This window comes from Triticum urartu, chromosome 2 (assembly GCF_003073215.2).
Source record: "Triticum urartu cultivar G1812 chromosome 2, Tu2.1, whole genome shotgun sequence".
Classification (NCBI taxonomy): Eukaryota; Viridiplantae; Streptophyta; class Magnoliopsida; order Poales; family Poaceae; genus Triticum; species Triticum urartu.
In genome coordinates, this window is record NC_053023.1 from 596,538,043 (window position 1) to 596,610,131 (window position 72,089).

The window sequence follows — 72,089 nt, forward strand, 5'->3', positions numbered from 1 at the left end:
TTGTGTCATCACAGTTCCAGTGCTTCATTACAGCACCGGGAGTTGATTTTTGTTTTTCTTCCACTTGTTCTTCCCCTTCATCACTTGGTTCAATAACAGACAAGCTCCGCCTTCAATGTAAGATTTGGCATGTCAATTAGGGAGCACAAGTATAGTACTAAACTTAATTTTCTGATGAAATTGGAAAAATACAGGCCAGCAGTTGTGAAATATCCTTATCTTACCTCAACGGGATATTACGGTGCACATACAGATTGGAAGTCTTGTCTCCATTTGTGCAGTTCACTAAAATCAAGCAACATTATCGTACAAGTAGCACAACATATGAAAGCACACTACAGAATCATGTGAAAGAAGGCTAGTACTGACCTCTCATGATGCGGAATTCAAACAACTCACAAGAAGAAGATCTGAACCAAATTTTCCTTAACGGATAGGAAGTAAGATATCTTCTTGTGTAGTTCCACTAAGATCAAGCAATCAAGCAACGTTGTCGGTGTGACATTTTGGTTGAACTACACAAAACACTCTTAAAACAAAAGTGTTCTGTGTAGTGCAACAAAAGGTCACAATGGCAACGAGGTGAAGTAGATAACTCTGTTTACACAGAGGTGCAAAGGAAACAATTAGTGGTCAATAACGGTGGATGACACAGAAGCCAACAAAAAGAAGCATCTACCTTATCTAAATGGGAAATAAAGCAAGACAGTAGCATTTCTCAAATGGTGGCATTGATTAATATTAACATAGAGATTATATTAACAATAAAATTCGTTAAACATGTAATTTGCTTTTAACTGTGGCATTGCATCAATTTTCCAGCGGCATTATTAGAGGGTGTTTGTTTACAGGGACATTTTGGTGTAGGGACTAAAAAAACTCCATGTCAGTCCCATCTAAACCAAACAGGAGGGACTTTTAGGGACTAAAAGTGGGCATTTGGGACTAAAGAAAGAAGACCCCGAGGGAGTCTTTTTGGGAATTTTTCCAACAGTTGCCCCTGCCACGCATCGCACCTTGTCTCTATTAGTTCATTACTAGGGGTAACATGGTATTTTAGCATGTCATTTAATAACCTCTAGTCCATGTTTAGTCCCTGGAATCAAGCCGGTAGGTACTAGGGAGTTTTTAACCAAACATGGCCTTAGATTAACAACAGCTAATGAGTTGCACGGGACAGTGGACGCACCAGCACCATGTGCATCTACCAATGTACTGTGGTCATGCACAGTCTGTTGCAACAAAGAACAAACAACCAAGGAGCATATTTGTGTTGGTCCCAGTTTTGTTATCTTTAGACACCTTTCCCTATGTGAGCGCAGCAAATCTAGTCCTGCTCAAACTATACAGCCTTGTCCCTTCCTTTCCTTTTTGAACTAGTACTTTTGCCCCTTCCTTTCCTCTTTGAACCACGTCCTAGATTTATGCGATACAACTTTCCCCCATTCCTTTCCTCTTTGAACCACGTCCTAGATTCATGCTATACAACTTTCCCCCTTCATTTCCTCTTTGAACCACGTCCTAGATTCATGCTATATACAACTTTTCCCACTACTTTCCCCCACTCCTTTCCTCTTTGAACCACGTCCTAGATTCATGGTATACATGCAGCTAGAGAAATGCATGTGGAGTAAGTAAATTATACCTTAAGGTTCTTAGGGCGTGGTTCGGTGGGCGATGGGACGGCGGCGAAGAAGAAGGGGTCGGAGGCCCTCCCGCGCCGCCGCTGGGTGGAAAGTGAACAACTGCGCTGGTAGTCCCTCACCGATGGCGACATCGTTAAGCCTCCTTCCCTTCCCAGCGGACGAATCCTGCCGGCTCTTTGAGCAGCAGTGAGGGGAGAGAGAGGCCAACGAAGTCTTGTTTAGATCTGAGAGGGCGAGAGAGTGTGAAGAGAGCAACTACAAGTGCTGAGGCTCCAGCGGGAGAGGGCGAGAGAGTGTGAAGAGAGCAACTACAAGCGCTGAGGCTCCAGCGTGTATATATATACTGGAGAGAGAGTGTGAAGCGTGCAAACCCTAGAAAACATTTTGACCAGTCAAAGAATCCTCCTGGCACAAATTATGCTCAAGTGTAGTTATCGAACCCGAGACCTCAAGTTTGATGAGTGAACAGGCTAACCAGCTACACAACCCTCCCATTATGTTCAACGAGAGGGAAATAACCTTTTATACATTCCTGCATTCGTGTGACAAGCATGCCGTGTTTTTTTGTGTGTGGGAGTCCTTGGGATTTCAATCATAATCGTGTCATGTGGCTTTGGTGGTAAGACTATCCACAGTGGTGCAGAAATAATGCAGCCTTAGTCACCTTACCTCTCTCCACGTAGTACGTTGGGTCCCACCAGTCAGAGGGTGAAACAAACAAATTAATAAGAAAAATTAAAAGCGCCAGCGGTGTTTCTTACCTCACACATCTCACTACTGCTCGGGAACACTGTCCAATTGATCCCTCTGTTCACTCACGTACTATTTTAAGTGAATCCTTATTATAACATGCACACAAATTTTGGGCACTTGTATTCGACTTAAGTCAGTGTGCCATCGTATACTTACTATTCCCTCCGTCTAGGTGTAATAAGTCACGTTAGAAGGTGCAACGGGACCAAGGTGTGTGCGTGTGTGCGTGTGTGTGTGTGTGTGTTTAACAACATGTGTGTGTGTTAGAGAGAGGGACATATCAACCTACTCCTACAGAGAGATGTTGTGTAGTGTACGATTTTAGCCGCGAGAGTCGGTGCATCCTCTCGTTTCCGGGCGTGTCCGGTAGGGACATGCGGACAACTGCCACGCCCGCTCCTGACCAGCCTAGCCCACCCAAAGCCCCTCCATCGCCCCCGCGTGCTTCCGGCCTGAAAAGGTCAGCGCCGCTCTAAAGAATCGGTGCTGCATTCATGCCCGGGTAGAGCGGACGCGACCTCTCACTGGCACAAGAGTGATGGTTGCTTCATCCGTCCAACTTACTGCTGGGTCTATGTGATTTGACGGCTCATTGGTCTTTATTACTGAGGTGGTAGGACTTCTAGATGTCCCACGCTTTCGGTGAAAGGAGGTACTACTACTAGATTACAATTTTCTCCATTCTTACAGCGGAGGTGTGCAAGAGCAGTGAAAACACACAGACTCAGTGATTACATGGCCCACCTCACACTATCACCGTGCGACACCTAACTCTTTACATAGTACTCCCTCCGTTCCTAAATATTACTAGATGAGTCCCCGTGCGTTGCCGCGGAACAGCGGTATATCTCTCTGCGCAAAATTATCGATTTCATAGAACTAAAAAAACTCTATAACCGCATGACAAATGTGGTAGCCAAACTAAATAAACTCCCATCATCATTTAGATCATCCCATGTAAGGAAAAAAGATCAGCCAACTCCTACTGCATAATGGGATTATATTTTTCTTTTTGACATGTTAATGGGACTTAAAAGCTCACTTACATGCATGCTACCGGTGCATGCTTGCATGCAGACATGTTGATGTGATTTAAAACCCACTCACATGCATGTGCCACGGTATTTCTGCATGCTTGCATGTGGCTTAGTGCGGAGCCTCTCAATGTCTAGATTAGACGGCTATTATGGACAGATTTACTTCAACTAACGTCTACATCAATTTTGATGATGTGGCTCAAGGAGAGGATAGAGAATTCCTAGTAGTGGGGGCTAGCTATTACTAGTAGATAAGTCTTTGTAGAGATTCCACTACATATGGAACAAAATGAATGAATCTACACTTAAAATGCATCTATATACATCCGCATGTGGTTCATGGTGAAATCTCTACAAAGACTTATATTTAGGAACGGGGGAGACGGCGTACTAAGCAAGCTTCTCCTCATTCTGTGAGTTGACAGGACACATCAAAAGTACTCCAATGTATAGAGCATTGCCTCTAAGGTAGGCCCCACATGGTTTGCCTCTTTTTTTTAACATAACACGTCAAGTCGCAATTTGTTTGTTCACCCGTGGTAGACGATCCTCCCTCCACCAAGTGGACAACCAGTACACGTGCCAAATTACCACGTGGGCTGCCTTTTTCGTACAGAAATGAGGTCCACCGTGTACCCGCGCGGGTGTGGTTGAGAAAGAGACGGGAGTATGTGCGTCGTGCATGCACCTCTTATCTTCGTGCATGTCCCCCACCTATGTGGGTGTGTGTGAGAGATACAAACTGTGTTCGTGAGTTTTTTTTTTTTGGGGGGGGGGGGGGGTGGGGGGTTGATTTCGTGAATTATTTATGGGAATATGTGTCGATGACATCTCAAACAAAATTTTGCATGCAATGTGTGTGAAATGGAGGCCTATCCATATCATACATAGAGGGTCGGGCAATCCACGAGAAGAGAGGGAGGGGTCATAGCTATCGATAGAGTCGAAGAGAGGATCAAGTGGGTGGGTGCGAGATCGATGAAGAGAGCCATCGAAATTGTGTGTGTGTGCAAGTCAAAGATATAGGGCGACTGGCCTACCGGAACGTTAGAGGGCACATGTCAAGTTTGTGTGTGGTAGGGAGACATGACTAGAGCGCTCGATGTATCGGTGTGTGTGTGGGGGGGAGGGGGGTGGGGAGAGGGGTAGGCAGAGGCCTAACTATAGAGGTAGAACGACTCGTATATGTGTTGAGAAGGAGAGACCCAGCTATGTCTTGAGGGAGATCGGTCGACATCCATACATAACTGAAGGACGGGAAATATGATGGGACAGAGAGAGAGAGAGAGAGAGAGGAGAGAGGGAGGGAGAGGGGTAGAGTGCTGGATGGGTGATGGAGTTGCTTCTCGAAGATGGTGGGAGAGGCCTACTAGACAAACTAAGGGTGGAACTGCAATGTTATCAATAAGAGGGGGATGTGTTTCTGTGTGTGCCTGTGCGTGATAGATCTGTCGGGACACATCCATGGATGATGAAGGGGAACCATGTGTTTGGTAAGCAAACCTAACTAGATCGGTAGGTCAATTGTTGTTTGTCGGAGGAAGGGAGAGACACAACTAATGAGGTAGATCTATTGACGTGTGGGTAAAAATGAGTTATAAGGACCTAGCTAGCTATATGTATAGCAAGAGATCGGTCGGTGTACGTCCATTTGCTAGAGGCAAATAAGGCCCAGCGAGATGGATATACAAAGAGAATGGAGCTAGGAGGTGGTGCGAGAGGCCCAACTACTAGCTAGATAGGGGGAGGAGTGTGCGGTTGTGAGATCGATGAAAAGAGGGGCGAGAGTTTACACGTGTGTCTGACCGTATGAGAGACACGAGGCAAGGACACATAAAGGAGGAGATTGAAGGTGTGTGTGTGTATGTTGTAGGCAGGCATCGTTGGAGAGGTTTATCGATTGGTGTGTGTCCGAAAGGAGTTGTGGAGACTCTGGGAGAACGACCTAAAGAAAAAATTAATGTGCCCAGTGTATAGAATGCCGAAGGAGGGGGAGGGTGAGGAGGGCGTGTGCATGCATGAGAGAAAGTTAGTGGTAGCTACAAAGGTTAGAGGATTGTGTGGGTGTAAGAGACTAACCAAGATCATAATTTGATATGAAAGCGGATTCATATATTTGAATAGGAGATCATAGTGTTTTAAACATTGCATGCATGAATATAGCGGCGATACACGTGTTGTGCACATGTTATACCATAATGTGATAATGCATGGCATTTGCAACTCACAGCTAAATGCCGAACAATCTAAACCATACTATACATCAAACAATCTCACATTTTATTTGAATTTGTGATAATGTGTGGCGTTTGCAGCTTACAACCAAATATCGAACAATCTAAACAATACTATATATCGAACATTCTCACATTTTATTTGAATTTGTGGTAATGTGTGGTGTTTGCAACTCACATCTAAATACTTGTAGGCGTAGGGGGCGGGGCACCATACATAATGTGATAAACACATTATACATATGAGACATGGTTTAGCTTATGAAGATCTAGCTAGGGCTAGAAATGTAATGTGATTTGAAATCAAAATAAAGTGGATTCAAAAAATATAGTTCGAGTTCATATAGTACACATAGTTCATATGTAACTCAAGACTAATCATGTGGTGTGCTGTGAAGATAATACACAAACGATGGTTTAACTTGACAACAATGATGATTGTAGATCTTATTAAAACAGAGAAACGAATTCAAATGCTTTGACTTCACAACAATCATTACTGTAGATCTTATTCAAATAGAGAAACGAATTCAAATTTAGTTCATATTGAAGCGGTAGTATATACGTTTGGAATGCACTAAAACGTTCATTTGAGTAGTAGGTTGCATGCATTATACACATAGCGAAATATTTTAATTGAACATAACATGAATTCAAAGTTATGAATGAAATTTGTAGTGCGCATTGATTTGGTACAGTACACGTTAGGCTTGTCCAGAAATTTCAACCTGCGCCTTGTTAGCCTGAAATAATATGATATATCTTTGTCTTGTTGTGCTCTGACAACTCCCTCCATCTCAACCCGCGCCTTGCTATTCCGAAATTACAATGCGCGCGAAAACTCCCACCTCCTGTGAAATCCCGACACGCGAAATGCCCGTGGTACCCCTGAACTGAAAGAACCACCTCAAATCGGTGGGGGTACTTTCGTAACTTACCCCACATTTCGGACAAGCGCGTCTCTAAGCCATGGTTCCCCACTGCCATCCCATCCGCCCACCCATTCATACACCGAGGCCGCGAAAACCCGCGACAAAACCCCACACCCTGCTCCGTCTGCCACCCAGCCGGAGCCTCTTCCTCGACGATGTCATCCACAACAACACCTCGACGTCCCTCATCCACCGTATCAGATGAGGATCCGTCGTCGATCTCATCGTCCCGCCGGTTCAGCCACCCCATCCTCCACCTCCAAGGAGGTGCCCCGACGTTCCCCTCGTCTTTCGCGCCACCTCCATTCCCACACCGCCGTCTTCACTTGCACCACCAGAAGAGCATCATCATCACCGTTTCCTCGGATGAAGCTACGGCCTAATCGGCGCCACCAAAGAGGTTGTACACTAATCGCCACATTTTCTTCTTGATTCGATCTCACGGTGCTGCCGGCGCTCGGTCCGAGCCGACACGGCACGGCTCCATCCACGACGGCGTCGCCAGCCACTTCCTCCACGGCGCCGCTCCCTCGGCGGTGACGTCCACATCAGTAGGAGCTGCTGCTGCTTTAGCTCTCGCTCGCGCTGCTGCTCTGCTCTTGCTCTCGGTCCCCTGCCTGGTCTGCTCTTGCTATTGCTCTTGCTCGCGTTGCTGCTCTCGCTCTTGCTCTTGCTTGCGATGCTGCTCCGATTTAGCTACACTTCAGTCGACTGAATCGACTTTTGGGTCAGTCGATTTTCAGGGATCGGGGGGGGGGGCCCCCCCGGGGGGGGGGGGGGGGGGGGGGGGGGGCTCACTAGGGTGAAGGAAGAACCAGCCCCAACGGGGAGGGGGGCTCGCCGGAGAGGTACCCCACTATCTATCTTAGGGTTCAGGATGGGGGCGGTGATGAAAAAGTCAGTCGACCGACGTGTAGCCTCACCTTGCTAGTGCGTTCAGTTTCGACAGCAAAATTCAGTTTCGACAGCAAAATTCAATTTCGACAGTTAAGTTTAGTTTCGACAGTTAAGTTCAGTTTCGACAGTTAAGTTCAGTTTCGACAGTTAAGTTCAGAGATGATCGGCTGATGTATTTTACATCTAGCACTGTGTGGTTATGTATTTTACGTCATGTATTGGAGATGCTATTAGAATTCCACTCAGGTTAACGTTGTTCGTTGTCTCTCTTGTCCTGCTTCAGCCTCGGCGTCGTACAACTCACCGGAGCTGCTCCAACGACGAAACCCTCCATCACAGCGGAGCAGTAACTCGGGCTCCATCTCTAGACGCCTAAGATCTTCTTCCCCTCCTCCGAAAGCAAAGTCAGCCGGAGCATCCTCACCGGTCAACCCAATCACGCTGAGATCGACATGGCTTCGCCAAAGAGGTTGTACACTTGTTGCATCTCTTTTTTTCTCTACATGTTATATATATTGTCCACTGAGCACACGGATTTGTTCCTTTAGTGTCTCCTTGAAAGAAAAAACGTAGGAATTTTAATTTTCACTTGTCCTCCTTTTCAAATTCCTATTCATGAAGCACAAGACTAAGAGATAGTAGCATAATAGCATTATAACCGTACATTTTCTTGTGCTTTGATTTAATCTCACCATGCTTCTTTGCATCCTGTGATCTTCCAATTGTTGTGAATCAAACACCCAGATTGGCAGAAATCCTGTGTTTTTAAATTCTCTGTTTTGCACGTGCATTCCTATCATATTCCTGTCTATTTCCTATCCCTGCATTGTTGGGATCCTCTAATTCAAACGAGCCCTTACAGAATTACTTCTCTTACAGATAGTTGTTAAAGAAAACCTTGCATGGTTTGTCCCGCTCCTGCTGCGCCGCCTTCCACCCCAGCTCAGCTGCCTCAACGATAGAAGGGTCCAGCACAACAGGGATCCGGCCTCCAGACTGTCTTTCGCCGCCTCAGATCTTCTTCCCCGCCGCTGGCAGCCATGAAAACTGCATTACCATCATCAACCGAGCAGATGACCTCGAGGACTACACGGGTCCACAAGAGAGGTCACACTCTTTCGTGTCTGCTTACGTTATGCATCGCTTAATATTACATGCTACTTTATCGTCCTGTTCACCGATTAGACTCTGAGTCAGCTCCAAACTAATGGTCAAACTTGAGTTTTTAAATGGTTGTGGGGTACATATCGGGGCCACTATCAATAGTATCTATCTACTATCTAGTTAATCTCCGGTGTCTACTATGAGTTTCATGCTGGGTGGGAAACAAACAGTAAAGAAGCCATTATCTGTATTTTTTAACTAAAGCCATTATCTGCCTGCTATTATTGGTTTTGGGTCTATCCATAGGTTGCTACCATCACTCTGGATTTCTGCATGCACTCCTTACATAATCTCACTATGTTTTATTCCTATGCATGACAGTTATTGTAAACAATGGAACAGAACATGTAGAGCAAAAGAGACGATCCTTGCATGGCAATAAAATTTCATGCAGATGTCGCTCCATGGTAGGCGCGAAGGCAGCGCCCTCCACGCATTTCGGATTGTAATCGAGAAGAAGATATCTATTCTGAGGGGGATTCAGAAGGAGAAGACAACTCCTATTTACCCCCTGAGGTCTTCGCTCTAACTTGGCATGCTGATGTTGGTTATATCATGCATATGGTGTCTTGCATTGCTTACTTTATACATCAAATATGTCATCTACTTAGTTTAGACATCCTTTGTGCGAATGCCACTTGTTTAGTTTATTCATCGTTTATGTGAATTATGCAACGCCATCTTGTTTAGCCAGGCATCATATATGTGAATTTTGCAATGCCATCCTGCTTAGCCAGTCATCTTATATGTAAATTATATCAGGCTATCCTTTTTTTCGTTACATATTACATTTGTCAACAATGTTAATACATTCAACTGCTCTTCGTGTGCATCATCATTTGACACGGTGATGGCAAATTCTGGAGTGAAAACAAGGTCTCCAGAGCAGACTATGCTATCTGACGAAGCACATATCTCCATGGTTACGGATAGCTCCTCAGAGGAGGATTCAGAGACAGATGACCAGTCCTATTCCCCCCGAGGTGTATGCTCTAACTTGGCAGGGTTATGTTGCTCATATCGTGCGTATGGTGTCTCGCATTGCTATGTCATTTGATTAGTTTAGACATGCTTTGTGTGAATGCCACCTGTTCAGTGTCTAATTACCATATATGTGAATTATGCATTGCCATCTTGTTGCAAGACATTATATATGTGAATTATACAATGCTATCTTGTTGCAAAGGCATTATATATGTGAATTATGCAATGCCATGCTGTTTAGCCAATCATCATGTATGTGAATTATATCATGCTATCATTTTTTTGTATTATGTGTTCCATTTGTCGACAACGTTTGTATATTCAACTACTCTTCCTGTGCATCAGCCATTTGAAGCGGTGATGGAAGTATCTGGAGTGAAAACAAGGTATTCAGAATGGACAATGCTACCTGCTGAAGCAGACATCTTGCTAGTTACAGAGAGCTCCAGAGAGGAGGATTCTGAGACTGATGACCAGTCCTATTTCCCCCCTGAGGTCTATGCTCAAACTTGGCAGGGTTATATTACCCATGTCATGCATGTTGTCTTGCATTGCTTAGTTTTTACATCATATATGGATTGCCATCTGCTTACTTGCTTACTATATAAATCATATATTTGAATTATATCATGCCATCATGTTTACATAGTACATACACATCATCTATCTGAATTATGGCATGGCAACCCATTTAATAAAGACATCATATAGTTATATCATCTCATCCTATTTAGTGTTTACAGTCATCATATTTTGAATTATGGCATTCTATCTGTGAATGTATGTGAATTATGGCATGCCAACCTATTTAATAAACACATTATATAGTTATGTCATGTCATCCTGTTTACATAGTCTCATATTTTGAACTATGTCTTTCCATATTTTTTAGTTAGCCATCATAATGTGAAATTGTGTCATGCTATCTTGTTTAGTTAGCCATCATATATGTGAAATTGTGTCATGCTATCCTGTTTGGTTAGACAACATAAATATGAATTATTTCATGCCCTCTTTTATTCCCCACTATCCATTGCACCTGTCTATCATACAATGTCTATACTTTCAATTACTTTTCTTGTTTATCAGCCATTTGATTTGGAGAGCATGATGGCAGTATCTAAGGGAGTAACAACACGGCCTTCAGAAAAGATAGTGCTACCAGTTGATGCAGATAGAACCACGGTTGTACTTGCCCAAGGACCAGATCCACCACACATAACCCAGACTCTCGCAGATTGTACCCGTACCCAGTTGGACAGAGAACCAGCTACACCCCTTCTAACCCCAACCCTGGCAGATAGTAACCTAGTTCCAGTTGACACAACACCGTTGATACGTCTCCAACGTATCTATAATTTTTGATTGCTCCATGCTATATTATCTACTGTTTTGGACTATATTGGGCTTTATTTTCCACTTTTATATTATTTTTGGGACTAACCTATTAACCGGAGGCCCAGCCCAGAATTGCTGTTTTTTTGCCTATTTCAGTGTTTCGAAGAAACGGAATATCAAACGGAGTCCAAACGGAATGAAACCTTCGGGAACGTGATTTTCTCACCGAACGTGATCCAGGAGACTTGGACCCTACACCAAGGCATCGAAGAGGTGGTCACGAGGGTGGGGGGCACGCCCCCCCTAGGGCGCGCCCCCTGCCTCGTGGGCCCCTCGATGCTCCACCGACGTACTTATTCCTCCTATATATACATACGTACCCCCAAACGATCAGAACAGGAGCCAAAAACCTAATTCCACTGCCGCAACTTTCTGTATCCACGAGATCCCATCTTGGGGCCTGTTCTGGAGCTTCGCCGGAGAGGGCCGTCATCATGGAGGGCTTCTACATCATCATAGCCTCTCTGATGAAGTGTGAGTAGTTTACCTCAGACCTTCGTGTAACACCCTCGATGCGACTATATCTCCCACGTGTCGAGGCATGACTTAGAGGCATAATCGCATTGAAGGCATATGTCGCAAGTTAGGCAATCTTCACAACATCCCATGTAATATGAATAATAAAGGGGAGATAACATAGTTGGCTTACACTCACCACGTCAATCAAGTACATAAATAACATTACATCATCCAAACACTCATGGCCCGACTATGGCACCAAAATAAAAGAGAACCCAACATGCGACACGGTCCCGATCACCCCCAACTGGGCACCACTACTGATCATCGGGAAAGGAAACATAGTAACGTTGAGAGTCCTCGTCGAACTCCCACTTGAGCTCATACGCGTCTCCTGGAGCGGAATCATCAGGCCCTGCATCTGGTGTAATAGTAATCTGTGAGCCACAGGGACTCAGCAATCTCGCACCCTCGCGATCAAGACTATTTAAGCTTATAGGAAAGGCAAGGTAAATATGTGTGGAGCTGCAGCAAGCGACTAGCAAGTATGGTGGCTAACTTATTCGCAAAAGAGAGCGAGAAGAGGAGGCAAAGCACGAGCGAGAAACTAGAGAGCAACCTGCGCAAACATTACTCCAATACCGTGTCCGCTTCCCAGACTCCGCCGAGAAGAGGCCATCACAGTAACACACTCAGTTGATTCATTTTAATTAATTAAGGTTCAAGTTATCTACAACCAGACATTAACAAATTCCCATCCGCCCATAACCGCGGGCACTACTTTCGAAAGTTCAAATCCCTGCAGGGGAGTCCCAACTTAGCCCATGACAAGCTCTCACGGTCAACGAAGGAATAGACCTCCCCCCAAGACGTTCCGATCAAACTCGGTATCTCGGTTACTCAAGACACTTTGACAGGTTAAAACAAGACCAGCAACACCGCCCGAATGTGCCGACAAATCCCGATAGGAGATGCACATATCTTGTTCTCAGGGCACACTCAGATGAGCCAGACATCGGGTAGGCCAGCCCAGAGTTGCCCCTGGTAGCCCCGGACATCGCTCGGTTGGACCAACACTCAGAGGAGCACTGGCCCGGGGGGGTTAAAATAAGATGACCCTTGAGTCTGCAGAACCCAAGGGAAAAAATGCTAGGTGGCGAATGGTAAGACCAATGTTGGGCATTGCTGGAAAAGCTTTAATCAAGGTGAACTATCAAGGGGTTCCCATTATAACCCAACCGCGTAAGGAACGCAAAATCCGGGAACATAACACCGATATGACGGAAACTAGGGCAGCAAGAGTGGAACAAAACACTAGGCGAGAGGCCGAGCCTTCCACCCTTTACCAAGTATATAGATGCATTAAGATAACATAGCAATATAATGATATCCCAACAAGTAAATAAAAGATGTTCCAACAAGGAACGGCCTCCAATCTTCACCTGCAACTAGCAACGCTATAAGAGGGGCTGAGCAAAGTGGTAACATAGCCAATCAACGGTTTGCTAGGACAATGGTGGGTTAGAGGTTTAACATGGCAATTTGGGAGGCTTGAAAGCAAATTGTAGGCATCGTAGCATTGGCATAGCAAAAGAGCGAGCAAACTAGCATAGCAAAGATAGTAGTGATTTCGAGGGTATGATCATCTTGCCTGCACAGTTGTTAGAGTTGACTGGATCCTCGAAAGCAAACTCAACGGGCTCCTCATTAGTGAACTCGTCTCCCAGCTCTACCCAAACAAGACAAACAAGCAACAAGGATACAATCAACCACGTGCAAACTCAAACAACACAATGCAAAGATGATATGCCATGCGGGATGCGATGCGGGATGCAAAATGCAAGATATGACAGGAAATGCATGAACCTGGCCTCAACTTGGGAATCCAAGTGTGCCACTGGAAAGATGAGATGAAATTTCTTGAAAACGATATAAAGAACGCCGGAATCGGAGTTACGGTTTGGAAATGGCAAGCGATTCAAAAATGACACCGGTCTGCGATTTACAGTAAGTAGGCATCTAAATGCAACGAAATGAACATGCTACAGCACCCAAACATGACAACAAAATACATGGCAGGGATGCACACAAGATGCTTAACAAAAGTCTAGCACTTAGCTACGGCCAATTCATTCATTAACAGGTTCAAACAAGCATGGCAAAAATGCATATGACAAACAGTTCTCAGACTTAGTGAAATCAACACTTGTTTGGAATTTCAGATCAGGTAGCCCTCTTCGGAGCAACAAAACTACATGCTACAGGATCTGAACAAGGCAAAGTAAAGCATGGCATGGAGCTACTCAAAGAGCTTAACAAAAGTCCCTTAGTGACCTTGAGCCAAAAGGGATCAGAAAATACAATTGCAAGCATGTGAACATGGCAAAAACATAATCAGTTCACAGACTTAGTGAAAATTGACACATGCTGAAACATAACTCAAGTAGGCAAGTTTACGAGCTCGATGCACTCACTACGGTGCAAGTCATGGCAAGACAAGCATACACCCATCAAGAAGGCACAAAATGCAAGCTAGACATGGCAAGAACAATAGCATAGCATGCACGGATCAACTACAACATCATCGGCAAAATTGCAAACAAGTTGACAATCTGCCCAGATTCACAAAGTAGTAAAAGTAGAGCTTGATTGACTCAAGCTAGGTTGCTCCATAATTGCAAACAAAGACATGGATGGATAGAGCACTACAATATTAACAAAACATCCTTACTAATCATCCTCAAAAGAGGCACGGATCACTAGGAAACAACATGAACATATGGCATCATGAGATAAACAGCTCCAGGACTTAGTGAAATTACTAAGTCCCTGAAAACGGAATTAGCAAGTGCACCACTTTGCAAGCTTGCACAAGTCACCACACACCTCACAAAAATACATGGGTTGCACCTCTGTAAAGATGACAAAACCCTTAACAAAACACATGTAGAGCATTAGGGCATAGCATGCACACATTAATCATGGCAAAAATGACAAAAACCTAAATGGAGCAGCAGATCTGACAATTAACTCAAGTAGCCCTCTTCTAACAGCATTTCGGGCATCAAGATGAACTCAAATGGAAATGATGTAAAGGAATGAAATGATGTACTCTCTGAGATGAACATTTTTATATGCTATATGCATGAATCGGAGCTACGGATGCAAAGTTACGGAGCTACGAACAGGGGCATATGGACTGAAAAATTCCGAGGACTTAGTGAAATTTCGACCTCCGATCTAGGGTTTCCAGATCTGCACGCAATCCGAGGTGGCGGCGCGAGCACTGTAGCAGCTCGCCGAAAATGGCGCGGTGGTGGCCGGATCTCACCGGAGCGCGCTCGCCGGCGGCTCGGGAAGACGGGGGGCCGGGCCGGAGGAGGCCGGGCAGGGCGGCGGAGGCGGCGGCCATGCGGGCGGCGGTGCGCGGTGGCGGTTGGTGGCGGCGGCCGGGCGAGGCGGCGGCGGCGGCAGCTGGGCGAGGCGGCGGCGCGGGGCGCGGCGCGAGGCGGCGGCGGCAGCTGGGCCGCGGGGGCCTCGCCTGGGCCGGGCAGGCCGGCGGCGGTGGGAGGTGGCGGCTGCCACGTGGCGGCTTCAGAGTGGGGCGGCGGCTATGTCCGGCCAGGTCGGACAATGTCCGGCGCGGCGCGGGGGCGATTTAGGGTTTCGGGGAGAGGGGATCCGGGACATTTCGAGGGGGACCTATTTATAGGCATAGGAGGAGCTAGGAGAGTCCAAATGAGGTGCGATTTTCGGCCATGCGATCGTGATCGAACGCTCTAGATGATGGAGCAAAGTTAGGTGGGTTTTGGGCCAAATTGGAGGGGTGTTGGGCTGCAACACACACGAGGCCTTTTCGGTCCCTCGGTTAACCGTTGGAGTATCAAACGAAGTCCAAATGATACGAAACTTGACAGGCGGTCTACCGGTAGTAAACCAAGGCTGCTTGGCAAGTCTCGGTCCAATTTGGAAATGTTTAATCCCCACACATGAAAGAAAGGTAGAAATGGCCACCGGAGGAGAACGAAGCGCCGGAAAGCAAAACAGACAACGGGGAAAATGCTCGAATGCATGAGACGAACATGTATGCAGATGCAATGCACATGATGACATGATATGAGATGCATGACAACGACAACAACACACGGAGACAAAGACCGAACCCGAGGAAATAAATATAACTTAACGCCGGAAACGGCAAGAGTTGGAGTACAAATTGGGAAAGTTACATCCGGGGTGTTACACTTCGGGTCCATAGTTAGTAGCTAGATGGCTTCTTCTCTCTTTTTGGATCTCAATACAAAGTTCTCCCCCTCTCTTGTGGAGATCTATTCGATGTAATCTTCTTTTTGTGGTGTGTTTGTTGAGATCGATGAATTGTGGGTTTATGATCAAGTCTATCTATGAATAATATTTGAATCTTCTCTGAATTCTTTTATGTATGATTGGTTATCTTTGCAAGTCTCTTCGAATTATCCGTTTGGTTTGGCCAACTAGATTGGTAGTTCTTGCCATGGGAGAAGTGCTTAGCTTTGGGTTCGATCTTGCGGTGTCCTTTCCCAGTGACAGAAGGGGCGGCAAGGCACGTATTGCATCGTTGCCATCGAGGATAACAAGATGGGGTTTATTTCATATTGCATGAATTTATATCTCTACATCATGTCATCTTGCTTAAGGCGTTACTCTGTTTTAACTTAATACTCTAGATGCACGCTGGATAGCGGTCGATGAGTGGAGTAATAGTAGTAGATGCAGAATCGTTTCGGTCTACTTGTCACGGATGTGATGCCTATATACATGATCATGCCTAGATATTCTCATAACTATGCTCAATTCTGTTAATTGCTCAACAGTAATTTGTTCACCCACCGTAGAATACTTATGCTCTTGAGAGAAGCCACTAGTGAAACTATGGCCCCCGGGTCTATTCTCATCATATCAATCTCCATCACTTTAATCTTGTTTTGCTTTTTTACTTTGCCTTTACTTTTCACTTTGCATCTTTATACCAGAAATACCAAAAATATTATATCTATCAGATCTCACTCTCGTAAGTGACCGTGAAGGGATTGACAACCCCTAATCGCGTTGGTTGCGAGTAGCTATCGTTTTGTGCAGGTACGAGGGACTTAAGCGTGGCCTCCTACTGGATTGATACCTTGGTTCTCAAAAACTGAGGGAAATACTTACGCTACTTTGCTGCATCATCCCTTCCTCTTCGGGGAAAACCAACGCAAGCTCAAGAGGTAGCAAGAAGGATTCCTGGCGCCGTTGCCAGGGAGTCTACGCGAATAGTCAACATACCAAGCACCCATCACAATCCCTATCTCTCGCATTACATTATTTGACATTTGCCTCTCGTTTTCCTATCCCCCACTTCACCCTTGCCGTTTTATTCGCCCTCTCTCTCTATCCTCCCTCTCTATTTACCTCTTTTGCCCATTTGCTCTTGTTTGCTTGTGTGCTAGTTTGCTTGTTTGTCGCGATGGCTCAAGATACTACCAAATTGTGTGACTTCACCAATACCAATAATAATGATTTCCTTAGCACTCCGATTGCTCCTCTTACCGATGCTGAATCTTGTGAAATTAATGCTGCTTTGTTGAATCTTGTTATGAAAGATCAATTCGCCGTCCTTCCTAGTGAAGATGCCGCTACTCATTTGAATAGCTTCGTTGATTTATGTGATATGCAAAAGAAAAAAGATGTCAATAATGATGTCGTTAAATTGAAGCTATTTCCTTTTTCTCTTAGAGATCGTGCTAAAGCTTGGTTTTCACCTTTGCCTAAAAATAGTATTGATTCTTGGAACAAGTGCAAAGATGCTTTTATCTCTAAGTATTTCCCTCCCGCTAAGATCATCTCTCTTAGAAACGATATTATGAACTTTAAGCAACTTGATCATGAACATGTTGCACAAGCTTGGGAGAGAATGAAATTAATGATACATAATTACCCTACTCATGGTTTGAATTTGTGGATGATTATACAAAATTTTTATGCCGGATTGAATTTTGCTTCTAGAAATCTTTTAGATTCGACCGCGGGAGGCACTTTTATGGAAATCACTTTAGGAGATTCTACTAAACTCCTAGATAATATTATGGTTAATTATTCTCAATGGCATACTGAAAGATCTTCTAATAAAAAAGTGCATGCGATAGAAGAAATTAATGTTTTGAGTGGAAAGATGGATGAACTTATGAAATTATTTACTACTAAGAGTGTTTCTTCTGATCCTAATGATATGCCTTTGTCTACTTTGATTGAGAATAACAATGAATCTATGGATGTGAATTTTGTTGGTAGGAATAATTTTGGTAACAACGCTTGTAGAGGGAATTTTAATCCTAGGCCATATCCTAGTAATCCTTCTAATAATTATGGGAATTCCTACAACAACTCTTATGGAAATTATAATAAGATGCCCTATGAATTTGAGAATAGTGTTAAAGAGTTTATGAATTCACAAAAGAATTTTAATGCTTTGCTTGAAGAGAAATTGCTTAAAGTTGATGATTTGGCTAGGAACGTTGATAGAATTTCTCTTGAGATTGATTCTTTAAAGATTAGATCTATTCCTCCTAAGCATGATATCAATGAGTCTCTCAAAGCCATGAGAATTTCCATTGATGAGTGCAAGGAAAGAACCGCTAGGATGTGTGCTTCCAAAGATGCCTTTATTAAAGCGTGTTCTTCCAATTCCTATGAAAATCAAGATGAAGATCTAAAAGTTATTGATGTGTCTCCCATTAAATATTTGTTTTGCAATATGAATCTTGATGAAACTTAATATGATCTTCCTTTACCTAGAAGGCGTTCTAAAAATTCGGAGTATTTAGATCTTTGTGATGAAATTGATGAAAGTGGGATTGAAAGAAATACAAATATAGATGTTGCTAAACACACTATATTGGATTGCAAGGAATTTAATTATGAAAGTTGTTCTTTAATTGATTGTATTTCCTTGTTGTAATCCGTGCTAAATTCTCCACATGCTTATAGTCAACATAAAGCCTTCACCGAACATATTGTTGATGCCTTAATGCAATCTTATGAAGAAAAACTTTTGAAAGTTTCTATCCCTAGAAAACTCCATGATGAGTGGGAACCAACTATTAAAATTAAAATTAAAGATCATGAGTTTTATGCTTTGTGTGATTTGGGTGCTAGTGTCTCTACTATTCCCAAGACTTTGCGTGATTTGCTAGATTTCTGTAATTTTGATGATTGCTCTCTAAACTTGCATCTTGCGGATTCCACCATTAAGAAACCTATGGGAAGTATTAATGATGTTCTTATTGTTGCAAATATAAATTATGTGCCCATAGATTTCATTGTTCTTGATATAGATTGCAATCCTTCTTGCCCTATTATTCTTGGTAGACCTTTCCTTAGAACGGTTGGTGCGATTATTGATATGAAGGAAGGGAATATTAGATTTCAATTTCCATTAAAAAAGGGCATGGAAAACTTTCCAAGAAAGAAAATAAAATTGCCATATGAAACTATCATGAGAGCCACTTATGGATTGCCTACCAAAGATGGCAATACCTAGATCTATCCTCGCTTTTATGCCTAGCTAGGGGCGTTAAACGATAGCGCTTGTTGGGAGGCAACCCAATTTTATTTTTATTACTTGATTTTTGCTCATGATTAGTAATAAATAAATTATTTAGCCTCTGTTTTGGTTGTGTTTTTGTGTTTAATTAGTGTTTGTGCCAAGTAGAACCGTTGGGAAGACTTGGGGAAAGTCTTGTTGAACTTGCTGTAAAAAACAGAAACTTTAGCGCTCACGAGAACTGCTGTCATTTTTATTTGAAGAGTGCTATTTAGTTAATTATTTTTGAATATGATTAATAGATAAATTCCTCACGTCCAGAAATTTATTTTAGAATTTTTGGGGTTCCAGATCTTGCGCTAGCTACAGATTACTACAGACTGTTCTGTTTTTCACAGATTCTGTTTTTCGTGTGTTGTTTGCTTATTTTGATGAATCTATGGTTAGTAAAATAGTTTATAATCCATAGAGAAGTTGGAATACAGTAGGTTTAACACCAATATAAATAAATAATGAGTTCATTACAGTACCTTGAAGTGGTATTTTGTTTTCTTTCGCTAACGGAGCTCATGAGTTTTCTACTTTAAGTTTTGTGTTGTGAAGTTTTCAAGTTTTGGGTGAATTATTTTGATGGATTATGGAACAAGGAGTGGCAAGAGCCTAAGCTTGGGGATGCCCATGGAAACCCCAAGATAATCCAAGGACACCAAAAAGTCAAAGCTTGGGGATGCCCCGGAAGGCATCCCCTCTTTCGTCCACTTCCATCGGTAATTTACTTGGAGCTATATTTTTATTCACCAACATGATATGTGTTTTGCTTGGAGCGTCTTGTATTATTTGTGTCTTTGTGTTTTAGTATGCCACAATCATCCTTGCTGTACACACCTTTTGAGAGAGCCATACATGAATTAGAATTTGATAGAATACTCTATGTGCTTCACTTATATCTTTTTGAGCTAAGTAGTTTTGCTCTATGCACTTCACTTATATCTTTTGAGCGCTATGATTTTGCTCTATGTGCTTCACTTAGATCTTTTAGAGCATGGTGGTGGGTTTGTTTTAAATAAACTATTGATCTCTCATGCTTCACTTAAATTATTTTGAGAGTCTCTTAATAGCATGGTAATTTGCTTAATAATAATATGCTTGGTATTCAAGATTTGTGAAACTTTCTTTTGAGTGTGTTGAATACTAAGAAAAGATTGAAGCATGATAATTGTTTTGAGATATGGAGGTGATAATATTAAAGTCATGCTAGTTGAGTAGTTGTGAATTTAAAGAATATTTGTGTTAAAGTTTGTGATTCCCGTAGCATGCACGTATGGTGAACCGTTATGTGATGAAGTCGGAGCATGATTTATTTATTGATTGTCTTCCTTATGAGTGGCAGTCGGGGACGAGCGATGGTCTTTTCCTACCAATCTATCCCCCTAGGAGCATGCGCGTAATACTTTGCTTTGATAACTTCTATATTTTTGCAATAAGTATATGAGTTCTTTATGACTAATGTTGAGTCCATGGATTATACACACTCTCACCCTTCCACCTTTGCTAGCCTCTCTAATATCGCGCACCTTTCGCCGGTATCATACACCTACCATATACCTTCCTCAAAACAGCCACCATACCTACCTATTATGGCATTTCCATAGCCATTCCGAGATATATTGCCATGCAACTTTCCACCATCTAGTTCATCATGACACATTCATCATTGTCATATTGCTTAGCATGATCATGTAGTTGACATAGTATTTGTGGCAAAGCCACCGTTCATAATTTTTTCATACTTGTCACTCTTGATTCATTGCATATCCCGGTACACCACCGGAGGCATCCATATAGAGTCATACTTTGTTTTAGTATCGAGTTGTAATTGTTGAGTTGTAAGAAAAATAAAAGTGTGATGATCATCATTTAATAGAGCATTGTGCCAAGTCAAAAAAAGAGAAAGGCCAAAGAAAAAAAGGAAGGCCCAAAAAAAGAGAAAATAAATAAAAAGGGACAATGCTACCATCCTTTTACCACACTTGTGCTTCAAAGTAGCACCATGGTCTTCATAGTAGAGAGTCTCTCATGTTATCACTTTCATATACTAGTGGGAATTTTACATTATAGAACTGGGCTTGTATATTCCAATGATGGGCTTCCTCAAATTGCCCTAGGTCTTCATGAGCAAGCAAGTTGGATGCACACCCACTTAGTTTCTTTTGAGCTTTCATATACTTATAGCTCTAGTGCATCCATTGCATGGCAATCCCTACTCACTCACATTGATATCTATTGATGGGCATCTCCATAGCCCGTTGATACGCCTAGTTGATGTGAGACTATCTTCTCCTTTTTGTCTTCTCCACAACCACCATTCTATTCCACCTATAGTGCTACATCCATGGCTCACGCTCATGTATTGCGTGAAGATTGAAAAAGTTTTGAAAAAGTTAGAGTATGAAACAATTGCTTGGCTTGTCATCGGGGTTGTGCATGATTTAAATACTTTGTGTGGTGAAGATAGAGCATAGCCAGACTATATGATTTTGTAGGGATAACTTTCTTTGGCCATGTTATTTTGAGAAGACATAATTGCTTTGTTAGTATGCTTGAAGTATTATTATTTTTATGTCAATATAAACTTTTGTCTTGAATCTTTCGAATCTGAATATTCATATCACATTTAAGAAGATTTGCGTTGAAATTATGCCAAGTAGCACTCCGCATCAAAAATTCTCTTTTTATCATTTACCTACTCGAGGACGAGCATGAATTAAGCTTGGGGATGCATGATACGTCTCCAACGTATCTATAATTTTTGATTGCTCCATGCTATATTATCTATTGTTTTGGACTATATTGGGCTTTATTTTCCACTTTTATATTATTTTTGGGACTAACCTATTAACCGGAGGCCCAACCCAGAATTGCTGTTCTTTTTGCCTATTTCAGTGTTTCGAAGAAACGGAATGTCAAACGGAGTCCAAACGGAATGAAACCTTCGGGAACGTGATTTTCTCATCGAACGTGATCCAGGAGACTTGGACCCTACGCCAAGGCATCGGAGAGGCGGTCACGAGGGTGGGGGGCGCGCCCCCTGCCTTGTGGGCCCCTCGATGCTCCACCGACGTACTTCTTCCTCCTATATATACATACGTACCCCCAAACGATCAGAACAGGAGCCAAAAACCTAATTTCACCGCCGCAACTTTCTGTATCCACGAGATCCCATCTTGGGGCCTGTTCCGGAGCTTCGCCGGAGAGGGCCGTCATCATTGAGGGCTTCTACATCATCATAGCCTCTCTGATGAAGTGTGAGTAGTTTACCTCAGACCTTCGGGTCCATAGTTAGTAGCTAGATGGCTTCTTCTCTCTTTTTGGATCTCAATACAAAGTTCTCCCCCTCTCTTGTGGAGATCTATTCGATGTAATCTTCTTTTTGCGGTGTGTTTCTTGAGATCGATGAATTGTGGGTTTATGATCAAGTCTATCTATGAATAATATTTGAATCTTCTCTGAATTATTTTATGTATGATTGGTTATCTTTGCAAGTCTCTTCCAATTATCCGTTTGGTTTGGCCAACTAGATTGGTAGTTCTTGCCATGGGAGAAGTGCTTAGCTTTGGGTTCGATCTTGCGGTGTCCTTTCCCAGTGACAGAAGGGGCAGCAAGGCACGTATTGCATCATTGCCATCGAGGATAACAAGATGGGGTTTATTTCATATTGCATGAATTTATCTCTCTACATCATGTCATCTTGCTTAAGGCGTTACTCTGTTTTAACTTAATACTCTAGATGCATGCTGGATAGTGGTCGATGAGTGGAGTAATAGTAGTAGATGCAGAATCGTTTTGGTCTACTTGTCACGGACGTGATGCCTATATACATGATCATGCCTAGATATTCTCATAACTATGCTCAATTCTGTTAATTGCTCAACAGTAATTTGTTCACCCACCGTAGAATACTTATGCTCTTGAGAGAAGCCACTAGTGAAACCTATGGCCCCGGGTCTATTCTCATCATATCAATCTCCATCACTTTAATCTTGTTTTGCTTTTTTACTTTGCCTTTACTTTTCACTTTGCATCTTTATACCAAAAATACCAAAAATATTATATCTATCAGATCTCACTCTCGTAAGTGACCATGAAGGGATTGACAACCCCTAATCGCGTTGGTTATGAGTAGCTATCGTTTTGTGCAGGTACGAGGGACTTGAGCGTGGCCTCCTACTAGATTGATACCTTGGTTCTCAAAAACTGAGGGAAATACTTACGCTACTTTGCTGCATCATCCCTTCCTCTTCGGGGAAAACCAACGCAAGCTCAAGAGGTAGCAACCGTCTCCACCACAGAGCACCCAAACACGAGCAGTTAGTAAGAGAACTGCAGTGCCCAAAGCACAAGGACCACCACTCTGAATCCCAACTCAACGCTTAAAGGAGAAGAAGATTTGTTCCCAGGTCAGGTTCTGTAGCTATGGTTCATACTCCTTTGCTCTTGCATTACTGTATTTACTCATACTAACTATTTTCAAATTTGAAGGATGGAATTGAAACTCCAATGGCGCAACAGGTATGTTTTAAACCTGTTTCTTTAACTGGTTTGCTGTTGTAACCTGCTCTATGTTGATTTCAGTTTCAATTGAATGAACAGTTATGTTCTCATGTCATGCACATTACAAGTGTTGTTATTGCTCTATAGTTACCCACACTTATATTCTGTCTATTCTGCTTTGTCTTGAACAAATATTATTTGAACTGTGTCTCTATCTTGATTTGGCAACAAAAACTAGAATGATATAGACCATAAAGTGACCATGGTACATAGATATATGTTTGTTTCATGCTGTTATCCTGTCCACTTTACTACTGAACTCATTTACCAAAATGAGTTTCATATACAACATGGTAAACACGTGATGTGTCTGCTTGTTTCTCTTTTAGAATGCGGACAAAATATTGGAGAACAATACCGCGTTATCCAATGTAAAGGAAGTAATGCAGATAAGGTTCAAGATAGTGAGACATCCCTGTTGGTCTCCAAGAAAGCTGATAAAAACTATCTTGACGACAGTGAGGGAACCCAAAAGTCCTATCTTGATGTAGTGTTCGAGTAACTGGCCACTACTGCTGGCACAAGCTCTTCGAACTCGCTGCCTAAATCAGTTCGTCTTCTTGAGTATCAACTTCAAGTTGAAAGACATCGATCATATGTGCTGCGACAGGAAGCTGAAGGACTGAGGAAGTCCCTGCAGAATTCAGATGAATATTTTCTGGTGCAACAACAAGCGCTGGAGGATTTAAGCGCCAAACAAGAGAAACTTAATAATCTTGCTAAGCATCTTGCCAGCATTATGGGTACCCATGATATTGTTTCTTGAGATCTTCTGAAGTGGTTTCAGTTCTGGATTTATTTTTCTGCGGCGTTTATTTGCACTGGTCACCAACTTTGACAACCAGTGTATATGATATGCTGCTTTGTTCCCTATATTTGCATTGGTGGCGAACTTTGATGCCCAGTGGATGTAATATGTGTAATAGCCGTGATAGCCTAGCATTAGTTGCTTGCTTATTTATTTCCTTGTTGTCTTGTTTATTTGTTTGCTTGTAGTCATTGAAGTTCTTTTTCCGTGGTTAGCTAGTGGCTGCAATAACCTATTTTTTAAAACTAGGACACAATAACCATGGGCTAATATTTACTGTAGTGACACTGGGCCTCCTACTGGCTGTAGAAATAGCAGGCCTTCTACGGGCCGTAGAAACAATGGGCCTTCTACGGGCTGTAGAAACAATGGGCCTTCTGCGGGCCGTGTCATCAATGGGCCTTATACGGGCCGTATGATCGATTGGCCAAACATGGGCCAAACCGACCGCATTATGGTCGTAAACGGGCTAGAGTTGGAATCGTCCGTTCATGGGCCGACCATAACGGGCCATCGTTAATAGGCCGTATTTGATGACGCTATGAAAACAGCCCAACGTATTAAGGACCACAAACGGGCCGACTATAACCACGAGCTGAATTTGGCCCACAAGCAGAAAAATGACAGTAATAGGCCGTAAGTAAACGAATGCTGGAAATGTGCCCAAGAATAAATGGGCTCTAAGAAGGCCAAAAGATAACATGGGCTGGAAACGGCCCAACGGAATAACGGGCCGTTAATGGGTATAAAGTGATGCACTGTTCATTACAGGCCAATTTCACCATGGGCCGTTAATGGGTGTAAAGTGATGCACTATTCATTACGGGCCAGTTTCACCACGGGCCGTTAATAGGCCAAGAGTTACATAGGGCCTCATATGGGCCGAAATACGTCATGGGCCATACATGGTCCATAAGTGAAAACGGGTTGGAATCATATTGGGTGGCCCAGATGACGCTACTTGGCCTAATTCGGATAGGGCATAACGGGCCTTTGGTTAGCGGGCTGTAAATGGGCTATATGCGAACATGCCGTTAACAGGCTTTACATGGGCCGGCCTGCCACCTTTTGACCAAGTCAAACGGGCCGGCCTTTTCACAGGAATGGGCCTCTGTTGAGCCGTGCCACGTGTCGACGTATCATAGGCGCCTTCTGTCCAATGAGTGGATGACATCTGTCCCAACGATGAGCCGACACGTGTTTCCTCCAGCCAATGATGATTTTACAGGTGGAAAATCCCCATTGGTCGGGGCTGTTAACGGGTTATCGGATCCAAAACCCGACCCGATAGCTTAACGGCGTTCCGTTACAGTGGATGCCACGTGTCGGTCACCCTTGACGAAAGCACTTCTGTGACGTGGGATTTATCGTCATGGAAGTGGACACTTCCGTGATGATAATTTTTGTAATGTCATGGAACACTTCTACGGCAGCACATGTATGACTATATTGATTCTGTCATAAAATCGTCATGGATGTACATGCATGACAGAAAATGTGACCTACTGTGACAAACACGTATCATCACAGAAGTGTATTTTCTTTGTAGTGTACTCCGACACTATTCTTGCTAGATCACAAAATTCCAACAAGTCTTTTTTCTGAAAGGGCTGAACTCCAAAACCTTCAAATTTGTTTCTGCGTGACAAATCCATAACCATTCGGACTCACCGAAACTGTTTGATTGATTTGAGTTTTTGATCTCGGTGTAACTGATTTGGATCAACTCGGCATCACCGATATGCTGTAACCGCTCGCAGTTACACGTCTCAGTGCCACCGATTTGCTCCACTCGGTGCCACCGATAGCAGCTGGGTATATAATCCCGCGGGCCCGTATGATTGAAATTTCTCAAACGCTTCATTCCCGCACCTCGACTGCTGCCGTCACCCCTGTCTTTGGACTTCATCATTGCGTCCAGCGCCCCCTCGCTGTTGGATTTCGCCAGTGTCAACGGATTTCCTTCCCTCCGTTGCCAGCATAAGGGATTGAGAGAATTCCTTATTTAACACCGTCTTAAAATTTGTTGCCTTATTCGACACTGAAAAACTTTTTCTTCCTTATTTAACACCGAGTCTAAATTTTATGCCCTTTATGACACTATCGTCCATTTTGAGCCTTAATGGTGTTAAATGACACAAGAAAAGACCTATTTGCCCCTCATGTGATATGTGATCAAAAATTTACGTGTATGTGTGTATTCGGCTGACTCGTTTTGTGCCTCGGTCCCAACCTTGACGGTGTTGTAGCGAAGTGCTTTCTGGCGTACAGGCGTATGAGGCTAGCTTGAATTTTTTTCCAAGCTAATGGGTTCCGCCGAGACGTAGATGGTAATGTGTACATACACACCAAGAAACAAGCAAGCAGACAGGTGGGTCGATTCTAGTTGGACGTGTACTCCTATACATACTGGACGAAGCTAGCTAATTAAGCAACCGATCTCTCACTTGATTGATTCTACTTTGGCTAGCTAGCTAACCAAGCTAGCGATATTATCACGGCGACAACACAAACACACGAGATGGTTGATGACATGGTCGTGTCGGTCCTGTTTATTTTCTTTTGTTCAATATACCAACTCTATTAACTTACTGGTTTGTTGTATACTACTACCGATTGTGTATAGGCACTAACTATTTTCACACAAAAAAATGTACAAGCACTGACACAATATTAACCACATCCAGACAGAGTCGCATGATGAAGCTAAACTACCACATAACAATTTTAATCACAAATCACATTGGGGGCAAATAGGTCTTTTCAGGTGCCGTTAAGGCTTAAAATGGATAAAAGTGTCGTAAAGGGCATAAAATTTAGGCACGATGTCAAATAGGGAAGAAAAAGTTTTTGGTGTCAAATAGGGAAACAACATTTAAAAGAGTGTCATATAAGGAATTTTCTCTAAGGGATTTGCGCCAAGTTAGGGTAAAATCCTACCCCTTGTGCCTTTATTTTCCGATTCTATGCACTAGGGATTCACCATGATTCTTGCTACATATGAAAGACTCCTGTTCACAAGATCAATTCCGTAGAATATAATCGAGCAAAAAATTTAGGGTTAAGTTTCTACAGAACGAATCTCAGACCCACCAATTTGGACACCGATTTGGTTTAGGCCATTGCACTAGTACGTCTCGGTTCCACCGAGTTGTACTAATAGGTGAGACCGAAAAGCAATTTCTATGAAACCCCAACATCTCGGCAAGACTGTAACCCATCTCGGTCTGACCGAAGTGGTGTGCCAATTCTATGTCTCATGCTTCAGCTTCACCGAAATGTTCAACTTGGTTGATCCAATATTCCTTCCGTGAAAACTTTAAACTAAGATTTGAACTCAATTTTTTGAAAGAACATATGACTTTTGTGATGACTCATCTACTCTGCCAATACCTATCTATTCACAGGGCATGTGCACGTGCGCTTGACAACCCAAAAGTATAGGGGATCGCAACAGTTTTCGAGGGTAGAGTATTCAACCCAAATTTATTGATTCGACACAAGGGGAGCCAAAGAATAATCTCAAGTATGTGCAGCTGAGTTGTCAATTCAACCATACCTGGAAACTTAATATCTGCAGCAAGGTATTTAGTAGCAAAGTAATATGATAGTAGTGGTAACGGTAGAAAAAAGTAACGGTAGCAAAAGTAATATTTTTGGGTTTTGTAGTGATTGTAACAGTAGCAGCGGAAAAGTAAATAAGCGAAGAACAATATATGGAAAAGCTCGTAGGCAATGGATCAGTGATGGATAATTATGTCGGATGCAATCGATCATGCAACAGTTATAACGTAGGGTGACACAGAACTAGCTCCAGTTCATCAATGTAATGTAGGCATGTATTCCGAATATAGTCATACGTCCTTATGGAAAAGAAATTGCATGACATCTTTTGTCCTACCCTCCCGTGGCAGCGGGGTCCTATTGGAAACTAAGGGATATTAAGGCCTCCTTTTAATAGAGTACCGGACCAAAGCATTAACACATAGTGAATACACGAACTCCTCAAACTACGGTCATCACCGGTAAGTATCCCGATTATTGTCACTTCGGGGTTAACGGATCATAACACATAATAGGTGAGTATCGACTTGCAAGATAGGATCAAGAACTCACATATATTCATGAAAACATAATAGGTTCAGATCTGAAATCATGGCACTCGGGCCCTAGTGACAAGCATTAAGCATAGCAAAGTCATAGCAACGTCAATCTCAGAACATAGTGGATACTAGGGATCAAACCCTAACAAAACTAACTTGATTACATGGTAAATCTCATCCAACCCATCACCGTCCAGCAAGCCTACGATGGAATTACTCACGCACGGCGGTGAGCATCATGAAATTGGTGATGGAGGAAGGTTGATGATGACGATGGCGACGGATTCCCCTCTCCGAAGCCCCGAACGGACTCCAGAGCAGCCCTCCCGAGAGAGTTTAGGGCATGGCGGCGGCTCCGTATCGTAAAACACGATGAATCCTTCTCTCTGATTTTTTCTCCCAGAACACGAATGTATGGAGTTGGAGTTGAGGTCGGTGGAGCGTCAGGGGCCCACGAGGCAGGGGGCACGCCCAGGGGGGTAGGCGCGCCCCCACCCTCATGGACAGGGTGTGGGCCACCTGATGTGGATTCTTCTTCCAGTATTTTTATATATTCCAAAAATAATTTCCTTTGATTTTCAGGTCATTCTGAGACCTTTTATTTTTGCACAAAAATAACACCATGGCAATTCTGCTGAAAACAGCGTCAGTCCGGGTTAGTTCCATTCAAATCATGCAAGTTAGAGTCCAAAACAAGGGCAAAAGTGTTTGGAAAAGTAGATACGACAGAGACGTATCAACTCCCCCAAGCTTAAACCTTTGCTTGTCCTCAAGAAATTCAGTTGATAAACTAAAAGTGATAAAAAAAACTTTTAGAAACTCTGTTTGCTCTTGTTGTTGTAAATATGTAAAGCCAGCATTCAAGTTTTCAGCAAAGATTATGAACTAACCATATTCACTAACATTTAGGTCTCATGTTTACTCATATCAATGGCATAATCAACTAGCGAGAAATAATAATAAATCTGGGATGACAACACTTTCTCAAAACAATCGAATATGATATAACAAGATGGTATCTCGCTAGCCCTTTCTGAGACCTCAAAACATAAATGCAGAGTACCTTTAAAGATCAAGGACTGACTAGACATTGTAATTCATGGTAAAAGAGATCCAGTCAAGTCATACTCAATGTAAACTAATAGTAATGGATGCAAATGACAGCGGTGCTCTCCAACTGGTGCTTTTTAATAAGAGGATGATGACTCAACATAAAAGTAAATAGATAGGCCCTTCGCAGAGGGAAGCAGGGATTTGTAGAGGTGCCAGAGCTCGGTTTTGAAATAGAGATGAATAATATTTTGAGCGGTATACTTTCATTGTCAACATAACAACCGAGAGATCCTCGATATCTTCCATGCTACACACATTATAGGCGGTTCCCAAGCAGAATGGTAAAGTTTATACTCCCCCACCACCAACAAGCATCAATCCATGGCTTGCCCGAAACAACGGGTGCCTCCAACTAACAACAATCCTGGGGGAGTTTTGTTTGCAATTATTTTGATTTGATTTGAGCATGGGACTGGGCATCCCGGTGACCAGCCATTTTCTCGTGAGTGAGGAGCGGAGTCCACTCCTCTTGAGAATAACCCGCCTAGCATGGAAGATACAGACACCCTAGTTGATACATGAGCTATTCGAGCATACAAAACAGAATGTTTATTTGAAGGTTTAGAGTTTGGCACATACAAATTTACTTGGAAAGGCAGGTAGATACCGTATATAGGTAGGTATGGTGGACTCATATGGAATAACTTTGGGGTTTATGGAATTGGATGCACAAGCAGTATTCCCGCTTAGTACAAGTGAAGGCTAGAAAAGACTGGGAAGCGACCAGCTAGAGAGCGACAACAGTCATGAACATGCATTAAAATTAATCAACACCGAATGCAAGCATGAGTAGGATATAATGCACCATGAACATAAATATCGTAGAGGCTATGTTGATTTTGTTTCAACTAAATGCGTGAACATGTGTCAAGTCAAGCCACTCGAATCGTTCAAAAGAGGATACCACCCTATCATACCACATCACAACCATTTTAATAGCATGTTGGCACGTAAGGTAAACCCTTATAAACTCCTAGCTAATTAAGCATGACATAAGCAACTACAATCTCTAATTGTCATTGCAAATATGTTTCTTTCATAATAGGTTGAATCAGGAATGATGAACTAATCATATTTACAGAAACAAGAGAGGTCGAGTTCATACCAGCTTTTCTCATCTCAATAAGTTCATCATATAATCATCATTATTGCCTTTCACTTCCACGACCGAATGATGTGGATAATAATAATAGTGCACGTGCATTGGACTAAGATGGAATCTGCAAGCATTCAATTCAAGAGAGAAGACAAGGTAATATGGGATCTTTGTTAGATCAACAATAATGCATATGAGAGCCACTCAACATTTTCATTATGGTCTTCTCCTCTCGAACCCCAAAGAAAAGAAACAAAACTATTTACACGGGAAAGCCCCCAACAAGCAAAAGATGAACGAGAAATCTTTTTGGGTTTCTTTTAATTATTACTACAGGCATGGAAAGTAAACTAACTAAAAGCTACAACTAATTTTTTTTGGTTTTTCTTAAGGTTTTTCAAATACACAAGAAGAAACTAAAATGAAATAAACTATCATGGATGAGACAGTGAAAAAGTATGAGCACCGACAACTAGCATGAGTGTGTGAACATGAATGTAATGTCGGTGAGAAATACGTACTCCCCCAAGCTTAGGCTTTTGGCCTAAGTTGGTCTATGGCCATGGCTGGCCTGACGGATATCCAAAGTTATAGTTGGGATCGTACTGAGAAGGATCCTCCTGGTGCCACTGGTTGGCGATCTCTTCCGGATTCCACTGATAAACAGACTGCCGGTGAGGATCAAATTGTGGTTCCGGCTCTGGCTCTGTAGCTGGTGTGGGATTCGGTAGGCGTGAATGGCCTCTGGCGGAACAAGGTACTTGCCTGCAGGTAAGTCAAACAAGGAAGGAGCAGACAAAGTAATAGTCTCAGGGTGATTTTTATCAAATATCAGCTTGTACTTAAGCATCTTTTCCCTATTCTTAACAATAAAATCATGTGCTACCATACTCTTATAGTCTAGAAAAACAGGAGGCAACAACTTTTCTTCTTTCTCATAATGCCTAATAGGTATGTTAAAATGTGCAGCTAGGCGCGAGGCGAAGATACCTCCCAAGATGGGGCCCTTCGTACGGTTAAGATTTAACCGCTTTGCAACAATAGCACCCAGACTAAATGTGTCATCACGGAACAAGGCATGGCACAAAATAACAATATTAGGGGCACTAAGGTTGCCACAGTTTCCGCGACCAATTAAGCATCAGCTAGCAAATATTGCAAAGTAACGTAGAATAGGAAAATGTATGCTAGTAATTCTTGCATCGGAAACCTTCCTCGTTTCCCCTACAGCAACTGTATCAATAAACCCCTCCACATCGTTACGATGTGGTTCCTCTATGCTGCCCTCGAAAGGTATCAAAAAAACCCGACAAAAATCAGAAGTGACATCTCCTTATGCTCATCATATAAATAAAATTCCACCGAAGGTGGTGACCTCCTAGCATGGAAATGAAAGTTTTGTAAAAATATATTGGTGAGTAGGAGATACTTTTCGCGTTGGTCATGGAGGAAGGCGGTGAGGCCTGCATTCTCAGCCGACTCATAGAAATCATCATAAATCCCGGCTGCTCTCAAGAAATCATCACAAGGCCATTCACAAGGCGGAACCTCCGCGGTGCGAGGGAGATTATACTTGGGATTCTTGTTCTCTTCACTTTGTTTATCCTTCGAGCTTCGGCTCGATGAGCCCCTCAAAAATCTCTTCATATTTTTCTAAAAATTTCTGAAATTTTTAGTAACTCAAAATAAAAGTGAACCAAACTCAACAATATTGATAGCAACTACTCCTACAAGTGGCTAAAGGCAATATCATGCATTAAAACTACTTGGGACCATATAAATTTGACATGCAAGCTAAAGAACAGGGTCACCTAAGCAGCAAAAATTTGCAATGAATAAAGCATTAAACAAAAACTAATTGAACCATTGGAGGAGTCACATACCAAAGAACAATCCCCCAAAGCAGTTTTGTAAATGGAGCTTTGAGCTAGGAGATCGAAAATGGCAGCAAGATGAGCTAGAACTCGTGCTTGAGCTGGTTGGTGATTTTTTTGGGAGGAAGGAGTGTGTGGTGGCTGGAATAAGTGGAGGTGAGCCACCATGGACCCATGAGGCAGGGGGCGCACCCAGGGGGGTGGGCGCACCCTGGACCCTCGTGGCCAGGTGCTTGCTCCCCCTGGTGTGTTCTCAGTGCCAGATATTCTCGAATATTCTAAAAAAATCATATTTAATTTTCAGGGCATTTGGAGAACTTTTATTTTCAGGGTATTTTTTTATTGCATGGATAATTCCGAAAACAGACAGAAAATACTATTTTTGCTTTACTAATATAAATAACAGAAAGTAAAAAGAGGGTATAGAGAGTTGTGTTTTCTAAATTCATCCATCTCATGCTCATCAAAAGGGATCCACTATCAAGGTTGATCAGGTATTGTTAACAAACTCATTTTGAATAACATGAAACCGGAGAATTTTTGAATAACACTAGGTTACCTCAACGGGGATATGCATGTCCCCAACAATAAGAATATCATATTTATTCTTGACAGTAGGAAGAGGTAATTCAAAACCTCCAATAGTGATTGTTGAAATTTTTCCAATAGAATTGATACTGTGGACTTGAGGTTGTTTCCTCGAAAAGTGTACCGTATGCTCATTACCATTAACATGAAAAGTGGCATTGCCTTTCGTGCAATCAATAACAGACACTGCAGTATTCAAAAAGGGTCTTCCGAGAATAATAGACATACTATCGTCCTCGGGAATATCGAGAATAACAAACTCCGGTAAAATAGTAACGTTTGCAACCACAACAGGCACATCCTCACAAATACCGACAGGTATAGCAGTTGATTTGTCAGCCATTTGCAAAGATATTTTAGTAGGTGTCAACTTATTCAAATCAAGTCTACGATATAAAGAGAGAGGCACAACACTAACACCGGCTCCAAGATCACATAAAGCAGTTTTAACATAGTTTCTTTTAATGGAGCATGGTATAGTTGGTACTCCGGGGTCTCCAAGTTTCTTTGGTATTCCACCCTTAAAATTTTATAATTAGCAAGCATGGTGAAAATTTCAGCTTCCGGTATCTTTCTCTTATTAGTAACTATATCTTTCATATATTTAGCATAAGGATTCATTTTAAGCATATCGGTCAAACACACAGGCAAAAAGATAGGTCTAATCATTTCAGGAAAGTGCTCAAAATCCTCATCATCCTTTTTCTTGGATGGTTTAGTAGGAAAAGGCATGGGTTTATGAACCCATGGTTCTCTTTCTTTACCATGCTTCCTAGCAACAAAGTCTCTTATCATAACGTCGATTCTTTGATTGTGGGTTATCAAGATCAACAGCAGGTTCAATCTCTACATCATTATCATTGCTAGGTTGAGCATCAACATGAACATCATCATCAACATTATCACTAGGTTCATGTTCATTACCGGAATATGTTTCAGCATCAGAAATAGAAATATCATTGGGATTCTCAGGTGTGTCAATAACAGGTTCACTAGAAGAATGCAAAGTCCTATCATTTTTCTTTTTCTTCTTTTTAGAAGGACCAGGTGCATCTACAGTAGTTCTCTGAGAATCTTGCTCAATTCTCTTAGGATGGCCCTCAGGATACAAGGGTTCCTGAGTCATTTTAGCACCTTTAGTCATAACTCTAATAGCATTATCATTTTTCTTATTGTTTAATTCATTGAGCAAATCATTTTGAGCTTTAAGTACTTGTTCTACTTGAGTGGTGACCATAGAAGCATGTTTACTAATAAGTTTAAGTTCACCTTTAACACTAGCCATATAATCACTCAAGTGTTCAATCGTATAAGCATTATGTTTCAATTGTCTACCAACATAAGCATTGAAGTTTTCTTGCTTAACCATAAACTTGTCAAATTCATCCAAACATTGGCTAGCAAACTTAGCAGGAGGGATTTCAGCTTTATCATATCTATAGAGAGAGTTTACCTTTACTACCTGTGTCGGGTTATCGAGACCGTGTGTTTCTTCAATAGGTGATGAATTAAGACCATGTATTTCTTCAGTAGGTGGTAAATTCTTAACATCTTCAGCTTTAATACCTTTTTCTTTCTTTGATTTCTTTGCCTCTTACATATCTTCAGGACTGAGAAATAGAATTCCCCTTTTCTTCGGAGTTGGCTTAGGAGTTGGTTTAGGAAGTGTCCAATTATTTTCATTAGTCAACATATTATTCAATAGCAATTCAGCTTGATCAACTGTTCTTTCCCTAAAAATACAACCAGGGACAACTATCCAGGTAATCTCTAGAAGCATCGGTTAGTCCATTATAAAAGATATCAAGTATTTCATTTTCCTTGAGAGGATGATCAGGCAAAGCATTAAATAATTGGAGAAGCCTCCCTAAGCTTGTTGGAGACTCTCTTCTTCAATTTGCACAAAATTATATATTTCCCTTAAAGCAGCTTGTTTCTTATGAGCGGGGAAATATTTAGCAGAGAAGTAGTAAATCATATCCTGGGGACTACGCACACAACTAGGATGAAGAGAATCTAACCATATCTTAGCATCACCCTTTAATGAGAATGGAAATAATTTAAGGATATAATAATAGCAAGTTTTCTCATTATTAGTGAATAGGGTAGCTATATCATTTAATTTAGTAAGATGTGCCAGAACAGTTTCAGATTCATAGCCATAAAGGGGATCAGATTCAACCAAAGTAATTATATCAGGATCAACAGAGAAATCATAATCCTTATCAGTAATAAAGATAGGTGAAGTAGCATAAGCAGGATCATATATCATTCTAGCATTCAGAGATTTTTCTTTTAGCTTAGCTAATAGTTTCTTAAGATCACTTCTATCATTGCAGGCAACAAAGTCTCTAGAAGTTTCTTCATCCATAACATAACCCTCAGGCACAACAGGCAATTCATATCTAGGGGGAGAATCTTCATCATCACTTTCATCAATATTATCAGTTTCAATAATTTCATTCTCTCTAGCCCTAGCAAGTTGTTCATCAAGAAATTCACCAAGTGGCACAGCAGTATCAAGCATAGAAGTAGTTTCATCATAAGTATCATGCATAGCAGAAGTGGCATCATCAATAACATGCGACCTATCGGAATCAATAGCATGTGTAGGTGTCACAAGTTTACTCAAAACAGAAGGTGAATCAAGTGCAGAGCTAGATGGCAGTTCCTTACCTCCCCTCATAGTTGAGGGAAAAATCTTGGTTCTTTGATCTTTCAAGTTCTTCATAATGATAAGCAGATATAAATCCCTAGTGACTCAAAGAATAGAGCTATGCTCCCTGGCAACGGCGCCAGAAAATGGTCTTGATAACCCACAAGTATACGGGATCGCAACAGTTTTCGAGGGTACAGTATTCAACCCAAATTTATTGATTCGACACAAGGGGAGCCAAAGAATATTCTCAAGTATTTGCAGCTGAGTTGTCAATTCAACCACACCTGGAAACTTAATATCTGTAGCAAGGTATTTAGTAGCAAAGTAATATGATATTAGTGGTAATGGTGGCAAAAAGTAATGGTAGCAAAAGTAATATTTTTGGGTTTTGTAGTGATTGTAATAGTAGCAGCCGAAAAGTAAATAAGCGAAGAACAATATATGGAAAAGCTCTTAGGCAATGGATTAGTGATGGATAATTATGTCTGATGCGATCGATCATGCAACAGTTATAACATAGGGTGACATAGAACTAGCTCCAGTTCATCAATGTAATGTAGGCATGTATTCCGAATATAGTCATACGAGCTTATGGAAAAGAACTCGCATGACATCTTTTGTCCTCCCCTCCCGTGGCAGCGGGGTCCTATTGGAAACTAAGGGATATTAAGGCCTGCTTTTAATAGAGTACCAGACCCAAGCATTAACACATAGTGAATACATGAACTCCTAAAACTACGGTCATCACCGGTAAGTATCCCGATTATTGTCACTTCGGGGTTAACGGATCATAACACATAATAGGTGAGTATAGACTTGCAACATAGGATCAAGAACTCACATATATTCATGAAATCATAATACGTTCGGATCTGAAATCATGGCACTCGGGCCGTAGTGACAAGCATTAAGCATAGCAATGTCATAGCAACGTCAATCTCAGAACATAGTGGATACTAGGGATCAAACCCTAACAAAACTAACTCGATTACATGATAAATCTCATCCAACCCATCACCGTCCAGCAAGCCTACAATGGAATTACTCACGCATGGCGGTGAGCATCATGAAATTGGTGATGGAGGAAGGTTGATGACGGATGCCCCTCTCCGGAGGCCCGAAGGACTCTAGATCAGCCCTCCCGAGAGAGTTTAGGGCTTGGCGGCGGCTCCATATCGTAAAACGCGATGAATCCTTCTCTCTGATTTTTTTCTCCCCGAACATGAATATATGGAGTTGGAGTTGAGGTCGGTGGAGCGTCAGGGGGCCCACGAGGCAGGGGGCGCGCCCAGGGGGTAGGCGCGCCCCCCACCCTCGTGGACAGGGTGTGGGCCCCCTAACGTGAATTCTTCTTCTAGTATTTTTTATATATTCCAAAAATAATCTTCGTAGATTTTCAGGTCATTCTAAGAACTTTTATTTCTGCACAAAAATAACACCATGGCAATTCTGCTGAAAACAACGTTAGTCTGGGTTAGTTCCATTCAAATCATGCAAGTTAGAGTCCAAAATGAGGGCAAAAGTGTTTGGAAAAGTAGATACGACGGAGACGTATCAACTCCCCCAAGCTTAAACCTTTGCTTGTCCTCAAGCAATTCAATTGATAAACTCAAAGTGATAAAGAAAAACTTTTACAAACTCTGTGTGCTCTTGTTGTTGTAAATATGTAAAGCCAACATTCAAGTTTTCAGGAAAGAATATGAACTAACCATATTCACAATAACATTTAGGTCTCATGTTTACTCATATCAACGGCATAATCAACTAGCGAGCAATAATAATAAATCTCGGATGACAACACTTTCTCAAAACAATCGTAATATGATATAACAAGATGGTATCTCGCTAGACCTTTCTGAGAGCACAAAACATAAATGCAGAGCACCTTCAAAGATCGAGGACTGACTAGACATTGTAATTCATGGTAAAAGAGATCCAGTCAAGTCATAGTCAATGTAAACTAATAGTAATGGATGCAAATGACAGCGGTGCTCTCCAACTGGTGTTTTTTAATAAGAGGATGATGAGTCAACATAAAAGTAAATAGATAGGCCCTTCGCAGAGGGAAGCAGGGATTTGTAGAGGTGCTAGAGCTCGGTTTTGAAATAGAGATGAATAATATTTTGAGCGGTATACTTTCATTGTCAACATAACAACCGAGAGATCTCGATATCTTCCATGCTACACACATTATAGGCGGTTCCCAAGCAGAATGGTAAAGTTTATACTCCCCCACCACCAACAAGCATCAATCCATGGCTTGCCCGAAACAACGGGTGCCTCCAACTAACAACAATCCTAGGGGAGTTTTATTTGCAATTATTTTGATTTGATTTGAGCATGGGACTGGGCATCCCAGTGACCAGCCATTTTCTCGTGAGTGAGGAGCGGAGTCCACTCCTCTTGACATGAGAATAACCCGCCTAGCATGGAGGATACTAACATCCCTAGTTGATACATGAGCTATTCGAGCATACAAAACAAAATGTTTATTTGAAGGTTTAGAGTTTGGCGCATACAAATTTACTTGGAACGACAGGTAGATCCTGTATATAGGTAGGTATGGTGGACTCATATGGAATAACTTTCGGGTTTATGGAATAAGATGCACAAGCAGTATTCCCGCTTAGTACAAGTGAAGGCTAGAAAAAGACTGGGAAGCGACCAGATAGAGAGCGACAACAGTCGTGAACATGCATTAAAATTAATCAACACCGAATGCAAGCATGAGTAGGATATAATTCACCATGAACATAAATATCGTAGAGGCTATGTTGATTTTGTTTCAACTACATGCGTGAACATGTGCCAAGTCAAGCCACTCGAATCGTTCAAAAGAGGATACCACCCTATCATACCACATCACAACCATTTTAATAGCATGTTGGCATGCAAGGTAAACCATTATAAACTCCTAGATAATTAAGCATGTCATAAGCAACTACAATCTCTAATTGTTATTGAAAATATGTTTCTTTCATAATAGGCTGAATCAGGAACGATGAACTAATCATATTTACAAAAACAAGAGAGGTCGAGTTCATACCAGCTTTTCTCATCTCAATAAGTTCATGATATAATCATCATTATTGCCTTTCACTTGCACGACCGAACGATGTGGATAATAATAATAGTGCACATGCATTGGACTAAGATGGAATCTACAAGCATTTAATTCAAGAGAGAAGACAAGGTAATATGGGCTCTTTGTTAGATCAACAATAATGCATATGAGAGCCACTCAACATTTTCATTGTGGTCTTCTCCTCTGACCCCCAAATAAAAGAAACAAAACTATTTACACGGGAAAGCTCCCAACAAGCAGAAGAAGAACGAGAAATCTTTTTGGGGTTTCTTTTAATTATTACTACAGGCATGGAAATTAAACTAACTAAAAGCTACAACTAATTTTTTTGGTTTTTCTTGAGCTCACTCATTAGGCACCCCAGGCTTTACACTTTATGCTTCCGGCTCGTATGTTGTGTGGAATTGTGAGCGGATAACAATTTCACACAGGAAACAGCTATGACCATGATTACGCCAAGCTATTTAGGTGAGACTATAGAATACTCAAGCTTAGGCTTTTGGCCTAAGTTGGTCTATGGCCACGGCTGGCCTGGCAGATATCCAAAGTTATAGTTGGGGTCGTACTGAGAAGGATCCTCCTGGTGCCACTGGTTGGCGATCTCTTCTGGATTCCACTGATAAATAGACTACCAGTGAGGATCAAATTGTGGGTCCGGCTCTGGCTTTGTAGCTGGTGTGGGGTTTCAGTAGGCGTGAATGGCCTCTGGTGGAAAAAGGTACTTGCCTGCAGATAAGTCAAACAAGGAAGGAGCAGGCAAAGTAATAGTCTCAGCGCAATTTTTATCAAATATCAGCTTGTACTTAAGCATCTTTTCCTTATTCTTAAGGATAAAATCATGTGCTACCATACTCTTATAGTCTAGAAAAACAGGAGGCAACAACTTTTCTTCTTTCTCATAATGCCTAATAGGTATGTTAAAATGTGCAGCTAGGCGCAAGGCGAAGATACCTCCCAAGATGGGGCCCTTCGTACGGTTAAGATTTAACCATTTTGCAACAATAGCGTCCAGACTAAATGTGTCATCACGGAACAAGGCATGGCACAAAATAACAATATCAGGGGCACTAAGGTTGCCACAGTTTCCGCAACCAATTAAGCATCTACTAGCAAATATTGGAAAGTAACATAGAACAGGAAAAATGTATGCTAGTAATTCTTGCATCAGAAACCTTCCTCGTTTCCCCTACAACAATTGTATCAATAAACCCCTTCACATCGTTACGATGTGGTTCCTCTATGCTGCCCTCAAAAGGTATCAAACAAACCCGACAAAAATCACGAAGTGACATCCCCTTATGCTCATCATATAAATAAAATTCCACCGAAGGTGGTGAGCTCCTAGCATGGAAATGAAAGTTTTGCACAAAGATATTGGTGAGTAAGAGATATAGTTCGCGTTGGTCATGGAGGAAGGCGGTGAGGCCTGCATTCTTAGCCAACTCATAGAAATCATCATAAATCCCGGATCCTCTCAAGAAATCATCACAAGGCCATTCACAAGGTGGAACCTCCACGGTGCGAGGGAGATTATACTTGGGCTTCTTGTTCTCTTCACTTTGTTTATCCTTCGAGCTTCGGCTCGATAAGCCCCTCAAAAATTTCTTCATCTTTTTCTGCAATTTTCTGAAATTTTTAGTAACTCAAAATAAAAGTGAACCAAACTCAACAATATTGATAGCAACTACTCCTACAAGTGCCTAGAGGCAATATCATGCATTAAAACTACTTGGGACCGTATAAATTTGACATGCAAGCTAAAGAACAGGGTCACCTAAGCAGAATTTTTTTGCAATGAATAAAGCATTAGAACAAAAACTAATTGGACCATTGGAGGAGTCACATACCAAAGAACAATCCCCCAAAGCAGTTTTGTGAATGGAGCTTTGAGTTAGGAGATCGAAAATGGCAGCAAGATGAGCTAGAACTCGTGCTTGAGCTGGTTGGTGATTTTTTTGGGAGGAAGAAGGAGTGTGTGGTGGCTAGAATAAGTGGAGGGGAGCCACAATGGACCCATGAGGCAGGGGGGCGCGCCCAGGGGGTGGGCGCGCCCTGGACCCTCATGGCCAGGTGCTTGCTCCCCCTGGTGTGTTCTCAGTGCCAGATATTCTCAAATATTCTAGAAAAAATCATATTTAATTTTCAGGGCATTTAGAGAACTTTTATTTTCGGGGTATTTTTTATTGCATGGATAATTCAGAAAACAGACAGAAAATACTATTTTTTCTTTATTAATATAAATAACATTAAGTAAAAAGAGGGCACAGAGAGTTGTGTTTTCTAAATTCATCCATCTCATGCTCATCAAAAGGAATCCACTAACAAGGTTGATCAGGTCTTGTTAACAAACTCATTTCGAATAACATTAAACCGGAGAATTTTTGAATAACACTAGGTTACCTCAACGGGGATATGCATGTCCCCAACAATAAGAATATCATATTTCTTCTTGACAGTCGGAAGAGGAAATTCAAAACCTCCAATGGTGATTGTTGAAATTTTTCCAATAGAATTGATACTGTGGACTTGAGGTTGTTTCCTCGGAAAGTGTACCGTATGCTCATTACCATTAACATGAAAAGTGGCATTGCCTTTGGTGCAATCAATAATAGCCCCTGAAGTATTCAAAAAGGGCCTTTCGAGAATAATAGACATACTATCGTCCTCAGGAATATCGAGAATAACAAAGTCCGTTAAAATAGTAACGTTTGCAACCACAATAGGCACATCCTCACAAATACCGACAGGTATAGTAGTTGATTTGTCAGCCATTTGCAAAGATATTTTAGTAGGTGTCAACTTATTCAAATCAAGTCTACGGTATAAAGAGAGAGGCATAACACTAACACCGGCTCCAAGATCACATAAAGCAGTTTTAACATAGTTTCTTTTAACGGAGCATGGTTCCGTTGGTACTCCGGGGTCTCCAAGCATGGTGGAAATTTCAGCTTCCGGTATCTTTCTCTTATTAGTAACTATATCTTTCATATATTTAGCATAAGGATTCATTTTAATCATCTCGGTCAAACGCATATGCAAAAAGATAGGTCTAATCATTTCTGTAAAGCGCTCAAAATCCTCATCATCCTTTTTCTTAGATGGTTTAGGAGGAAAAGGCATGGGTTTCTGAACCCATGGTTCTCTTTTTTTTACCGTGCTTCCTAGCAACAAAGTCTCTCTTATCATAACGTCGATTCTTTGATTGTGGGTTATCAAGATCAACAGCAGGTTCAATCTCTACATCATTGTCATTGCTAGGTTGAGCATCAACATGAACATCATCATTAACATTTTTACTAGGTTCATGTTCATTACCAGATTGTGTTTCAGCATCAGAAATAGAAATATCATTGGGATTCTCAGGTGTGTCAATAACAGGTTCACTAGAAGCATGCAAAGTCCTATCATTTTTCTTTTTCTTCTTTTTAGAAGGACTAGGTGCATCTATAGTAGTTCTCTGAGAATCTTGCTCAATTCTCTTAGGATGGCCCTCGGGATACAAGGGTTCCTGAGTCATTTTACCACCTCTAGTCATAACTCTAACAACATTATCATTTTTCTTATGGTTTAATTCACTGAGCAAATCATTTTGAGCTTTAAGTACTTGTTCTACTTGAGTGGTGACCATAGAAGCATGTTTACTAATAAGTTTAAGTTCACCTTTAAGATTAGCCATATAATCACTCAAGTGTTCAATCATATAAGCATTATGTTCCAATTGTCTACCAACATAAGCATTGAAGTTTTCTTGCTTAACCATAAACTTATCAAATTCATCCAAACATTGGCTAGCAAACTTAGCAGGAGGGATTTCAGCTTTATCATATCTATAGAGAGAGTTTAGTTTACTACCTGTGTCGGGTTATCGAGACCGTGTGTTTCTTCAATAGGTGATGAATTAAGACCATGTATTTCTTCAGTAGGTGGTAAATTCTTAACATCTTCAGCTTTAATACCTTTTTCTTTCTTTGATTTCTTTGCCTCTTACATATCTTCAGGACTGAGAAATAGAATTCCCCTTTTCTTCGGAGTCGGCTTAGGAAGTGTCCAATTATTTTCATTAGTCAACATATTATTCAATAGCAATTCAGCTTGATCAACTATTCTTTCCCTGAAAATACAACCAGCACAACTATCCAGGCAATCTCTGGAAGCATCGGTTAGTCCATTATAAAAGATATCAAGTATTTCATTTTCCTTGAGAGGATGATCAGGCAAAGCATTAAGTAATTGGAGAAGCCTCCCCCAAGCTTGTGGGAGACTCTCTTCTTCAATTTGCACAAAATTATATATTTCCCTTAAAGCAGCTTGTTTCTTATGAGCGGGGAAATATTTAGCAGAGAAGTAGTAAATCATATCCTGGGGACTACACACACAACCAGGATGAAGAGAATTAAACCATATCTTAGAATCACCCTTTAATGAGAACGGAAATAATTTAAGGATATAATAATAGTGAGTTTTCTCATCATTAGTGAACATGGTAGCTGTATCATTTAATTTAGTAAGATGTGCCACAACAGCTTCAGATTCATAGCCATAAAAAGGATCAGATTCAACCAAAGTAATTATATCAGGATCAACAGAGAAATCATAATCCTTATCAGTAATAAAGATAGGTGAAGTAGCATAAGCAGGATCATATATCATTCTAGCATTCAAAGATTTTTCTTTTAGCTTAGCTAATAGTTTCTTAAGATCACTTCTACCATTGCAGGCAAGACAGTCTCTAGCAGTTTCTTCATCCATAACATAACCCTCAGGCACAACAGGCAATTCATATCTAGGGGGAGAATCTTCATCATCACTTTCATCAATATTATCAGTTTCAATAATTTCATTCTCTCTAGCCCTAGCAAGTTGTTCATCCATAAATTCACCAAGTGGCACAATAGTATCAAGCATAAAAGTAGTTTCATCATAAGTATCATGCATAGCAGAAGTGGCATCATCAATAACATGCGACCTATCGGAATCAATAGCATGTGTAGGTGTCGCAAGTTTACTCAAAACAGAAGGTTAATCAAGTGCAGAGCTAGATGGCAGTTCCTTACCTCCCCTCATTGTTGAGGGAAAAATCTTTGTTCTTTGATCTTTCAAGTTCTTCATAATGATAAGCAGATATAAATCCCAAGTGACTCAAAGAATAGAGATATGCTCACTGGAAACGGCGCCAGAAAATGGTCTTGATAACCCACAAGTATAGGAGATCGCAATAGTTTTGGAGGGTAGAGCATTCAACCCAAATTTATTGATTCGACACAAGGGGAGCCAAAGAATATTCTCAAGTATTTGCAGCTGAGTTGTCAATTCAACCACACCTGGAAACCTAATATCTGGAGCAAGGTATTTAGTAGCAAAGTAATATGATAGTAGTGGTAACGGTGGCAAAAAGTAACAATAGCAAAAGTAATATTTTTGGGTTTTGTAGTGATTGTAACAGTAGCAACGGAGAAGTAAATAAGTGAAGAACAATATATGGAAAAGCTCGTAGGCAATGGATCAGCGATGGATAATTATGTCGGATGCGATCGATCGTGCAATAGTTGTAACATAGGGTGACACAGAACTAGCTCCAGTTCATCAATGTAATGTAGGCATGTATTCTGAATATAGTCATACATGCTTATGGAAAAGAACTTGCATGCCATCTTTTGTCCTACCCTCCCGTGGCAGCGGGGTCCGATTGGAAACTAAGGGATATTAATGCCTCCTTTTAATAGAGTAGCACACCAAGGCATTAACACATAGTGAATACATGAACTCCTCAAACTATAGTCATCACCGGTAAGTATCCCGATTATTATCACTTCAGGGTTAACGGATCATAACACATAATAGGTGAGTATAGATGTCGGTGTCAAAACCGGCGGATCTCGGGTAGGGGGTCCCGAACTGTGCGTCTAAGGCAGATGGTAACAGGAGGCAGGGGACACGATGTTTACCCAGGTTTGGGCCCTCTTGATGGAGGTAATACCCTACGTCCTGCTTGATTGTTTTTGATGATATGAGTATTACAAGAGTGATCTACCACGAGATCGTAGATGCTAAACCCTAGAAGCTAGCCTATGGTATGATTGTATGTTGTCCTGCGGACTAAACCCTCCGGTTTATATAGACACCGGAGGGGGCTAGGGTTACACAGAGTCGGTTACCAGGGAGGAGATCTACATATGCGTATTGCAAAGCTTGCCTTCCACGCTAAGGAAAGTCCCATCCGGACATGGGACGAAGTCTTCAATCTCGTATCTTCATAGTCCAACAGTCTGACCAAAGGATATAGTCCGGCTGTCCGGAGACCCCCTAATCCAGGACTCCCTTAATAGACATGCAAGATAGGATCAAGAACTCACATATATTCATGAAAACATAATAGGTTCATATCTGAAATCATGGCACTCGGGCCCTAGTGACAAGCATTAAGCATAGCAAAGTCATAGCAACATCAATCTCAGAACATAGTGGATACTAGGGATCAAACCCTAACAAAACTAACTCGATTACATGATAAATCTCATCCAACCCATCACCGTCCAGCAAGCCTACGATGGAATTACTCACGCATGGCGGTGAGCATCATGAAATTGGTGATGGAGGAAGGTTGATGATGACGATGGCGGCGATTCCCCTCTCCGGAGCCCCGAACGGACTCCAGATCAGCCCTCCCGAGAGAGTTTAGGGCTTGGCGGCGGCTCCATATCGTAATACGTGATGAATCCTTCTCTTTGATTTTTTTTCTCCCCGAACACGAATATATGGAGTTGGAGTTGAGGTCGGTGGAGCGTCAGGGGGCCCACGAGGTAGGGGGGCGCGCCTAGGGGGTAGGCGTGCCCCCACCCTCATGGACATGGTGTGGGCCCCTGACGTGGATTCTTCTTCCAGTATTTTTTATATATTCCAAAAATAATCTCCGTTGATTTTTAGGTCATTCCGAGAACTTTTATTTTTGCACAAAAATAACACCATGGCAATTCTGTTGAAAACAGCGTCAGTCCGGGTTAGTTCCATTCAAATCATGCAAGTTAGAGTCCAAAACAAGGGTAAAAGTGTTTGTAAAAGTAGATACGACGGAGACGTATCAGCGCTCATAACAACCATCGTATAGGGAACTTCGGAAACCATAAAAAATCAAGACAGAGCCTGGTAAGAGTGCGCCTGCTCTTCCCAGCACTCGTAATGCATCAAATCAGGCTCAAAAGGGGTTGGCAGTCAAGGAGTGCGCATAGAGGATTAGAATAGGGTGCTATGAACTTGGGGGGGGGGCATGGCTGCCCCGGGGATGTATGTGTGATGTCTACTACACAACTTGTTCTTGTAGACTCGTGTTGGTCCTCCAGGCGCAGAGTTTTGTAGGACAATAGAAAATTTCTGTCAAGTGGATGACCTAAGGTTTATCAATCCGTGGGAGGCGTAGGATGAAGATGGTCTCTCTCAAACAACCCTGCAACCAAGTAACCAAGAGTCTATTGTGTACCCAACACACCAAATACAATGGTAAATTGTATAAGTGCACTAGTTCGGCAAAGAGATGGTGATACAAGTGTAGTAATAATAGTAGATATTGATTTTTGTAATAGGAACAATAAAAAATAGCATGGTAGCAATTCATAAAACGGAGCACAAATGGTATTGCAATGCTTGAAAATGAGGCCTAGGGTCCATACTTTCGCTAGTGCAATCTCTCAACAATGCTAATATAATTGGATCATATAATCACCCCTCACGTGCGATGAAGAATCACTCCAAAGTTCTTATCTAGCTAGCGGAGAACATAAGAAGAAATTGTTTGTAGGGTTCGAAACCACCTCAAAGCTATTATTTCCAATCAATCTATCCTAGAGTTTATACTAAAATAACACCACAACAAGTTATTCTTTCTGATCGATCTAACCAAAAGTTCGTACTAAAATAACACCATATGAGACACAACAACCAAATCTAATGTCACTAGATACTCCAATGTCACCGCGAGTATCCGTGAATTGATTATACGATATGCATCGAGCAATTTCAGATTCATAATACCCAATCCAACAGAAAGAACCTCAAAGAGTGCCCCAAGATTTCTACTGGAGAAACAAAGACGAGAATGTGCATCAACCCCTATGCATAGATCACCCCAATGTCACCTCGGGAATCCGCGAGTTGAGTGCCAAAACACACATCAAGTGAATCAATATGATACCCTATTTTCACTACGGGTATTCATAGCAAGACATACATCAAGTGTTCTCAAATCCATAAAAGTATTCAATCCGATGAGAACGAAATCTCAAAGGGAAAACTCAATTCACAACAAGATAGAGAGGGGAAAATACCATATGATCCAACTATATTAACAAAGTCCATGATACATCAAGATCGTGACATCTCAAGAACACGAGAGAGCGCGAGAGAGATTAAACACATAGCTACTGGTACAAACCCTCAGCCCCAAGGGTTGACTACTCCCTCCTCATCATGGTGGCCGCTGGGATGATGAAGATGGCCACCAGTGATGATTTCCCCCTCCGACAGGGTGCCAGAGGTCTAGATTGTTTTTTCATGGCTATAGAGGCTTGCGCTGGCGGAACTTATGATCTAGGGTTATTTCTGATGGTTTCTCTATCTATAAGATTTTTAGCGTGATTCCAATGCTAAAACCATCTAGGCGCACCTGGGCCTGGGTATTACCTCCATCAAGACTTCTAGGGTTTAGCCATTACGATCTCGTGGTAGATCAACTCTTGTAATCCTCATATTCATCAAGATCAATCAAGCAAGAAGTAGGGTATTACCTCCATCAAGAGGGCCCGGACCTGGGTAAACATCGTGTCCCCTGCCTCCTGTTACCATCAACCTTGGACGCACAGTTCGGGAGCCCCTACCCGAGCTCCGTTGGTTTTGACACCGACATTAGTGCTTTCATTGAGAGTTCCACTGTGTCGTCATCAGAAGGTTCGATGGCCCCATTAGTCATCTACAACAATGACGCCCTAGGGGACGTTTTTCTCCCCGGCCAGATCTTCGTATTTGGCGGCTTCGCACTGCGGGCCAACTCGCTTGGCCATCTGGAGCAGATCGACAGCTAGGCCCCAGGTCACTAGATTAGTTTTGGAAATCTGGACTATGCCGCTGATATCCGAGGAGACTTGATCTTCCAAGGGTTCACGACCCCAACCTCCGCTCTGGCCTTAGATCCGGAGTGCATCGCCAGGTCCGAAGACGAGATTCTTGAGCCCGCCAGACTATCTACGGCCACTAAGTCTAGTACGGGAGAGCCGAAGGAAGTACTATCACTGGCAACCATCATGAAGCCGGACCCTTCTCTGGACACTGGCTCCAAACCCACGGAGTCAGCATTGTGTGAGCTCGGCCAAGGAGTCTCCTCCCCGCCGTACTCCACGGACTCTCTTCTCCCTGGCCAAACCTCACCTTTAAGCGAGGCTTTGGACTTGATGCAATCCCTCGTCTTTACAGAGGAGAACCGCCCGAAATACGCCCAGCCTGGACTATGGGCCGAGAGTGGGGAATTTTACGTCCCACCCACCACCCACTTCATAGCCACTGTCGAAGACTTAACTGACATGCTCGATTACGGCTCCAAAGACATCGACGATATCGACAACGGTGCCGGAGAATAGCAGGCCCAAAACCCGCTGTTTACCAGACGCTGGACGGCCACCTCTTCGTATGACGTGTACATGGTGGATACACCCAAAGAGGGTAGTGGAGATAACGATAAAGATCCAATCGAGGATAAGCCTCCTGAGATACAGCCAAAGCGCCGATGTCAGCGGCGCCGCTCTAAATCACGTAGTGGAAAAGACAGCGATACCGGCACGAGAGACAACAATACTCCGGACAATGCCGAAGACCAAGAAGGTCGTAAACGAAGACTCGGAGGATAGTAATTATCTTCCACTGTCCAAGGATGAGGTGAGCCTCGGCAACGAAGACTTTATCGTGCCTGTGGAACCCCTCGAGCAGGAGCGCTTTAAGCGCCGGCTAATTGCCACTGCAAGGAGCCTGAAAAAGAAGCAGCAACAGCTTCAAGCTGATCAAGACCTACTCAACGATAGGTGGACTAATGTCCTGGCAGCCGAGGAATACGACCTCGAGCGCCCAACCAAAAGTTACCCGAAGCGTAAACTGCTACCTCAGTTCGACGACGAGGCACTTGAGCCCGTACCATCAGCTCGTAACGCGGATAACCGACCACCACGTGTCTAGGACAAAACGACAACTCAAGCTGAACACCAGCCCATACTACCCCGCCGTAAAGGTAGAGACACAACAGCTCACGGATATACATATGACCTGCGGCAGGACCTGAAAAATAGAGCTGGCCAAACCAGATAAATCTATGGATCACGGGGGCGTGCCCTGACGCGCGACAACAGCTATGTAGCCGGACGTGACAAGCATAACCACGTCCGGGCGAAAACCACAGACGGACTCCATCCGAGCTACGTCACAATTTGGCCTGATATAGAGGCGCCGCACACCCCCTCTGCTTCACTGATGAAGTAATGGAGCATGAATTCCCAGAAGGGTTTAAACCTGTGAATATCAAATCATACGATGGAACACCAAATCCCATGGTATGGATTGAGGACTTTCTTCTCCATATTCATATGGCCCGCGGCGATGATCTTCGTGCCATCAAATACCTCCAGCTAAAACTCAAGGGACCAGCTCAGCACTGGTTAAACAACCTGCCATAAAACTCCATTGGCAGCAGGCAGGACTTGGAAGATGCCTTCCGCGACAACTTCCAAGGTACATACGTCCAACCTCCGGATGCCGATGACTTAAGTCACATAGTTCAATAGCCCGGAGAGTCAGCCAGGAAATTCTGGACTAGGTTCATAACTAAAAAGAACCAGATTGTCGACTGTCCGGATGCAGAAGCCCTAGCGGCCTTTAAGCATGGCATCCGCGACGAATGGCTCACCCGATACCTTGGCCAAGAAAAACCGAAGTCCATGGCAGCACTCACGACACTTATGACCCGCTTTTGCGCGGGCGAAGATAGTTGGCTAGCCCGTAGCAACAATAATGCAAGTGAACCTAGCACCTCCGAAGCCAGAAATAGCAACGACAAGCCCCGACGCAACGTACACAAGCGCCGAAGCAACGGTGACAATACCGATGACACGGCGGTCAACGCCGGATTCAGCGGCTCCAAGACCGGCCAGCGGAAGAAGCCATTTAAAAGAAACAATTCAGGCTCATCCAGCGTGGACCACATACTTGATCATCCATGTCAGATCCACGACACCCCCGATAAACCAACCAATCATACCAACAGAAGCTATTGGGTCTTTAAACATGCCGGTAAGTAAAATACCGAGAAGAAGGAGAAGGGGTCGCAAAGTGAAGATGATGACGAGGAGCCCCGTCCACCGAACACAGGGGGACAAAAGAAGTTTCCCCCCAAGTTAAAATGGTGAGCATGATATATGTTACCCATATCCCCAAGAGGGAGCGCAAACGCGCGCTCAGGGACATCTACGCGATAGAGCCAGTCGCCCCAAAATTCAACCCGTGGTCTTCCTGCCCGATCGCCTTCAATCGCAGGGACCACCCGACTAGTATCCGTCATGGAGGTTCAGCCGCACTGGTCCTCGACCTAATAATTGATGGATTCCACCTCATGCGAGTCCTCATGGACGACGACAGCAGTCTTAACCTACTCTATCAGGATACAGTCTGCAAGATGGGCATCGATCCATGAAGGATCAAGCCCACAAAAACTACCTTTAAAGGAGTAATACTAGGCGTAGAGGCCCGCTGCACGGGCTCAATCACATTGGAAGTCATCTTCAAATCCCCGGACAACTTCCGAACCAAAGACTTGATCTTCGGTATTGTCTCCTTCCGCAGTGGCTATCACGCACTGCTCGGACGAACTGCATTTGCTCGATTCAATGTGGTGCCACACTATGCCTATCTCAAACTCAAGATGCTTGGACCACGCGGTGTCATAACAGTCAATGGAAACACTGAATGCTCCCTCCGTACTGAGGAGCACACCGCGGCCCTGGCAGCGGAAGTATAGAGCGGCCTTGTCAAGCAGAACTTTAATTCAGCAGCCAAGATCCCGGACACTGTCAAACGAGTCCAAACTACTCCGCAGCTTGATAGTCAAGCTCATCTGGAGTTCGACTAGAAATTCAGCCTCCGTCTCAGTCCCGACCAAATGGCGGTGTACGTACCGCACCTACATAACTACACACGCAAAATACCATGGGCATAGACGGAGGAATAACTCGATTGTGGTCCATAATACGGCTCGACCTTCCCCGGACACACATACTTTACCTTTTCTTTTTTTCCTTTTCTTTTCCACAGGCCCCTCATGACGGCCCGATCACCGATCCTTTCGAAGGATGGATATCCAAGGTGGCAAGCAGCATAGACGTGTGGCGGAATCTCTAGGTGGTCTTCTTGACGATCACTCTACCTGTTTTCAGGACCCGCACGCGGCTCCCCCTTGGTCTTGGCATGTTAAATCGCCCTGTTGCTTATCGCACTATTTGTACAAATACACTTCAATGTATTAATCAAATTACAATGAAAATAGTTTGCGGCCCAACTTATGTGGCACTGGCTTACTACTTCATCTTATTTCGCTATTCTTATCGATTGCACCCGTACACTTTGGTACGTTTTAATTTGCCAGGGGCTTTATTGCGCCCCATACTATGGCAACAAAGTCCGAACACTTTTACAGTATAGTCTGGCACCCAGAATTTAGCATTATATGCATCGGCTCTGAATCATGTCTTTGGTCAATAGTTGGGTTGCCCGGCTCCTGTGCTTGCTACCTTAGGTTCCATCCTATCGGCTAGGGTGGTAAAGGGAGAACTACTGCGATTGTGTTTCTGGTTTATCCGGATTAACACCTCAGTAGAGAAAGCCGAAAACTGACTGTCATGATGCAGCGAGAGTTGGTCAGCTATTCAGAGGTTAAAATCTTTTGCGATTTTTTCCGCATTATGCGACGGATCGGCCTCCACCCGATCAGGTGTCTACAGCACCCGAGTCCGGATTAACAAATACTAACTAGGGGCTGCGCCTACATTTCGATTGTCAAACTCCTATGTCTAAGTGAGGGTGATAAAGCCACATATTCCGATTGCCTGGTTCGTTGCGCTAAACACCTCCTTTAAGGACCAAACTCTTGGATCAAGAGTGTTTAGGTTCCAACCCGAACACCCCCGTACTACCTACGTGGGGGCTGAAGCCAACAACTGGCCAACTCTCAGATTTAATAAAATGGCTGCACAAGAGGCAAAATTTTAAACAAACAACAAGCATTATATTACATATCAGCTTCATTTCATAATACAGGACAGGACAACATGAATGTCTTCATTCAAAGATAACATCTTTTGCACACTGGCCCTCTACAATGCGAGATCCCTTCAGGACATCATCAAAATACCTCTCGGGCGTGTGGTGCTCCTTGCCCGCGGGCGGTCCCTCGGTCGCGAGCTTGACGGTGTCCATCTTCGCCCACTTCACCTTGACACAGGCGAAGGCCATCCACGCACCTTCGATGCAGACCCGACCGCCTGATGGCATCAAGCCGAGGGAAGACATCGACCAGCTGCTTCACGAGCCGGAAGTAGCTGCTGGGTATGGCTTCGGCAGACCACAACCGGATTATCAAATCCTTCATGGCCGATTCGACCACCCTATGCAGTTCGGTCAGCTGTTTTAGCTGATCACTAAAGGGCGCCGGATGCTCTGGCGCAAGGTATTGCGACCAGAACAACTTCTCCGTTGAGCTCCCGTCTTTGGCTCGGAAGAACTCCGCAGCATCAGTAACACTGCGCGGCAGATCCACAAACGCTCCTGGAGAACTCCAAATACGGGTCAGTAAGAGGTACCTTTTCTTCACATATTTGCTCTGCATAATAAAGGCCTTACCCGCCGCGATTTTCCCGGCCTCCTGGATTTCCTGGAGGGCGCTTGGGCTTCAACCCGGGCCTCTTGTGCGCTTTGCTGGGCCTTAGAAAGTTCGGAATCTTGGTCCGAAATCTTGCGCTCCAAGGACTCGCATTTCGCTGCGGCGTCCTGGAGCTCCTGCTGGACCTCCCGGACCCTTTCCTTGTGTTTCTCGCGGGCGGCTTGTTCATTTACCGCTCTCTTCTGGGCCTCGGCCAACACACTCTTGAGGGTGTCCACCTCGGTCCCAGCTCCTGCGAAATATCATGATAACGTGATCAACACAAACAATTCATGTCTTTCTAGATCCGAATAGGCCATTGCATACGTTGCTCGTCCTCTAGTTGTTTTTTCACACGACCGAGCTCTTCCTCGGCCCGCTCCAGACTCTGCCTCAGTTTGGAGACTTCGGCAGAATGGGAGGTCGCAACCAGCATCGACGCCTGCTTATTCACATAGACACATATGGTTAGTCTCCTGCGAAAATTATTTGATCCTCTGTCCAGCTTTTCTTTTCGAACACCAGACAGAGTCTCAGGGGCTACCGCCTATACTATGACATTCTTTTTGCATAATTACGTCGCATACCTCAAGGCCTGTTAGAAGGCTGGTGCAGGCTTCGGTCAGTCCGCTCTTAACAGACTGAACCCTCTCAACCACCGTACCCATGAGAATACGGTGTTCCTCAACAATGAAAGCACTTTGCAGCGTTTCCAATAGAGTATCCGGCACCTCAGGATGGACAGAAGACATCGGCGGAATAGGTTCACCTCCTTCTTTCGAAGGAGGCTGCTCGCATGATTCCGGAGACATATGGGCCTCCGGAATAGTATTCAACTGGGGACCGAATTGGATATGGCCCCCATCGCCAATCTCCGGGGGGATTTGCTCCCCCATGTGTCCGGCGGCTAAGGTATCACCCTCTGGCGCCACCCTGATGGCCTCCTGTACCTCTCCCTGGCCTGGGAAGGTCCTTCGGGACAACACCTCGGCATCGTCCGTGGCCTTGGGAGAGGAGGCCACCGGAAGTGACCCGCTGTCCATCGCCTTTGGATCCAGTGAATTCCCCGAAGATGAGGATCGCTGGGGGCGGGTGTCAGTGTCAAAACCGGAAGATCTCGGGTAGGGGGTCCCGAACTGTGCGTCTAAGGCTGATGGTAATAGAAGGCGGGGGACACAATGTTTACCCAGGTTCGGGCCCTCTCGATGGAGGTAATACCCTACTTCCTGCTTGATTGATATTGATGATATGAGTATTACAAGAGTTGATCTACCACAAGATCGTAGAGGCTAAACCCTAGAAGCTTGCCTATGATTATGATTGTTCTTTTCCTACGGACTAAACCCTCCGATTTATAGACACCGGAGGAGGCTAGGGTTACACAGAGTCGGTTACAGAGAAGGAGATTTACATATCCGAATCGCTAAGCTTGCCTTCCATGCAAAGGAGAGTCCCACCCGGACATGGGACGAAGCCTCCAATCTTGTACCTTCATAGTCCAACAGTCCGGCTAAAGTATATAGTCCGGTTGTCCGAGGACCCCCTAATCCAGGACTCCCTCAGTAGCCCCTGAACCAGGCTTCAATGACAATGAGTCCGGTACATAGATTGTCTTCGGCATTGCAAGGCGGGTTCCTTCTCCGAATACTCCATAGAAGATTTTGAACATAAGGGTCGTGTCCGGCTCTGCGAAACAAATTCCACATACCACCGTAGAGAGTGCAATATTCCACAAATCCAATCTGCTAACAAGTTCTCATAACATGACATCATGCCAGGACCCGATCTTTATTCAAACGTTTTCCTCAACCAGCTGCTGCACATGTTGCGAGGCAGTTTCCTTGGCACGTCTTGTCGAAGCAGAGATCGTGTCCCCTTATCACGGGATTCTCATCAATACGCGTATGGGTAACCCAACCGTGCCATCAATCGCGGCGCTTGGGGAATAAGCGATTTTATGGGGCAAGTGGGGAGGCACACAATTTCTACCGCCTTTATAAAGGGATAAGAATTCCTCTTTTTCACCCAAGCCTTCTTCTTCCCCTGCCCATCCATTCTCGCGCACTCGAGCTCCAGTGCCCAAGTTCTCATCTTCTCCGCAAAGCCATTCCAAACATGTCCGGAGTAGGAGGCAAGTGGATGGTATCCTCCGTTACGGAGGAGGACATTATGAAGCTCCGGGAAGCCGGATACCTGGCCGCAGACACCGCGCACCGGCTCCCAGACGCGGGGCATATCGTCCCTACTCCAGAACCCCATGAGAGGGTTGTATTCCTCACCCACTTCGTCCGCGGACTGGGATTTCCCCTCCACCCATTTGTTCGCGGGCTCATGTTCTACTACGGGCTGGACTTCCATGATCTGGCCCCCAATTTCATCCTCAACATCTCAGCGTTTATCGTCGTGTGCGAGGCCTTCCTCCGCATCAAGCCCCACTTCGGCCTGTGGCTGAAGACCTTCGACGTGAAACCGAAGGTGGTGGTCGGCCAGCAAGCAGAGTGCAGAGGTGCCATGGTGGGCAAAATGCCCAACATTACCTGGCTCGAAGGCTCCTATGTGGAGACCGTGAAGGGGTGGCAATCGGGGTGGTTCTACATCACCGAGCCGCGCGACATCAACTGGGTGGCGGTCCCCAAATTTCGATCCGGCATCCCCATGCGGCTCACCTCCTGGAAAGACAAGGGCCTATCCTAGGTTTCATCGGTGGAGCTGACCGGACTCCAGAGCTGTGTCAAAAATATGATAAGCAAGAAAATCAAGCTTGTCAATGTGGTCCAGGTCATGCTCTTCCGCCGGATCCTTCCGTGTCTAAGACGGGCATTCAATATGTGGGAGTTCGACCCGGCCAAGCACCAGACGCTGCGAGAGCTTTTCGACATGACCCACAAAGACGTCTGGAAGGTGCTGTTCAAGGCCGCTGAGGTACCTCCTCCCCTTACCGAGGATCGTGGACTCAGCGCAAAGCACCCTGCCAATCTGGTAAGCTCTTTATATCTCACAAGATGTACCTTTCCCTAGTATAATCATGTGAGGGATCTGAGCCTCCACGCCATTTTAACAGGACTGGGTAGCGACAACGGAGCGGATTGATTGTCCGGCCCCACTACCCGAAGATCCAGCAAAGGCTCTCTTAATGGAGATGCTGGTTCTGGCGCCCTATGAGGCATCGGAGAAGAAGGCCAAGAAGAAGGCCGCGGGGACCAGGAAAGGTCTCCGACGCAAGGTTGTATCGGAGTCATCGTCCAAAAACACCGAGGCGCACTCCTCCCATGAAAACGAGGAGGAGGAAGAGGAAAGTTCTGCCCCCAATCGGGGGACAAGAAAAGGAAGGCCGCCCCATCTGGGGAGGCCGAAGGGTCCAAGAAGGGAAGGACCCTCCTTCCGAACCACTCCACAACAGCCGCTTACAATGACGAGGAGTGGTTGCCCAGGGACAAGCCCCTGGCGAAGTCGTAAATATCCGGATACTATAATAGTTCTGGTATGTTTTGTTTTATTGCTTCTTATCATGTCAAACATGATCGTGCAGTACATCCAAAGCCCACATCGACGTATCCTCTTCGGATGGGTCTTTGGGCCAGTCGGCGATGAACAACGATTCACTCCCGACAGCCACCTCCCCCCGGCCCACGGACGACATCGAGGTGTTGTCTCAGAGGGCACCGGACCAAGGGGAGATAATTTTGGAGGCGCCCCAAGGAGACATCCCAGATGCCGGGCGCATGGGGGGTAAGACTCCCATGGGCTCTGATGACGGGGGCCGCAACAAGTTTGGCCCCCAGCCGAATACTGCGCCGGAACCTCCAGTGGTTTTGGATTCTGTCAGGCGACCCCTCGCTAAGGGGGGCAAGCCGTCTGTGTCAATGGACTTTGTCCATCCAGAGGCATCAGACAACTTGCTGGAAGCGCTTCGCGGCGCTTCCATTGATGAAGAGCACCGCACCATCATGAGTGCGGTGGTCGAGAAGGTTCGGTCTGCCAAAAGAGGATTGACCGAAGCCTATGCCAGCCTCCTAACAGGCTTTGATGTAAGTAATCAAATTATGAGAAAATATCACAGCATAGACAATAGCCCCTGATGCTCTGTTTGGTGTTCGAAAAGATAGGCCGAACAGAGGATCAAATAACAATCAAAGGAGTCTAATCAGAATATGTCTATGTGAATAAGCAGGCTTTGCTGCTGGCCGCTGCCGCTCGTATTGCGGAGGTCTTCGGACTGAAGCGGGACCTTGAGCGGTCTGAGGAAGAGCTAGGCCTTACCAAGAGGCAACTCGAAGAGAACAAAGGTAAGTGATACCCCGTCTGTATATTGATAAAGAAAAAAGTGGTTATTAGATCATAGGATCATCATGAATTTTGCTAGGGGCCATGACCGAAGTGGCGGCCCTAAAGAAGGCGCTGTACAAGGCCAAAGATAGAGCGGCCAAGGAGCACATCGAGCGCGAGAAGCAAGAGGCCCGAGTCGGCGAGGTTCAGCAAGAGATCTAGGATTTCGTCAAGAAATACGAGTCCTTGGAGCGTGACTCTAAGACGCAGGGGTCCGAGCTTGCAAAAGCCCTCGATAACACACAAAATGCCAAGGCCGAAGCCCAAAAGACCCTCCAGGAGATTCAGGCGGTCAAGAAGATAGCGACGGGTAAGGCATTCATTATGCAAAGCAAGCATGTGAGGGAGACTTTCCTTTTACTTACCCAAATTCGGAGCTCTCCAGGAGCGTTCGCAGATCTACCACGCAGCGTATCGGATGTCGCGGAGTTCTACCGGGCCGAGGAAGGGAGCTCGACAGAAAAGTTGTTCTGGTCTCAATATGCTGGGACCGAACATCCGATGCCCTTCAGCGACCAGCTGAAGCAACTGGTCGAGCTTCACAAGGCGGCCAAACTGGCCATGAAGGGTCTCATAGTCCGGATGTGGCCTGGCGAGCCCCTGCCTGGCAGCTACTTCGGCCTGGTAAAGCGGCTTGTGAATGCCTGCCCACGGTTTGAAGTCATAAAGCGGTCCGTCTGCATTGAAGGTGCACGCAGGGCCTTTGCCCGTGCGAAAGTGCACTGGGCGAAGATGGATGCCGAAAAGCTGGTGAAGGAGGGGCCACCAGAGGGCAAGGAGCATCGCCACCCCGAAAAGTATTATGACAGTGTCTTGAAGGGTGCCCGCCTTGTGGCGGAGGAATGTGCTAAGGATGTAATATTTGAATGAATGTACTCATGTGATCCTGTAATATGAAAACGAGTTCATGTGCGCTATATAACGCTTGTCGATTTAAAATATTACCTTCTATGCGGCTGTTTATAAAATCTGAGAGTTGGCCAGTCGTCGGCTTCCGCCCCCATGTAACTAGTACTAAGGTGTTCGGGATAAATCTTAAACACTCTTTATCCAAAAAATTTGGTCCTTTAAGGAGGTGTTTAGCGCAGCGAACAAGGTAATCGGACTATACAACTTTATCACTCTCACTTAGCCATAGAAGTCTACAATTTTAAATTTTGGCGAAGCCCCTAGTATTCGGAAGGCCGAACTTGGGGCACTATATACGCCTAAATTGGACAAGGCCGATTTCTCGCCCAAAGCGGAAAAAGTCTTTAAGGATTTGAGACCTCTCGGACAGCGACCAGCTCTCACCGCATCATGACAGTCAGTTTTCGGCTTTCTCTACTGAGGTGCTCGTCCGGAAGAACCGGGACACAATCACAGTAGTTCACCTAGTGCTACCTTAGCTGATATAGCGGAACGTAAGGTACCAAAACATGGGACCCGGGCAAACCCAACTATTGACCCAAGGCATGATTCGGAGCTGATGCATATAATGCTATAAGTTCGGGGTGTCGCACTGTCGAAAGTGTTCGAACTTTTCTTGCCGTGTTATGGGGTACACTGAAGCCCCTGGCGCATTGGACGTACCAGAATGTACGGGTGCAATTTGTCGTAAATAAGCAGACAGGGAAAAAAGATGAAGAAATGCAATAATAAGCTAACGCTGTACATTGTTATTTAAATGATATGGCAAAGCGTATGTATACAAGTAGTGCAATAAGAAAAATATATGACTATTTGACATGTCCTATCCAAGGGCAAGCTGCGTGTGGGTATGTAAAACAGGTATAGCGATCGTTATTAGAGACCACCTAGGGATTTCCTTGTACGTCGAAGCTTCTTGCTTCCTTGGTGTTTCCTTCCCGTGATGGGTCCGATAATCAGGCTATCGGAGAGGGCCTTCAGAGAATAGGGTCCTGAAAGGAAGAAAATGGTAAAGATATACGGGTCCTGAGGCGGTTGAGCCACATTGTGGGCCGTGCCATAGCCGTGCCACCGCATATGCCCATGGTATCTTGAGTGCGTAATTATGTACGCGCGGCACAAATTTTGCCGCTTGACTAGGACTAGGACGGAGGCCCAATTGCTAGGCAAGCTCTGAATGTGCCGGGCGATCCTGTTCCAGGGTACTCCGGACTCGCTTGAAGGTGTCCGGGGGCTTTATCGCCGAATTGACGGTTTGCCTCAGAAGGCTACTTTGTACTTCTGCTGCGAGGGCGGCCGTGTGCTCCTCCGTACGGGGCGAGTGTTCCGTGTTTCCATTAACTGTTATAATCCCGTGAGGTCCTGGCATTTTGAGCTTGAGGTATGCACAATGCGGTACCGCATTGAAATCTGGCGAATGCGGTTCGTCCGAGCAGTGCGTGATAGCCACTGCGGAAGGGGACGATATCGAAGATCAACTCCTCGCTTCGGAAGTTTTCCGGAGATCCGAAGACCATTTCCAGTGTGATTGAGCCCGTGCAACATGCCTCTACACCTGGTATGACACCTTTAAAGGTGTTTTTGTGGGTTTGATCCTCGAGGGGTCGATACCCATTTTGCGCACTGTATCCTGATAGAGCAGGTGATATCCGTCCATAAGGACTCGAGTGAGGTGAAATCCGTCAATGATGGGGTCAAGGACCAATGCGGCAGAACCGCCATGACAGATACTGGTAGGGTGGTCCCTGCGATCGAAAGTGACCGGACAAGAAGACCATGGGTTGAACTTTGGGGCGACTGGCTCCATTGCATAGACGTCCCTTAGTGCATGCTTCCGTTCCCGCTTGGGAATATGGGTCGCATGCAGTGGCGGAGCCATAAATTTTGTGGAGCCTGGGCAAGTTGAGCCTAAATGTATATTATAATCTAGAAATCAAAACTCAGGCATTTGGGTACACAATATATAATATAGCACCAAACTTCCGAACTACAAATCTACGTTAATAAAGAAGTGAAAACAATAACACAATAGTCACACAAAATGTTATTTTAAAGTGAACTAATATACTCCCTCCGTTTCTAAATATAAGTCTTTGTAGAGATTTCAATATGACTACATATGAAACAAAATGAGTAAATTTACACTCTAAAATACGTCTATATTCATCCATATGTAGTATATATTGAAATCTCTAAAAAAACTTATATTCAAGAATAGAGGAAGTATAATATATCTATATCCGTTTCATAGACCAAATAAAGTTGAGGATACTCACTATTATTTTCCTCTTTCCTAGATCACGCTCAATCTCATTTGTATTAAATTCATTGGCAATGTTAGGCGGTGGCTGTGCCTCAACTTCTTTTTTCAGTTGCACACCATTCACAATTTCAGTGCTTGCTCTATTAACCAAAACCTCCTCATCTATGAAATTTAATGACAAAAATTGAACTTAGTTGTTACACAAGTAAATAAGACAATGAGCTAGAACAAGTAACAAGTTCATAGTACATCACTACTTGCATCAAAGAAATATTGCATTCTATGAGTATGAAGCAAGCAGAAGTTATGAAATATTGCATGAATACCAGGGTCTGCAAGTTGCCCTCTTCTTACATTCTTCAATTTAGTATCCAGCAGCCAACAAATACCGTTTATATTTAGTCATGAATTCACGACCATCCCCAATGAAATGTTTCCTAAATTTAAGCTACAAACAAAGCTCTCAAATACTAATAAGTTGTACCAAACAGTTGCTGGTTAGCTAGTTCTACTACAGATTAATCGACCTGAAAATAAATACTTATACATGAGAAAATCAGAAAAATCATATGAGGATCAAAACTTTCTGAGGCCCTGCCCTGGCTAGTGATCAACAGAGTAATTTGTCTCTGTTTTCTCTTCCCTTCTTCAAGATGGTCAGTGATATAAGCTAGCGCGAGAAGCTCTCAATCCAATTCATTCTGCAAGAACAATTCATTCCCGAGCCCTTCATAGATGAGGGATCCCTAGCCGGCGAGCCCTAATTTTTATGGAGGATTCTTAGTTTCTTACCGAAGAAAGCCGAAGCCGAATGATGGGAAGGAGAGCGGTTGTCGGACGACCGGACGACTAGTGAACGCGTGGCGTCCGCTCGCGGCTGACCGCCGGCCGTGCGTCTAGGCGTCTAGGGCTCTAGCGCTAGCCGCCAGCCCCTGTCGCCTGGTGCGGCCAGACCCTGCACTCGTCGAGAAACAAAGAGACAGGAGCGATCGGTCCGTCCATTGTGTATTCCCCCACGTCTCTTCCATATGGTCCTGGGCTGCAGACTACTTTCGGGCCATGAACCTGCGATATTGAAGGCCCAAAAGGTTTTTGCCTGGGTAAAGCAGGCTAGGGAAATGGTTTAGCGCTTTATTAATTTGTCGATAGTTGATGTACGAGAACCAGCGAGCCCGGGAAAGTGCCCAGGGTCGCTGGGCGGTGCCTCCGCTACTGGTCGCATGTATATCATATTCACCGTTTTCACTAGGGGAGGAAATTTCTTCTGTCCTCCTGTGTTTGGCGACCGGGGCTCCTCCTCGTCGTCGCTATGCAACCCCCTTTCCTTGTTTTTGGCATTTAACTTGCCGACCTATTTGAATACCCAGCATTCTCTGTTGGTGTGGTTGGCTGATTTATCGGGGGTGACGTGAATATGACACGAGCGATCGAGTATGCGGTCCAAACTGGACGGGCCCGGATTGCTTCTTTTGAATGGATTTTTCCGCTAACCGGACTTAGAGCCACTGAATTCGGCATTCACTAACGTGTCTTCGTGTAGCGACCCGACGCAAATGGATCAAGTCTCTGTGCTTAAGTGTCATCCCTGGATCGGTATGCTGACACACACAGTACTCGAGGATTTATAACAGAGGTAAATCACATGTATAAAATAACGTAAATACTATTACCTCAATCCAAATAGCGGAATTAACAAAGGTTGTGGATTCCCATCAACACCAACGGCAAAGTTGAGTGTAGAAATCATAACCCTAACGTATCACTTACTCGTCGTAAGAAATCCTGCAACATGAGACGTTGCAGCCACAAAGGGTCAGTACATTGAATGTACTGGCAAATTCACACCATAGGAGAATGATGAATAAAGGCTATCACTACATGCATATTTGGCTAGTGGAAAAGCTCTATGGTTATAAGGTTTTTGCGAAAAGCCAACTTTTCCCTACTACAAAGGAATAAATTTTATTTAACTATCATGGTGGTTGTTGAACATTGAGAATGGTTGACAGCATTCTCAATCCCAATTAAGTAACATCATTAAACCCAACAAACTTAATTTAAAGTAACATGATGAGATTCACATGATAATCCAGGTACTAGATACTCAAGATGTCCATAACCGGGGACACAGCTAACCATGATTAGTTTATTACACTCTGCAGAGGTTTGCGCACTTTTCCCCACAAGACTCGATCGCCTCCGTTTGGTTTCTCGCACTACATGGTGTTTGAGAAGACGGATGACCGAGACATAGTCTTTCAGAAGCGCTAGCACCTTACGATGGATAGACCGTTACACCTACTTTCCCCTACATCTGCTAGTCTACCCTGTAAGAGTTCGCACGACTTAATCAACTATGCTAGAGCCCATAATAGCTTGTGGCTGCACACGAAAGTTTCTAGTATGAATAATCTCATGATCCCTTTGAGCCTGGGTGGCGGTCCATAAAAAAACAGGCAATCCTGGTCTACCCAGGTGCCTAGACAGGCAATCCTGGAATAACCAGGTACCTCAATCTACCCAGATGTGTGTTTAAGTTGCCACCTTAAGTAAACCATTAATTAACAATCTCACATCTGTCATGAATACTCTCAAAACCCAATCCATGTCTACGAGCATAGCATGGCAATCTAAGCATAACATAATAGTAACTCCCAAGGGTTTGAATGCAGGGCAATAGGTTCCTACCTCATCAACTACTTCCCAGTACCCACATGTTATCAATCCTACTCATGCAATGTTTGAGGGTGAAATTAATGCATAAAAACTGGGTATGAAAGGGATATGATCAAAGTGTGAACTTGCCTGCAATGTTGATGAAGATGATTCGTACTCAAAACTCTTGATAGATCTACTCGTCACACTCCGGTCAATCTATCGCAAGCAAGCAATAGTAACCACACATAAGCAATCACTCAAAAGATCAAAAAGATCAAAGAAAACGATTTGGAAAACTTCAAAACCAAGCAAATAACTCTTGCAACATAAACAATTTCTAACAGTACCAAAATTATGTGAATTTGGCCTTATCAGATAGTTTAGGTCAAGAGCTTCGATTTGCAAAAAGAATCAACTGAAACGGAGTTACGAAACTCAAGTTATGATCAAACGAAGTTTGAATTCAAATCTGTTCTAATTCAAATTTTAAAATTTTCAAAAACATGTTTGAGTTGTTTTACTGGATAGAGGAGATCGTAACGAAGACGTGGGCGTTGGTTTCGTTGGATTTGGACTAACGAGTAAAAAGTAATGATCGATTGAAATACAGGGACTAATCTGTAAATAAAATCATCATGGATAGGTCCTTGGCCGAAATTAAACAGAAAAAGAAAAAAAACCTATCTAACGAACGTTCGTTGCAGAAAATTATAAAACAAAAACCGTTCGCTGCAAACACTAAAACAACGGACGTTCACTACTTAAAGAAAATGGTTGGAAAGAAAAAAAACAAACAGATCTATTCCTAACCGTAGATTTCGGATCGGACGGACAAGGGGGAGAGGCGGTGGTTACCGCGGCGTGGAGGTCACCACCGACCAGAAAGATGGTGGCGGCGGCTCGGACGTCGACGGGGTGGCGGCTCCGGTGGGTCTCCGGCAGCGGCGAGGGCGTCAAGGTGCTCGACGCGGCGCGACGGTGACGACGGTGGTGGCGGTAGCGGTCGGGGGCGACGGAGTGGAGCGTGCAGCGGTGGTAGGATCTCGCCGGAGCGGCGGCTTCCGCGAGCGTGGCGAGAAGTGCGATGGCGGCGCGGCGTGCAAGGAGGAGAGGAATGGGGCCGGGGCCTCGGGTTCTTATGGAGGGAGGGGCGAGCGATGCGTGGGCGAGGGGCAAAGGCGGCGGGCGCAGAGTCCGAGGCGGGGACGGCAGCCATGGCAGCACGGCGGCGTGCGGGCGAGGGACTCCGCCCGGGGTCGGTGGCGACGGTGCGGATGGGCTGGGCCGCGGCCTGGCTGGGAGCTGGGCCGGCCCAGTCGGCGAAGAGGTTTTTTTAAACATTTTTTTCCAGAGAACTAACATAATAAAAACAAAATAACTAAAAATATTATATAGGCATATAATATATCAAAATTTTCAGAAAAAGATTTCCAACAACATGGACATTTTTCTAGCATTAAATAAAATACACATAAATTCTAATAATTCAAACAGTGCTCCTGCTCTAATAAAACCCCATAAAAATCATTTTAAAAAATACCAAAAAGATTTCAAATTAATTTTTCTCCAATTTTCTATTGTAGGGAATCATGTTACCCTATTTTCCATGTATTTTGTTTTTGGAGAAAAATAATTTGAATAAAACTCAAATAACTCTAAATTGAAAATAATTTCAAAAGGACTTTGAATTTGATCCTTGAAACTCCCAACTCATATTTCATAATTTGAAGAAGTCATTTTATCTTCGCTCGTGAAAATCATTGAGTTGCATAAAGTTTCAGAATTTGGAAATATTCTCAAATGAAATTCAAACATTTTCAACACCCCTTATCATTTAAATAAATGGAAGAAGTCATGTCATCTTCTCTCCAGGGTTTCATGGTGAAAAGAATTTGAATTCACGGAGATCAGAAAGCAAATATGAAAGTTTGGGAAAGTCCTTTTATTCCCTCTCATTTAACTTTCAAAAGGTTTCGAATTTCACTCACTTTCAGTCAATCAATCAAACAGTCAATCAAATCTATCTATTTAATATAACATTCCAAAATTTAGAATTTTGGGATGTTACAAACCTACCACCCTTAAAAATGAATATCGTCCTCGAGATTCGAAGAAGCTAGCAAGAAAAGGTTAGGGTTTGGGGTCTTCTCAAAATCCATCGCTCATCACGGGGGTCTGGGGTGCTACCACCCTTAGAAAGATTGTTACGGTCCCATCAATACTCATATACTCCATCCTTATTCTTGACAGGGCCGGTCTTCTGAGATTCCTGACAAATTCCTTCTCTGGGCTCTTCCGGTAGTGGCATAACCTTTTCCTCCATTCTTCTGTCCTTTCCTCTTGGTAAGGTTATTCCGAGACTGGGTCTTCTTAGCTGACAGGTCTGGCGCCAAAACTAAACAACTATCAATATCTCATGGTGGTCAACAATTTATGGTTTCTCCTGCAGGAAATGGGTCTGGGTAGATCCTCAACGTATAACCTACGGTTGGCAAAAATTGCCTTGTACAAGGGAAAATACTTATACCATTCTAAGGTTTAAACAAGGTTTTGATCGTCGTCTCTCTGCTATAGGTAAGTCACTCAGATTTACCATCCCACATAGCAAGGCGAATAATAAGAGTAAGTCGGTATGGTGATCAATCCATCCCGCACCCAAATCATTACCATGTATATGGTTTAGCGAATCTCGCGTTCTAACACTCGGTCGTCCTCACAAGCATTGCAGAATTTCTCTTGTCAACGAACCAGGTTCGGATAAATCCATTGATTCTGCAAGCCAAACAAACATCTATCGTTCCTTCACAACTCTCAGGTTTTGCGTAAACTCCTATAAGATCGTCTATCGATAAAATTGTAACTTCTTCCAGGGTTTTTTTTCCTTCAGCAAGAGTGTGCTTGCTTCTTGGCAGGTCCTGGGGCCTGTGGGTTATGGCCCATCTCATCACTTGTAGTCCTTGAACTTATCATCGGGCAACTGATCATTATTCCAACTTCCAACTTCCTAGTATTCTTAAATCCATCCAATTGTACTGTCTTCCTTCCTTCTATTGGCACCAAACTAGGACATGATTACTCAGACTCATCATGGAATTTCCATTGATCCATATTTCCAGCATCATACCTCCTTTATATCTAATAGCAATTTATCTCTTCATCCTCGTGGGATATCTCTCATACCGAGATAAAATCTTATACTTATGAAGTCCATATTCCACTTCATGGAACTTCATTATCCTTTCCAGGGTCAAGCGTCCTTACAGGGGAATATTGGCCATCTTTGCATGGCACTTCTTCAACTGGAAAACGTGAAACACATCATGAACTCCTGACAGTCCTTCGGGTGACTCCAGCTTGTTGGCCACTTCTCCCATACGCTCCAAAACTCAGTATGGTCCTACAAATCTTGGGGCTAACTTTCCTTTAACTCCAATTCTTTAACTCCTCGTAGAGGGGACGAAGAAATGCTCTGTCTCCAATCTCATAGATTACCTCCTTGAGTTTTTGAGTCTACATAACTCTTCTGCCTGGAGTGAGCTACCTTCAGTCTATCTCGAATAAACTTAACATTCTCTTCTGACTCCTTGATCACATTTGGTCCAAACAACTGATGGTCTCCAACTTCATCCCACATACTCTTGGGGTATCACACATATCGAGACAAAACTCATATTCATTTTGTCCGAAATCCACTCAGTGGAGTATCCTTATCTTTTCCAGGGGTCAACGGTTCTTATAGGGTACTACCACCCTTAAAATGCACAAATCTTCCATAGACCATATTTCTCATATCCTCAGAATGGCCAAAATTCTTCTTCATAGAGTAACAACTCATAAAATCCATATCAGCACCAACGATGCTAACTTTATTCATTCTGAAGTGATTACAATCTCTCGCTTTTCCATTACATGTCTCAACTCAACACCTCAATATAAAAGAAAAAAGGTTCTCACTTCTACTACTCCATTTCTTTTGTTGCAAACTCAACTATCTAGCACAAGTTTCCTTCTCCTTGGGGCATTCTCTGGCAAAGTGCCCTGCTCCATTACAACTAAAACAATTTACTTCTGACAAGTATTGAGGTTTCCTTTTTGGGCAACTGTTGAGGTAGTGCCCTGACTCCTTGCACCTGTAACAGGTGATATGACTCAGATCCTTCCTGGAATCCAATCTGCTTCTCTTCCTGGACCTTTCCATGCCAATCATGGATTCTATTTCTTGTGGGTCATATTCTACTTCCTCTATCGGGAATTATACTAGATCCCCATTCAAACAATGTTGGGAGATGTGTCCTTCTTCTCCACATGAATAGCAAGACTTAGTGCAGGGTTTACTCGGGTCTTCTTTGGGTGTGTCCTCCATCTCTTCCTTCATCACGGGTTCTTCTAAAATTTCCATAAGGGCTCCTTTCTTTACTTCTTTCTTCTGTTATACGGTCCTTCGTACCATGGGGTAAATGTGACACTGAGCAGGGTAGTGGGTAGTCCCTTCACACAAGAAACAAGTAATCTGCCTAGTTGGGCATTCTTCAACTTGGTGACTTCCTTCACAACTAGGGCATTCATCCTTGTGTTCTTTATGAGTGTGTCCTATTCCTCCACAAATCTTGCATGCACAAGGTTTCTTCATATCCTTTCCGTAAGGCTTCAACTTCTGGGACACAAGCCGAGGCTTTGGCAGAGTCAACTTAAATTCTTTCCAAGTGGTTACTCCTTGCCATCCATTGATGGTTTGGTACATCCTCCACCAAGTAGCAGCACCTCTTTCAAAGCACTGAAGAGCATGCTGGGTCATATCCTTTCCGACTATAGGTTTATTCTTCATGTGATCCTCCATGTTCTGAATCCATTGGTCCGTCTCCAATTGACTCATCGGTCCAGAAAATACAAGCTCATCTCCATTCATCCTCTATTGGGTCCAAGGGTTTTGGGGTGAGATGAGAGAGAGGGAGAGGGATGCACAAAACAAACAAAAGTTTTGAAAAGGCAGATTTTATTGTGGCTATCGAAAAATATCAAACAAATGACAGCTCACAAACATCACATCTAGCATAGGCATATAACAGGGGTTTGGTCTTCTAAAGGTCAATAAATCTTCAAAGTCATCAAACCCATCAAGTCTTGTTCATGCCTCCAATGGCTTCTTCGAATCATGCTTGTCCTTTTCCAGTTCTTTTGCCAGATCATCTCTATTGACGTGAAGTCTCTCGTGACCTCCTTTAATTATTTTTGGTGTTGCGTTCCAAACTTCCGGGTTTCAACATCCTTGGCATGAACGATGGTCCTACTATCCTTCAGTTCCTGATGAATCTTTGATGTATCACGGTTTTTCTCCTCTAGCTTGGCTACTTTCGGCTTTTGGTTCCTGAGTTCTTCACGAAATGCTTCCTCGTCTAATACGGCTTCATGGAGCTCCACCTTAAACTTCTTGATGTACTACTCCAGATCCTGGTGATACACCGACTAAGGTTAAAACTTCATCTTACTAATAGGTGCTCCATCAGCCTTCTTCCATCAAATCCATTATGAAGAAATGCATCCTTAACTCAGCACGGTGACAATAGCATTAGCGGGTGATGACATCACGGATAACCGTGTTTCTGCTCTTGTCATTCCCATGAGCTATCATTCCATAGTTGATATCTCCTTCCCTAGGGTTTTCTTTGACAAAACTTCGAGTTCTCATGCTCCTTGTTTCAGTCTTTCTCCAATATACCTTGATCTCGGGTATTGACAACTTCCATAATCTGTCAAGTTCCATAAGGGTAGCCTTCCTAGGTCATACAAATCTAGGGATTCTTCAGAGCCTTCAAATTCTCATAGTCTTCGGAGTCTTCAACCGTTGTAGTTTCCATTATTCAGATGCACAGTAAAATCCTCTTCATTCCGAAGCGGTCTTATTTGTCCAATATCTTGAACTTCTTGGAGTGGTCTCATCAGTAGAATCTTCGTGTGGTCAAAAGGGGAAAGGGGTATGCTCTCACTAAAGGGAATTTTTGAATAAACTCAGAAGAGAAGAGAAGTAAAAGATCTTTTGAAAATGAAGTTGTAGAGAAAATCTTTCCTATGGGCTTGCCAGTTTCTAGGGTCATGTCCTATAGTCAACATGTGCTCTGATACCATCTTGTAGTGACCCGACCCGAATGGATCAAGTCTCTGTGCTTAAGTGTCATCCCTGGATCGGTATGCTGACACACACAGTACTCGAGGACTTATAACAGAGGTAAATCACATGTATAAAATAACGTAAATACTATTACCTCAATCCAAATAGCGGAAGTAACAAAGATTGTGGATTCCCATCAACACCAACGGCAAAGTTGAGTGTAGAAATCGTAACCCTAACGTATCACTTACTCGTCGTAAGAAATCCTGCAACATGAGACGTTGCAGCCACAAAGGGTCAGTACATTGAATGTACTGGCAAATTCACACCATAGAGAATGATGAATAAAGGCTATCACTACATGCATATTTGGCTGGTGGAAAAGCTCTATGGTTATAAGTTTTGCGAAAAGCCAATTTTTCCCTACTACAAAGGAATAAATTTTATTTAACTATCATGGTGGTTGTTGAACATTGAGAATGGTTGACAGCATTCTCAATCCCAATTAAATAACATCATTAAACCCAACAAATTTAATTTAAAGTAACATGATGAGATTCACATGATAATCCAGGTACTAGATACTCAAGATGTCCATAACCGGGGACACGGCTAACCATGATTAGTTTATACACTCTGCAGAGGTTTGCGCACTTTTCCCCACAAGACTCGATCGCCTCCGTTTGGTTTCTCGCACTACATGGTGTTTGAGAAGAACGGATGACCGAGACATAGTCTTTCAGAAGCGCTAGCACCTTACGATGGATAGACCGTTACACCTACTTTCCCCTACATCTGCTAGTCTACCCTGTAAGAGTTCGCACGACTTAATCAACTATGCTAGAGCCCATAATAGCTTGTGGCTGCACACGGAAGTTTCTAGTATGAATAATCTCATGATCCCTTTGAGCCTGGGTGGCGGTGCATAAAAAAACAGGCAATCCTGGTCTACCCAGGTGCCTAGACAGGCAATCCTGGAATAACCAGGTACCTCAATCCACCCAGATGTGTGTTTAAGTTGCCACCTTAAGTAAACCATTAATTAACAATCTCACATCTGTCATGAATACTCTCAAAACCCAATCCACATCTACGAGCATAGCATGGCAATCTAAGCATAACGTAATAGTAACTCCCAAGGGATTGAATGCAGGGCAATAGGTTCCTACCTCATCAACTACTTCCCAATACCCACATGTTATCAATCCTACTCATGCAATGTTTGAGGGTGAAACTGATGCATAAAAACTGGGTATGAAAGGGATATGATCAAAGTGTGAACTTGACTGCAATGTTGATGAAGATGATTTGTACTCAAAACTCTTGATAGATCTACTCGTCACACTCTGGTCAATCTATCGTAAGCAAGCAATAGTAACCACACATAAGCAATCACTCAAAAGATCAGAAAGATCAAAGAAAACAATTTGGAAAACTTCAAAACCAAGCAAATAACTCTTGCAACATAAACAATTTCTAACAGTACCAAAATTATGTGAATTTGGCCTTATCAGATAGTTTAGGTCAAGAGCTTCGATTTGCAAAAAGAATCAACTGAAACGGAGTTACGAAACTCAAGTTATGATCAAACGAAGTTTGAATTCAAATTTGTTCTAATTCAAATTTTAAACTTTTCAAAAACATGTTTGAGTTGTTTTACTGGATAGAGGAGATCGTAACGAAGACGTGGGCGTTGGTTTCGTTGGATTTGGACTAACGAGTAAAAAGTAATGACCGATTGAAATACAGGGACTAATCTGTAAATAAAATCATCACAGATAGGTCCTTGGCCGAAATTAAACAGAAAAAGAAAAAAAACCCATCTAACGAACGTTCGCTGCAGAAGCTTATAAAACAAAAACCGTTTGCTGCAAACACTAAAACAACGGACATTCACTACTTAAAGAAAACAGTTGGAAAAAAACGAACAGATCTATTCCTAACCGTAGATCTCGGATCGGACGGACGACGGGGAGAGGCAGTGGTTACCGCGGCGTGGAGGTCGCCGGCAACCGGAAAGACGGCGGCGGCGGCTCGGACGTCGACGGGGCGGCGGCTCCGGTGGGTCTCCGGCAGCGGCGAGGGCGTCAAGGCGCTCGGCGCAGCGCGGCGGTGATGACGGTGGTGGCGGTAGCGGTCGGGGGCGACGGAGTGGAGCAGCTAGCGGTGGCTGGATCTCGCTGGAGCGGCGGCTTCCGCGAGCATGGCAAGAAGTGCGGCGGCAGCGCGGCGTGCGAGGAGGAGAGGAACGGGGTCGGGGCCTCGGGTTCTTATGGAGGGAGGGGCGAGCGATGTGTGGGCGAGGGGCAAAGGCGGCGGGCGCAGAGTCCGAGGAGGGGACAACGGCCATGGCGGCGCGGCGGCGTGCGGGCGAGGGACTCCGCCCGGGGTCGGTGGCAACGGTGCGGATGGGCTGGGCCGCGGCCTGGCTGGGAGCTGGGCTGGCCCAGTCGGCGAAGAGGTTTTTTTTAAACATTTTTTTCCAGAGAACTAAAATAATAAAAACAAAATAACTAAAAATATTATATAGGCATATGATATATCAAAATTTTTAGAAAAAGATTTCCAACATGGAAATTTTTCTAGCATTAAATAAAATACACATAAATTCTAATAATTCAAACAGTGCTCCTGCTCTAATAAAATCCAATAAAAATCATTTTAAAAAATACCAAAAAGATTTCAAATTAATTTTTCTCCAATTTTCTATTATAGGGAATCATGTTACCCTATTTTCCATGTATTTTGTTTTTGGAGAAAAATAATTCGAATAAAACTCAAATAACTCTAAATTGAAAATAATTTCAAAAGGACTTTGAATTTGATCCTTGAAACTCCCAACTCATATTTCATAATTTGAAGAAGTCATTTTATCTTCGCTCATGA